The sequence below is a fragment of the Pinus tabuliformis genome, chromosome 2_1 (assembly GCF_031772625.1).
Source record: "Pinus tabuliformis cultivar Carrire ecotype Pingquan chromosome 2_1, CPIR1, whole genome shotgun sequence".
In the NCBI taxonomy this organism is placed as follows: Eukaryota; Viridiplantae; Streptophyta; class Pinopsida; order Pinales; family Pinaceae; genus Pinus; species Pinus tabuliformis.
In genome coordinates, this window is record NC_142299.1 from 983,928,430 (window position 1) to 984,000,518 (window position 72,089).

The 72,089-nt window shown below is 39.4% G+C and overlaps 1 protein-coding gene and 1 pseudogene across 1 annotated transcript; one reads left to right on the forward strand and one right to left on the reverse strand.

Annotated features, from left to right (window-relative positions):
- Nucleotides 1–12,907: 12,907 nt before the first annotated feature.
- LOC149203929 (uncharacterized) lies at nt 12,908–13,639 on the reverse strand. The gene has a single exon (XM_089402030.1). It carries the CDS (start codon nt 13,637–13,639, stop codon nt 12,908–12,910), a length of 732 nt encoding a protein of 243 aa, XP_089258156.1.
- A 5,799-nt stretch (nt 13,640–19,438) lies between these two features.
- On the forward strand, nt 19,439–21,921 carry LOC149203930 (polyadenylate-binding protein-interacting protein 7-like; annotated as a pseudogene).
- Nucleotides 21,922–72,089: the final 50,168 nt, after the last annotated feature.

The window sequence follows — 72,089 nt, forward strand, 5'->3', positions numbered from 1 at the left end:
GAAGGGGTCGGAGGGGAGATATAAAGGAACGAGAGAGGCCTGTCATGATGAGGGAGCAAGATATTTTTGACTGGGAGAGCTGAGAGCGGATCCATCTGCAGATTTTGAAGACAGACTTCGAGAGTGCGGAAGAGACATTTACCAGAAAAGTCGGAGGGGAGATCACGAGGAGAATGGGAATGAGATGATCTGGGATCGGGGAAAGAGGGGAATGGCGGCGAAGTGAAGGAAAAGGGAAAAACGAGGGAAGGGACGCCGGGGAGGTGATTGATATTAGGACAAATTCTGAAGGGGCTATTCTGATGTGCTATCTGACACTTTGATCTCTTATGGGATTGCCCTTTCAAAGATTCTGTCATTCTCGCAGACTTGTCCTTGTGGCCTATTGACTGCCTTGCCCGCTAAGGAGTCCGCCTCAGCGTTGTTCTCTCTCAGCACGTGCAAAAAAGTTACTTCTCCCAAATGTCTAATGTTGTCTATTATCCTCGTCCTGATGTTGTTGAGGCTTGCTTTGGTGAACTCCTTACCTGTGATCATGGAAGCGATGATGATGGCCGAATCCCCAAGGATTATGGCGTTCCTCAAACCTAACCTGTGCAGAATTGAGGTACCTAAAAACAAGCTGTAGGCTTCGGCGGCGTTGTTTGAGGCGTTCCCGAGTCCCCATTCGTAGCTGCAAATGGGGTTCCCATTATGATCTTTAATTATACCTCCAGCTCCTGCACTCCCAGGGTTGTTCTTTGAAGCTCCATCGAAGAGGAGGAGGGGGCGTTTCTGAGCAAGAATCCAATTGCTTATCTCTTCTTTTGCTCCCCTGAGTTTCCAGTTGTGGTGCTTCTGCGGTGCTTTGAGCTGAGGGGGGGGGACTTTGAGAGTGACTGATGTTGAAATTATTATACCAGTCTCTCTCATTTTGAGTCCATCCTTGTTGATCTGGGAGGGCTATATGATTTGCGCTAATAGCTTCTGAGATGCCTGCTATTGTCTTTGCAATGATCTTGTCTATTTTAGGCTGCCCATTTTTGAAAACATGATTATTCCTAGCTAACCAGATGTTCCAACATAATGTGGCAGGGATGCATTTCCATATTCTAATAAGATTATTCTTGCCTTTCCTGGAATGAGGGTAATCTTTCTTCCATTTTTTCTGAAGGTTGTGCACCTGATCATAGCTTCCTCTAACTTCCAGGGGGCTAACTAACTGTTTCCAACAGCTTTGAGCGAAGGGGCAACGAAGGAAGGAGTGATGAATGGACTCCTCCTCTGCTCTGCAAAAACAACAAATCGAGGGGCCTTGAATTCCTCTTTTTCTCAAATTTTCGGCTGTGAGAATTTTTCCTTTTAGGAGAGCCCAGTTGAAGTGTTTCACTTTTGGGATGCATTCAGTCTTCCAAGCAGCTTTGTGGAGATGCCAATTTACTGTGGGGATCGTGTTTTGCAGAGATTTATATCCTTCTTTCACTGTGAAGCTTCCTCCACAGGTGTCCCAAATGTATCTGTCATCAGTCTCCTTGTTGGTTGGGGCGGAGCCAGAGAGAGAGAGCCTCAATTTGTGCCATAGGTCTCTGAGCTCCAGAGGAAGATTTAGATCCTTCCAGTCAAGCCATCTCTTTTGAGTCCAAGAGGAGATGTCAAACAGAGTGGTTATGTTTCGTTCCTCCATCCATGCTTGTAAAGGTCTGAATTCTTGATGCGAATTTCTTGTGTTGGCGCCCATAATTCTATCAGACCAAATTTTGATATCCTTTCCGCTGCCTGGGATTTTGGAGACATTTCCTCTGAAATGGGGTAGAACTTTTTTAATCAGTCTCCACATTGGGGTACAAGGCCTATCTGCAATTGGATCATTGAGTATGTTGGAGTTTGGACCGCCGAGATATTTCCTTTTTATTGTCTCCACCCACCACAAGCCTTTTCCTGAGAGGATCTTCCAGATCAGCTTGAGTCCCAGGGCCTGATTGGAAAGACTTGGGATTTTTATGGATAGACCTCCTTTTTCATAAGGAAGAGTGACTTGATCCCAATTGACGAGACTGAATTTCTTTGAATCCTGTTTTCCTCCCTGCCAGAGAAAACTTCTCATAATGAGTTCCATATGTTTATGGATATTAGCGGGTGCCATGATTACCGCATATTGATAAATTGGGAGGCCTGAAAGGACAGCCTTTATGAAAATGGTTCTGCCAGCAAGGTTTAGCCAGGAGGCGCCCCAGCTCTGAAGGAGGCCTCTCATCTTTTCAATATGTTTTGTCCATACCTCTCCTTTAATGTGTTCTTTTGCCAAGGGCAAACCCAAGTAGGAAAATGAGCTCCAGTTTCTTTGCAGAGGGATGTCTAGAATCTGAGAAATTCGTTGTTGGATCTGAAGGGGGACATTCCATGTGTAAATTTTACATTTTCTGTTGTTCAATTTGCCCCCAGAGACTAGGAGAAAGGCGTCCAGAACTCTTTTGAACCTCCTAGCCATCAGGCTGGAGGCTCCCCCAATTAGCAAAGTGTCATCCGCGAAGAGCGAATGATTTATCTCCTTGATTCCTCTTTCGATGCGAATGCCCGTGATTTCCTTTTTGCTGCGAAGATTTTCTAGATGAGCGCTCAGGGTCTCGGCCATGAGAATGTAAAGGAAGGGGGAGAGGGGGCAGCCCTGCCTTAGCCCCCTCGAACTTCTGAAGTAATTGCTAGGGCGGCCATTGATCAAAGGAGCGGTCCAAGTATTGGAGATACACCCGGTGATGATGTTGACAAAATTGGAGGAGAAACCGAATTTTTTAAGAACTGCTCTTAGGAAGGAGTGGTCCACCCGGTCGAATGCATTGGCCATATCCAATTTGATGATCATTCCCCTCTCTCCTCTATTGAGGCTGCTGTGAATGGCTTCCTGAATTAGGATGACGTTGTCTATGATCTGCCTGCTTGGGACGAAACCGCCCTGATTCTCAGAAATTAAAAGAGGAAGGAATCTCTTTAATCTGTTGGCGAGAATTTTTGTTACAATCTTATATGAGACATTGCAGAGCGATATGGGGTGGAATCTGTCGAAGGTTTTTGGATTAGCTTCCCTAGGGATCAAAGCTATGTGAGAGGACTTTGTGTTTTCCCCCAACTTATGATTTCTAAAGACGTTCTTTATCATTCTCACAAAATCCTTCTTTATAGTTTCCCAATGTTGCCTATAGAAAGCGACCGTGAAGCCGTCCAGCCCCGGAGCCTTGTCTTGCTGCATGCTGAAGGTAGCCTCTCTGATTTCTTCTTCCGTGGGGTCTTGTTCCAGCTCCTTATTGTGATTCTCTGTTATTTTTCTCTCTATTATACTGAGGAAAGCCTCGCTGGTATAGTGTTGGGGGTCTGCTGTGAGAAGATCCTTAAAGTGGTTATAGGCTGCGCTTTTTATTTCTTCTTGTTCCTTCAGCTCGCTCCCTTCAACTTCGATTTTGTCTATTTGGTTGCTGGCTCTTCTGATCTTAATGTTATTGTGGAAAAAGGAAGTGTTTTTGTCCCCAGCCTTCAGCCATAGACAGCGGGATCTTACTCTTTGGTCCTCTTCCTCGACTCGATTTTGCCGATAAAGCTCCTTGTACAGAGTTTTTTCCTTCTCGAGATCCTCAGCTGTGTATTGGGTTTGCTCTTTTTCTTTGTGCCAGCGTTCCATCTCTGCTAGCAGTTCAGTTTTCTTTTTCCTATCTGAGATTGCCTGCTCCCTCGCCCACTGCTTTATGACTGTCCGAAGCTGTTTCAACTTTGTTTCCCATACGAAGTAAGGCGACCCTATTACTTCTTTAGCCCAGTGATTTTGTATAAGGGTGCGGAAATCTTCATGGAGGTCCCAATTTTTGTTGTATTTGAAAGGAAGGGGGCCAAGGTTTATTCCTTTGTCCAGAATGAGGGCCACAGGCTTATGATCCGAAGCTGTACCATGGATTATATGACTCTTGATTGAGTGGAAGTTGCCTGCAACACCTTCCTGGATTAGGAACCTGTCCAGCCTCTCCTTGATATTGTGTGTGCCTGATCTTTTATTGGACCATGTGTATTTTCCATTTGACAGAGGGGTGTCGATCAAATTGAAGAGCTGGATAATGGACTCTAACTTGTCTCTTGAGGGGTCCGCGTGGTAGCTTCCACCATATTTTTCTTCCACGTTCCTTATAAGATTCATATCTCCCCCAAGAATTAACATGTTGCTTTGGAGAACGGTGATATCCTCTTCTATGGTGTTCCAGCAACTAGCTTTGTCCCTGTAATGGGTGGGCGCATATATGTTGTATATGTGGTAAATTTCCTGCGAGCTTTTACACTTTAGGTCTGTTCTGATCCACCAAGTGCATTGGTGTGAGTTGGTGATTTCCCACTTGTTTTTGTTCCATAGTGTTCCTATTCCTCCTGAAGCCCCATCTGAACCTTTGGATAGACCTGTAAAATTTTTGAATTGTTGCGTTTGTTGAAGAAAGTCCTACTCGGTGGTTTTGGTCTCCTGAATTAGAAGAATGTTTGGCTGTTCCTGGTTTAGTATGTCCTTGATTGCTTTCAGCTTTAAGGAAGAGCCCATCCCCCTACAGTTCCAAGAGACCAAATTCATTATTTACCGGCTGTGGGGTGGGATCCGGACTTCTCCTTTGTTTTTTCGCCACTTCCTTTTAGCCTGCCTAAATATGAGTCCATGGGTTGCTGGGTTCCAGTTGCCATCTCCTTGGCTGCTGTTTCGTCCCTGAGTTCTTTGTTCGTTTTCCTGCCAACTTTTCTCGGAGGATCGGATGGCTGGTTGGCTTCTTTAGCTTTGTTTCTGGTGAGGATTCTTTCAATGGTGGGGGGGGGAGAGAGAGGAGGGTTTGAACAGGGAGAGGCTGGGCGAGGGGATTGAGGGGGGAGGCAGGGGTTTCAGCTGCTAAAGATTCGAAGGGGTTAGAGGTTGAAGGGAAGGATGAGGGAGGAGGAGGAGGAGGAGGGGGGGGGAAGCTTGAGGCCGGAGGGGCTGTGATACTGGGGCCCTGGTTAGAGGAGGACTTTTTCCTTTTGACTTGTTCCCATGTTCCCTCTGTGATTTCCTCATTATTTTCTACTTCTTTTGCTTTTAACTTGCTACATCTATTTTCAAAATGACCATACTCGTGACATACCTTGCATTTGAAGGGTAGCTGTTTGTAGTCCAGCTGCTGGATGTGCATCCATTGATCCACCTTGATCTTGATGGCTTCAGGCAGTCCTTTCCCTAGGTCGACTTCAACGCAGATTCTTGCGCATGCGTGCATGTTCTCTCTTGGTTCGGATCTGTCAATGTATTTTCCAACTGCATTGCCGATGGCTTTAACAGATTCGTCCCCCCAACAGTGAAGCGACAAATGGGGGAGGCGCACCCAAACAGGGACTGCGTTTGGGATGTCCATTTCCGGATCGAAGTCCGGGGTCCATCTGTTCAAATAGAGGCCTCTTGTATCCATGAAGTAGGGACCATTGCGGAAGATGAGATTCTTATCTTCTTTTGATTCGAACAGGAAGGTATAATATCCGCGACCACAGAATCTAATGGCGATCTTTCCCTGTATCATTGTGCTCCAGTTACGCTCCACCCATTTTTGAACAGTTCTTGGGGATGGCCAAAGCCCAGTAAACTGGCCTACCAGACCTCTTTCTGCTAGAGCTATTGCCGATTTCCTTGGCAGGGATGGAGGGAGATTCACTTCAGGTATTTCATCCAGCTTTTTTATGAACTTTGTTTGGGAAGGGCGAGGTCTGGCATCGGATGGTTCTGACAAAAGGGAGGCAAAAATTTCCTCTTGGTTCTCTGAAGCAGGGGGAGGTGAAGCGGATCCTGCCATTGCAGGCCCGCTGAGAACAGCAAGGGGACAAACCGTTAGGCAGCAGGGCCTCGAGTGGGTCCACGCTAAACGACAGGCTCCGGGAGGCGAAGCGCAGAGGCCCGACCAGGCAAAGCCTGGGGGCTAGGGCAGAGGCGCGCTGGAAGTTCGAACGGGAGCAGGGCGCCGGGTCAGCAAAATCACGCAAACCAATTTCCATAGCCACCTATGGGCCTAATAGTTATTAAGTGGATGGTAGAGATTTAATTTCCATAGAATATTCTAGAATATCCTTAATTGCATGGAGAGGTGCATTCTGGAGTCCAATATGAGTGAATGTCTGATTTCGTCTGTACTCAACGAGGAGTTGACATGTGTCCATTTTAAAATGAAAACAAAATATTCTTTGAGTAAAAAAATGTTGTCTATAATAAAAAACAAAAATGAATATATGTATGTATATATAATCAGTTAGTTAGTTAGTTAGTTTTAATTAAAATCATTACAAAACATCAATATACTATTTAAAAAATAATAATATAAGATTTAAATAAACTATTTGAATATCCAAGTTAATTAATATGTTCTAATATCAACTTCATTTAAATATCCATGTTAACTAACATGTTCTAATATCAACTTCATTTAAATATCCATGTTAATTAATATATTTCAATATCAACTTCATCTAAATATCTATGTTAGTTATTATATTTGAATATCAACTTCATCTATATGTAGAAAGAGAAAAAAAATATTAGTTTAAAGTAGATCATAATAAAATATTTCAATATGAAAAAATAAGTAATTGAAGTAGAAAAAATCAATTACTTCTTAATAAGGAGGAGATTATTCATTCAATTCTTAATATAAAATTGAGATGTAACATTTAAAAAATATTATTAATAATAAAAAAAATTAATATGACACATAAATGAAATAGAGTTAAGTAATATTGAAATGCATTTAAAAATATATTAATAACAATAAAATATTATAACATGTACATTGTGATTTATAAATAAAATATTTCAATGTCAAATATGTATATATTATATAAAACTACTCGAAAAATAAAATTTTATGGGTAAAAAAATTCAAACAGTCTTACTGTTCCATATTTTTGTCCCTTTTTAGGTATAATTTTTGGTAAATTTTGTTCGAAATTCAGAAAAAAAAAATAAAAAAATTGCTGGAATTAAAAGTTTAAGATACATAGTCTACACAATTCAAGTGATCAAGGGGTTTTTCAAGGAATTCAATCCATTTATGCATTCAAATATACAATTTAAATAATGAAAAATTACACATTATATACATATAGAAAGAACCGATATAGATCCATCTTAACCACGAATACATTAAGCATCCATACAAATCCCTTAAGGTGATAAGTTTTGTTAATTTTGCACTCTAATAGAGGTTTGCACCTGAAGGGATTTGATCCCTCTCAACACTTGTTAGATCCATGGTTAAGATGGATCTAGACTGGTATTAGTCATAGATCAAAGGTTGAGATTATCTCAAAAATAGTTATGCACTTTCCACCCTTTTGATTATCTTGATTAATTAAAAAAATGTCATATGAATAAGTGTCATATAAAAGTGAATTATGGTTTTTTGGGCATGTGGTATCGATAAGCTATGGTATTGGTCCATGATATTGTAACAAAGTCTATTTATAGGTTGAGAATCTCCTACTAGAGAAATTTTGAGGGCTAAAATGGGCCTCAAAACAAAAATGTACAACAAAAATCAACTTTATAAAAACCAATAAGATTCAAGATGATGATGTCAACCATAGGGGACGATTCACCATTTTTGGAGGAAAAACGTAAAAAGATTAAAAATTAAAAATTAAAAAAACTACCTTTTCAACTCGTAATTTCAACTTATCTCCCTATGGTTTTACTCAAATTTCGAGTGAGAACACTCATTGGATGCAAAATTTAATTCCTCATCCAAGGAATACCCATGTTGCTTACTTTTGATGAACATTGCTACATGAAAAATGAGAAACACAAGAAAAATGTGATTGCAATCACATCTTTTCATGTATTTCTCATTTTTCATGTAGCAGTGTCCATCGAAAGTATGCAACTCCCACTTGAAATTTGAGTAAAACAATAGGGAGGTAAGTTGAAAATACGAGTTGAAAAAATATATATATATATTTTTTTAAATTTTAGCAATATGACTCGTATCATGAAGTAGGTGTTTTAATACTTTCATGCATTTATGCCTATTACTAACCATTTAATTTATATGGATGTGCTAGTAAATAAAAAATATAAGAAAAATTATATTTCAATATCATGTGTAAAAAGTAAATGAGAATAAAAAATTCTTATTACATAACCTACCTAGATCCATGTTAACTCCTGATCAACAAAGCGTTTAGAGGGTTCAAATCTCTTCAGGCACAAACCTCTTTTAGAGTAAAAATATATTTGATCCCTTCTTGCTCTTCGTAGATTCGTAGTTAGGATGGATTTAGGTTGGTCTTCCCCCCTTTAAATAGTCTATATTCCACATGAATACCATGGGTCAATACATTAATTTTATTTATATTATTTTTGTCTACATAAGAGGTAAGGCATTACAACATCTCTTCCATACTGTGCTGGAAAGTGCATCTAGAGAAATAAGTGATTTTGGTTACTTCATTATTTAATATGGAGTTTATGCTTAACATTTAAAAAAAATATTAATAACAAAAAAGAGCAATTGAAAGTAGAATGATACATTCTTTCTACATCCAGTATTACGGACATGTACAAGTGAATGCATGGTATTAAAAATATATAGATATTTAAAATACAATATTTCCATGTCCACCTTAAATAAAATACATCATTATCATATATATAAACAAAACAATTGAAAGTACTTTTTTTTTTAACAATATGCTTAGCATGAACTCAAATTCAACTGTGTGTGTGTATGTGTATTTGAAACATATCCTCTAGGGTTAGCTCAATCAGTTGAATCCTCGTTGTTAAATCACCTTTTCTATTGAGAGGTCATGTGTTCAATTCTCTCAACACTCTCGGGGTTAAGCTTCGTGGTTGAGTCAATTGGAAGTGACCTCTTTGGGTGGATATGGATGGTACACATATTCTACAAGCATAACGGTCACCGATCTCTGGGGTTCATGAACCACATAGACAAAAAAAATAAAAATAAAAATAAAATTAGATATATATATATATGAAACATTTCAATGCATGTTGCTTAATGTGAGGGATATGTGTAACTCCTTCTATGCTCAACATGGAGTTAACAAATGTGTGTGTGTATAAAACAAGTGTAAATCCATCTTAACTACAAATCTATCATGGGCTGGCATAGGGATAAAATCCCTAGAGATGCAAACTTCTTTTATAATGTAAAACGTGAGAAAAATGTTTGCACTTCTAGTGATTTAATCCCTCTTGGAGCATGATAGATGTCAAGTTAAAATGGATTTATATTGGTGGTTAAGAATACACGTTTCATTTTAAGAGGGCATAGGTTGAAATACAAAAGGGTGTATGTACACCTCCATAAACTCTAATAGTCAAATTCTTGAGTAGGGGGGTTCCTTGTCACACAAACAAGGGGTTCACTTAATAAAAAATGTTGAACAGTATGAAACCTATTTGGAAATGTGGTAAATAGGATCTATGGAATAACATAATTTTTTTTAAGAGTAATGAGAAATTTATGGTCATAACACGCAACTGAGGTACATTAGGATGAGTGCTACAAGTGAAGAGGACAAAAAACCCATCCTCCTCCCAACAAAAGGCAAGAAGGGGGAGATCTAAAACTAAATCTACTAAAGCTTAAACATACGGCTTCTTGAGTAGAGGATTAATTTCTAATTGCTTGCATAAGCTGATGCAAAAACAAAATATTTCTAAGATTTGAGTGAAACTGACCCCCCACTATATGCATGGCAGGAAAAAGAGTGCCAGGCACTAGACTTTTGGGATTTCTTTCTTTGATATTTTCTACTTCTTGTTAATGGAGGGGAGGAACACCGATTATTTAAAAAAAATTGAATAGGAAGGAGAAGAAGAGGAAAGATTTAACACCTCCTTTTCCACCCTTCCAACTTATGCTTCCTTCTTTTCTAAAACAAAGTTTTTGTCATTTTCCTTAGACAGAACCTCTTTGTGAGTGGGTGAATTAATTTTCTTTGACTGCACTTGATATAGAGCTGAATGGTTAGAATGGGGTGTTGGATCATATTCATCACCTGAAGATTACAAAGCTCAAAATCCAATAATGGAGGGAGAATCCGAGCGGGACTCAAACATACTCGCAAGATGATACCTCTTAGATTTATTTTCCTTTCTTGAAATTTGTTTTAATGCTCCTTGCTCATCATTATTTTAAGAAGATGGCATTGGAATAGAAGGTGGCTAAGATGCTAGAGCATTAGGACAATATTTCACAAGGTACCCATACTCATGGAAAATGTTACATTTAAAAGGAACCTGCTCATAATCCAGGTCTTGAAGATGATTGCAACCCTCCAATTGAAGCTGAATTGCCTTAGGGAGACCTTTTGCAAAATCCATTTCAAGACAAATTTTAGCATATGAAAAGATATTCTCCTTGGATTGAGAACAATTGATATGTGGCCCAACTTGTCTCCAATGACTTTAAATATATCATCACCTTAGAAAATAAGGAGAAGATGTTAGAATATTATTTAGACAAGAACAAAATAAATTTTCATATTGGGATTAAGATCCATAGTTACGTGGGTGAGAAACATTCCCATAGAGCCCATGAAATAATGTCAAGATTTGAAGATAAGATCCATATCCTCCTATATTTCAAAAATAAAAATGTAATAACCTTTTCCATAGTATAGAGTACCAAGAGGCTCATGATCTACCCAATTGTTTGAACGCAATCCAAAACAAGCTACAACTAGGCCAAATGCCAATAAACTTATCAATCAACCCTTTTTCCTTAAGGGTATTAATGTTTATATAAGATTGGCATGACTACATCTTCATCATGTCCAATATATATTAATGTTATTCTTTGCTGAAGGAGAAAGCCCCAAGTCAAGAGAATAAATTGTATTTACCTTTTGCACAAATCTACTTGGCTCAAAAGTTTTTTGCCTCACTATTCCACAAGGAAGGGAGACACGAGTTGGTGTGATGGGATTGGAAAGAAAACCCATTGAACCAAGCTAGGAACTCTTCAAATCAACTACTATGGAGTGATGGAAAATCGTTGAATCTCGACCACATAGAACCAACTTGTATTGGCGAGGACCCAGGGCAAGGAGAAGAAACCAATGTAGCGTATGCCATTAAAAAATGTACATCCGCAATAGGAACTAGCCCTAGCTAGTAAGAGAATAAAATGCGTGAACCAACATGAAGAAATCCTACAAGCCTAGTTGAAGGAGGCGACGAATCTTGCAAAATCGAGGGGAATGGAAATATACATACTGAGTCAATGGTAACGACTCGGGTAACCCTAGTTGCAAACAGAAAAGTCACTCCACTTCCCACATCTCTATCCTTCACATAATAGCACCTACCTATAGAGTAACATAATTTAGTCCACTAAAATGATTAATTAATAAAAGCCTACTACAAGTGGTGGGTGATCGATAGAATACTACTTGTTTTAAATTGGATTATATAATTAATTCTCTCTCTCTCTCTCTCTCTCTCTCTCTCTCTCTCTCTTTCTCTCTCTCTCTATATATATAATGTTGTTTATATATGTACATAGGAGATATGGTTTTCGAGTATGACTTAAAGTGATTTTTCTTGGCTAAGAGTTCATCTTCCTTGGACCTAAGGAAATAGGTTAATGACCCAAGACTTAGAAGCATATCTTAGGAGTGAAAGCCTACCCCCCTATGGACCACAAGCTAGTCATTCCATGTCACTTGATTTTCCTTGAATAATAGTGATGAGACACCCTCCATTGGTGGATAACATCCAATGATGGCTATCCCCATTGTTGATTTGACACTTGAGTTATGAAAGGTTTCTCCCACTATATATATAAAAGAAAGAGAGAAAGTAATTCAAAGTAAACAAATTTCTTATTTGATCTTACTACTTTCTATTTCAACATGAAGGAGATGTGTAATTCCTTCAATGTTTAGTATGAAGTTGACACGTATTATTTGAAAAATTATCTATATAAAAACAAATTCAATTTCCAATATATATATATATATATATGGAAAGTACAACATACAATAATTTTTATTTATTGAAAATTCATCATGTAGAACCCATTAATTCAGAGATCCATGGTCAATATGGAGTTGACACATGACATTTACAAGAAATCCCTTGGTTGAAGTGGTAAAAAGTGATCCCTTCAAGTGGATCTGTTGGGTACAAACAAATATTTTTTTTTAGTATGAAAAAAGTTGTATATTAGATAATAAGAAACTGATGGATCATATACATCAATTGTCTTCCAGAATGTACACTATAGTATTCCAGATTACCAAATAGCTTGAAATAGTCAATCCCCTCAAAACTGCCCAAAAACCCAGAAATAATCCTGTTGCTTAAGAAAAGAAACTTAAGCAAAAAAATCATCCTAGAAATGTTTGTTCCTTCTAAATCATCATCAGAACTATCAAAGAAACAAAAAAATATAGCGTCCATATTTACAGTTCCAATAATCTACACATACAAGTATGGAAATAATAGTTTTATCAAAAAGCAAAATAGATCGAGAATTGTTGATGTAAAAACTTATCCGGGGAATGAAAAATCCACAGAGTGTGGTTGTTGCGCCTCCATGTAAATGACCATCTAAACTTTACCCATTTTACCCAGAAGGCCCTTCTTTGAGAGCAAATCCGTTGTCTGGTTATATTCTCTTCCTATGTAATTAATAGGAGGACGTCCTATCTTTGTCCAGAGGCAATCAATTCTCCTTAACCATCCCAAAAGGGAGGGCTGATTTATGTTGGCATTTCTCTTAACATGATCCACAATAATCTTGGAGTCACCATATATATGGATCTCTGGGATATTTAAAAAACTTATAAGCCAAATGATACCCCAAAGCACCATTGCCTCAGCCTTGTTGTTGGTGCCCGTCCCTGTGTTCCAGTATGCCCTGTACTACAAATCGGGTGACATAACCAGCCATATGCCACATCCACAAATTTGGTTTTGTGAAGCCCCATCGAAGAAGGCGATCAGATATACCATAGGAGGAGCAACACTCTTTTTCTGCTTCTGTTTTTGGTGAATCTCCTTTGCTGGATAAAGTGCCATTAATGAAATGATCTTTTCATATGTAACTCCAAAATCTTCAAAACAGTTCTCAAAGATACGTTTGTTCCTCCATTTCCATATAGTCCAAAAAACAAATAGAGGAATGTTCCTCCATGCCAATTTTTGCTTGAGCCACCATCTCAAACAATCTGCAACATTTTGAAATTGAAGGTGAGGAAAATCATAATAAGCAGCAAGTTTAAACCATACCTTGGAAACATGTTGACATGACAAAAATAGATGTGCATTGTTTTCCTCCTCCTGCTTGCAAATAACACATATGCCAGGACCATGCCAATGACGTTTTTGCAGATTCTCCCATGTTAGATTCTTGTTGTGGAAAACAAGCCATGTAAAGCAGATGATTTTACATGGGACATGACATTTCCATAAATCAAATAGCATCAGATCCACCACATATCCGCCTTCTACCTCACACAGTTTATCATATATGTCTGCAACCACAACATTTGCATATTTTATTTTCCCAGACCAAATAAGTCTGTCATGATGGACCTCCCTACAAATCCCAGTAGCTTTTAAAACATCAATAATGAACAACCATTCATCCGCCATTTGTCCTATCAGCCCCATCTGTAATGGAGAGTTCCATATAGGAAAGTGGTCACTCCATGTTCGAATCAATTGATTCCAGAACAAATAGCCTTTTCTAAGAAGAGCCAGGCACAATTGTTCAGAGAAGAGGCATCCCCCATTTGTTCCATATATCTGATCAAGGCCAATAATCATGGAGTGTCCAGATCCCATGTTCCACCTGAGATGATTGAGGAAAAAATTTCCAACTTTTTGAAAGCTTCTCCATATAGCTGAGCCACCTGAAATACCAATGGAATTTTTCCGAAACCACCAGATCCGAAGATAGCCCGCCACAGAGATTTTACTAATAATGCTTTGCCAAACAGTTTAAGGTTCATGATACCCCATCCCCCTCTCATCTTTGAGCATGCAATATGGCGAAATTTAGTAAGGTGATATTTGTGCTTTCGGTTACAACCAGCCCAAATAAAATTTGCCATAATTCTGTTTATGTTATTTATAGTTGCCAATGGGATATGAAATAAGTGAGCCCAGAAAATGCCCAGTTGAGTTAGCACTGCCTTTGTCAGCGTCACACGACCACCCATGGATAAACAACGAAATTCCCAGCCAGAAATTCTCTTGAAGAATTTATCCACCAGCCATTGCCAGTCACTGTTTCTATAACAATTTGGTTTTATATGGTATCCGAGATATTGTATACCATTCGCCATTTGGGTTGCCTCCACCCCAAACAGGTTCTTAATATAGTTGATATCTTCCATATCTCCCATGTCAAAATATAGCTTAGATTTATGTATATTCATGATTAAGCCAGAAGCATTTTCAAATCTTTTGAAAATATGAAAAAGATGCATCCATGAAATGCGATGAATCATGCCCATGATTAGCACATCGTCAACAAAAAAACCATGCGATATTTTGATATTGTGCCCAGAATCTAGTGCCAGAAATAATCCGTCCTCAACCGCACGCTTAATCTACATACTCAAACCATCCATAGCCAGAATAAACAATAATGGTGACAAAGAGCAACCTTGCCTCAGTCCACGCCCAGCTCGGAAAAACCGGGTGGGATATCCATTAATAATTACAGCATAATTTATATTCTGGACACATGCCATAATCCATTTTACGCACCTGGGTTGCAGTCCTATCTTTAGAAGAATCAAACGAAGATAACCCCAATCAACTGAATCATAAGCCTTCATCAGATCCACCTTCATAATGACTGCATTTTGATGAGAAGTATGGATGGAATGCATACATTCCTGTGCGATAGCGACAACATCGTGAATTTTCCGATCAGGCAGGAATCCATATTGCTCAGCAGAGATATACTTTGACAGAATATTGTGCATCCTCCCCGCGATTGTTTTTGAAATGATCTTGTAAATTAGGTTACATAATGAAATTGGGCGATAGTCATTAAAAGTCTGCTTAGGCTTTCTTTTGGGTATAAGAGCGATATATGTGGAATTAATACGAGGATGAATATGCCCAGTACATCGCGACTCCTCCACCATATTTAGGAGATCTGATTTAAAAATCTCAAAGAAGTGCGTGAAAATCTCAACAGTCCAGCCGTCTGGACCCAGACTCTTATCTTTCTTGAATGCTTTGAGAACTTCCAGTATTTCATCTGCTGTAACCTCCTTAAAGAAACATATATTTTCCTCCTCATCAAACATTTTCGGATACATATCAATAGCCCATAGCATATCGTTCACTTCAACCTCTTCCCTTTGTTTGTATGATTTTTGAAAATGTGAAACAACTGCTTCACATATGCCCTCCTGAGACAGAATTCGGGCACCATCCTCCTTTTGAATTTCCCAAATAGTATTTGTGTTACACCTGTGATTTGCATAACGATGAAAAAACTTAGTGTTATGATCCCCTTCATTTATCCAGATTGCTCTACTCTTTAGCCTCCAGGTGGATTCCTGTGCCGCCAATATTTCTCTTTTCTTTTGTTCGAGAGCATTGATACGTGACCGAATTTCATCTAGTAGTGATTGAGATAACATCCATGGCGTCAATGCATCCAGTGCTATTTGAATATCTTCCAGATCCTTCAATTGTTCCTTTATTTTCTTTTTCTACCAAGTTTTTACATTTGCTCTGAGAATGCCCAATTTTTCCAGAATATTCTCCATAGGGGAGGAGCTCAAAACTTGGGCAGATGACCAACAAGAATGCACAAGTTCATTAAATACAGGATCTTCAAGCTAGGTGCGATTAAATTTGAAGGGCATCCCATGTCTCTGCCCACCCATTTGCCAATGAAGAGTTATTGGCCTATGATCCGATAGAAAACTATTGATAACATTAGACTGAATGTTCCCCATTCGCTCCATTAAGCTCTCATGGATGATGAACCTATCCAATCTTTTGGCAATGTATGCATCCCCTTTCCGTCCATTATCCCAGGTAGGGACCAGCATCGGTAGACAGACATCGATGTGGTACAAACAAATATATATTTCCTGGACTTAGCGGTGAACCACACACACCACACACAGGTTAACATGGATTTGAAATGTGACATCAAAAAAATATTATAAATAAAGTATTTCAATGCCCTTCTTAAGTGAAATAATTATGTATAAATCCATGTTGACTATGTCTATCTATATGTGGTCAACATAGATTTGAAATGCAACATTTAAAAGAAATATTAACTTAAAAAACATTTATTATAAATAAATTATTTTCGTATAAAGCTATATATAGATAGAGAATTTTGTCTATATGTTCTTTTTACTTCTTAAAATGAGGAAAAAATATAATTAATTTAATGATGACTATGGAGTTGACATATATTATTTACAAAATATTAATAACAAAATAAAATTATTTAATTAAATTATTTTAATACCAAATATATATAAAAAGTAATTGAAAGTAACAAATTTCCTATTGTGTTAAAAGACATGTTTTACAACCCAAACAAAAGACGTGTTTTACAACCCAAAATGAAGGAGGGAGATGTGTAATTCCTTCAATTCTTAATGCTTAGTACAAAGTTAACACATGCCATTTAAAAATTTATTAATAACAAAAAAAAATATTCCAATGCATGTTATAAATAAAATATTTCAATATCAACTTCTTATATATAAGTAAAATGTAAGTAAATAATACACACACACACACACATATATATATGAAAAAATAACAAAGCCAATAATAATATTAATATTTATAATATATGATATTTCTTTGTTATTATTATAAATGTTAATGAAAAATAACAAAGAAATATCCACATGTGAGATGATATTATCAGAATTGTGAAAGGCTCAATGGAAAGTGGACACATTGTGAGATAGTTTCTTTTTTTATGCCCCATACATGGTTATCACCCTCAACCCTTCCCATTAATTTTTGTAAATTAATAATATATAATCTTTTGTCTCCTTTTGGGACAACCTGGTGGTTAGCATAATGAGATGTTCTCCCATCCACCCAGTTTCAAATTCCATGGGGGGGCATCTTTGGCTTGTTGTGATAAGGCTCAAGGAGGAGTCTCCCCCACCCTCATGGAGTCTCTGTTCTTGCTTAGTCATAAATTCTTGATATATCTAGCTTACAAGGGGCTATTGGATATACTCTTGGAGTTTCAACTGTTGTTAAGTCATAAAATCCTGGTATATCTAGCTTGCGGCGGGCTATTGGATATACTCTCGGTGTTCTTGCTAAGTACTAAATTCCAGGTATATCTATTTGGCTTACGGGGAGATTGGATATAATCTTGGAGTCTCGGCTCTTGCTAAGTCATAAATTTGGATATACTCTTGGAGTCTCAACGGTTACTAAGTCATAAAATCCTGGTATATCTAGCTTATGGGGGGTTATTGGATATACTCTCGGTGTTCTTGCTAAGTACTAAATTCCTGGTATATCTATTTGGTTTACGGGGGGACTGGATATAATCTTGGAGTCTCAGCTCTTGGTAAGTCATAAATTTGGATATACTTTTGGAGTCTTAATTGTTGCTAAGTCATAAACCCCTGGTATATCTAGCTTATGGGGGGCTATTAGATATACTCTCGGTGTTCTTGCTAAGTACTAAATTCTCAGTATATCTATTTGGCTTATGGGGGGACTGGATATAATCTTGGAGTCTCGGCTCTTGATAAGTCATAAATTCCTCGTATGTCCGGCTTACTTGGGTTATTGGATATACTCTTGGTGTTCTAGCTAAGCCATAATTTCTTGGTATATCTATTTGGCTTACCAGGGGCTGTTGGATATACTCTTGGTGTTCTTCCTAAGTCATAAATTCCTAGTATTTTTGGCTTACAAAATATTGGATATACTCTTGGTGTTATATTCCTCGTATATCTACCTTATGGGGGCTGCTGGATATACTCTTAGTGTTCTTGATCCTTCTATATCTGGCATATTTGGCTTATAGAGAGCTCTTGGATATACTCTTAGCGTTCTTTTGGTGTTGTTGCTAAGTCGTAAATTCATGGTATATCTGGCTTATAGGCTGTTGGATATAACTCTTGGTGTTATAGTGCAACTATTAGGTTTTACTAACTGTTGGATATAACTCTTGGTGTTATAGTGGCAGTGGCTAAGTTTATGGGATGTTGGATATACTCTTGGTGTTATGGTGGCAACCCATTTATACTCTTGGTGTTATAATGAAAACCACTAAGTTTGATCTTGGACCTCACCCATATTACTTCAACTAATTACAAATTCACCATGATAAAACAAATTCTATTCCAATTCTTAAAAATTTAAATTAACTATTATAATTTTTTTAATTGCTTTATTTTGAATTACATAATATTATTATATTAAAAATTAAAAACAAGGGGTATAAACAACTTTGCTATCAATTTCATTTTTTATTATGTAATAAAGGAAATGAAAATCAATATATTTCAAAGTAAATATTATATATAATAATATAATTAGAATTATAAAAGCGAATATGGTATTATAACCAGAATAGATCCATCTTAAATAATACAGATCTAACATAAACTAAGAGACATCAATTCATACTGGACTGTAAAATGAGTCTGTTCAAAAATACTTATATTATATTATAGAAATTAAAAAAAACAACAACCACACTAGAGATATTCCTTGCCAGGCTGAAAACAACCACGCTCAGAGATATTCCTTGCCAGGCTGAAATCTTTATATCTAGTTACGTTATTGAAAATGTTTTTCTATTTAAAGAGAAGTTGAAAATGTTTCTATCTTTAAGGAGAAGTTTGGAAAATGTTTTTCCTGCATTTGAATAACTAAGTAATGTATTCAGAAGCTTAACCGAACTAATGCAAAATGTTGTTTCATTACTCCAAAGCTTAACTAGACTAATCCAAAATGTTGTTTGAATAATGGTTCAGATCTCGCCTTATCGTTCGAATGTACATCACAAGGATAACGCTGGCGAGGAAAGAAATGGCTATGAGCGAGTTGAGAATTTAAAATCGGTGCACTTGGGTCCCTTCCATTCATTTTCTTAACTGTGAAATTTGTTCCATCTAAAAGTATACCTTCATAAAGTTCGCCAAAATCATCACAATTCATGTCTCGGCCAGCTGTTTAGTCCCCATCATTCATTCTTCCAGCAACAATCGACAAGAATATGACAAAATAATAAGCCTTGACCGGTGGTAGAGTGATATGCATACTATGTATTATCAGACCCAACGCGGTGTTGTTTGCGATCACAGGCTTTTTGTTTCATAGTACTATTTTCACTTTGCTCGCTCAAGGAAATAAATATGTGTTTCACCAGGGTAATGAATTTTGATTTTCAAATGGTCTCTATGTTTACAAAAGATGAACTCATCCATAAAAGGATGGTCAACTACTAAGTATTCCTCTTTAAGTCCAAATGTAGCAAAATTTGTTCCCTCAACACTTAAAGTTGCACCTGGCAATGCAAACAACATATATGTATTCAATTTAGAAGTTGCAGAGAGTTGTTGTTAGCAACCTCTAGCACCTCTGATGATGAGACTAGAAATACTGGCGTTTCAGGCTTCCTGATGACATTACAACAAATTTTTGACAGGATGCTTTGCAAGAGTCCGAGGGTTTTTTTATCAGGAAGTTTGATTGGTCATGATTATCCGCGTGCTTCCAGTCTGAGGGTGTAATGGAAAGTGGGCAATATGGGTCAAAGCGTTGATGTCATTTTTTCCAATATGGGTCAAAGCGTTAATGTCATTTTTCCCAATGACAAGTCTAAATTTGCAAGTAGAAGGAATATTGGTAGTGGGATGGCACCTCTATTTTCTTCTAGTGGATGGAAGCAACATATTATGGGTCATGATCAACAGCTGTTGAAAAACATGGATATTTTCAATGCTGATGAATGTGATGTTAGGTTTTTGAATGAATTAGTACGAGACCAAGCGCTTTCCGACAATGGAGATATCAATCCCGTGGAGCTTCTTGCTCCAAAATTCCCATGTTTTGTAGCTGAGATTTTGGAAGACATATACTATGCAAATGGAGGCGATTTAAGCTTGACAATGAAGATGCTTACTCAACTTGAGGTAGTGACATGCATGATATTGTCAATTATAAAAGTGTGTTTTTCATTGAATGCTTTCACATCAATTAAATTTCCAATGATTTTGCATTCAAGATCGTTGTGCAGATGGATTGTGTGATGCCCCTTTACTATGAGTAAAATTATCTTCCATCTTGGCTTTATTTCTATTTTCGATTTGTATTGTTGTTGTATCATTAATGATCTTAGTGAGAATTGACAATTTTTTTTTTGTTGTTTTTTATTTTGATATGATTTTTGTATTGAGAGGTGCTTTACAGTGTAGTATGGGGTAGATTTCACATAAACATGTAAACATAACATTTCACATGTAATGTTTAACATTTTTAATTTAATGTCGTCTTTATTTAGAAATCAATCTAATTATTATTATGTATAAACACAATAAATTTAAAATATAAAGAGGTTTATGAAAACTAAAAAATAAGTATAGTAAATAAATAAAAATATAAATAAAGTAGAGATATGGTAAATAAATAAAACTTATTTTTATGCTTATTCCAAAGGTATGGTAAATAAATAAAAATATAAATAAACTAGAGGTATGGTAAATAAATAAAATCTCTTTTTATATTTAGTCCATAAACCTCTTTATATTTAAAGGCTCAAAAAAAAAGTTTTATTTAGGTGAAGTCTATGAGACAAATACCATGGGCCAAAATATTATTAATACCATGTAAAAAAACATTATTAACCCTAATATTAATATTAATAAAAATAAAGATGACACATGGTATTGACCCATGACATTCACGTGAAATGTAACCTATTTAAATAGATCCATCTTTACTCTGGATCTACTAAGAGCCAAGAAAGATCAAAAATCTTGATATGAAAAAAATTTGATCCCTCTAAATCGAGAATAAAGATAAATTTTTATGTATCACAAACAATTCTTAATATCTTACTTGATTCACACAAGAAAATCTTAATTAGCATAATATTGTTAACCCCTTGTGAGTGCAGTTTCAAGACGATGTTAGTTAACAAAAGTCCTTTCATACAAGGACAGTGTCTGCTCCAAACCTTACTAGCATTGATTTCCCTGCATTGAGTTCAGAAATGTTAAATGATTTGTCACAATATACAGATAATGAAGTCCAACAAGTAGTGAACACATTTAAGAGGAAGGAGGTAGATAACCTATTTTTTGGTAGACGCAGTAATTTTGGTGGTTCTAGATCTACCACTGATTTTGTTGCGATTGTCAGGGAAAGGAAAAGTGCATTGATTCTGGTTAGTGGAAATACAAAAAAAAATTGTGTTGTGGATATCAATCTTGGGTCCAACAGAAATGATCAATTTCATCGGGTTCGTCTAGGGTGAATAGCAAATTTATTTCATCAGGTTTCATCAGTTTCCTCTACGGTGAATAGCTCTAGGTTGAATAGCAAATTTATTTCATCAGGTTTCATCAGGTTCCTCTACGGTGAATAGCAAAGTGATCAATGGAGTATTGCTATAGAGCTATACTAGTACTAGCTAGAATCAACAACTTTGGTTTGAAACTTGAGAAGTAGTAGGTAATTATTTTTTGGCATTAACCTGATGTGTTTAGTCTTTATCCTTTGTCAAACATGGGTATGTAGGTAATACTCAAGATTTGATGTTTTATCTAGTATTTTCCCGGGATGTATATATATTGTTTCTTGTGGCTTCATGTTATGGTAACAACAAATATGTATTCAGACCTAAGAGAGGAATCTCAGATCATGCCCGTGTTCAAGATGCATATTTTGAATAGGTATTGGACTGATTAGATACAAAGATATGGTGTTAAAGTCAATTTTTGTTTTATAATGATAGGCACAAATGACAATTCCATTCTAATTGTGTGCTTATAGGCCACTACTATTGCATTCTTTTCCAATTTTATTACATTTTACTGGTATTTACTATTTATTGTGACCATCTTCTATAGCAAGGAATGGTTGCATTGCGGTTGAAAGCCAAGCTACTGTAGATAGGTAGGAAGGAATGGTTACATTGCGATTTAAAGCCAAGCTATTGTTTCCTATCTTATGTGTGAGCAACCGTATTCCTTTGCAAATGCTAATCACATCAATTACCACAATCTTGAAAACCACCATTCACTTAAAGTTTCTTCATCCAGTTCTTCGTCATCCTTTGGAACCTACGTTGGAATAAAGAAATTAAAGAAGTTTTCACACTATTCCAATTGTGTCACGGGATTTGCATTTTGGGCTCCTTTCTTTGGCTTCTTCTTCATCGGCGTTTGTGTTAGATTTTTTCCGGGATACTAGTCAATATCTGCCCTATAGAGTGAGCAGATCCCAGTTAGCTGTTGTGGCACTGAATGCGAAAGGAAAACACTCATGTTTCATGTTTCAAGAGTATGAGGTCAAGTCAAATGTGCAAAAATATTGGAGAATATTTAGCGATACCTAGTGCGTAAAGGCAACAACTACCTGACAAGGTGCGCAGAGGCAACAACTAGCCAGAGTGTAACACTTAAATAGGAGTAAGGTTCAAGGTGGAATAGTCACATGGGAGTTCTTTAGTCAGGTTGAGGAATTGTTCAGACGGTTAAAAGTGGCCGGAATCCAGGCAAAAAAAATTCAAAAAATCTGGTAGAGGCAGTGTTTGAATCTTGTTTTTATGGTGAAAATGGATTCAGCACCAGCAAAAACGTTTAGAACTCCTAAAATTTTAAAGTTAAACAACTATAACTTGGATTTACAAAAATCCTTGCCGGATTTTCTCTAAATATGACCAGAATTTCCAAAACTTTCCCAGCAACTCCCTTAGACTAGGCGTAGTCAAGGCCTAGTCACATATGGACAAACAATGAAGTAGACCAGTATAAAACATGCAACTAATAAGACATTGCAAACATTTCTTTTTTATTTTTAAAATTAATGATTATTCACTTAAATGAATAAATTCATAATCAACTCACCAATATTCATTGAAATTTGAGAAAGAATAATAATAAAAAATAAAATAGGAAATATAATAAATGAAAAACCTTGTTTTACCACCATGTAGGGTTGTGCATGCAACCCTCAGGCGTCTCAACTTTCAGCGAGGAGGAAATAGTAAATAGGAAAGTAATCATTGTGTAAGCTTGAGATGTGAGCAAGCCAAATCTGAACAATGGCAACATGTCGTTAGATGCTATTAAGGACAAAATAAGAAACAAAATAAGAAAGTGAATTAAAAATAATTTTGCTCTAATAAAGACAAAATAAGAAGTGAATTAAAAAAAAAAAAATAATTCATCTATAATCTCTCGATTCTTCTTTTTAAAGGATGTAGATAGTTAGGGATTTGTTTAACGTTATAATCCTAGATTCTTCTTTTTAAAAACAACGCATGTAAATAGGGGTTTATTTAACATTATAATCCAAGTAAGTTACATAACTGATTTCAAGATTGATTTGAATTCTCTTAAACATAAAAATCGATATATGTTAGCGACCAATTATGACTTATAACAATATAAAATAAATACAGTTTTGGAAAAACTTGAAAGTTAGTTGTTTAACTACTATTTTTAAGTTTCTTATGATATACGCGAGGAAATTTCATGTGGTAAATATATTTTTATTCAAAGATGTAATACTTTATTATTTTAATATTAGGATTAATATGATGTTTTTCGAGTCATATCCCTGTTTATTTATTTATTTCAAGCAATCTATTTGAGCTTAGTGGAGTGTTTATATATATATATATATATATACATCAAATTATTTGAGCTTAGTGGAGTATATATATATATATATATCAAATTATTTGTAAATGGTAATAAATAATATTATTTTAAAATTTTTAATTTAAAATTTGTATATCAAATTTTGATTGGTAATAAATAATATTATTTTAAAATTTGTATATCAAATTTTGATTGCGTTAAATATAAGTAATTTGGTATATAATTAATTAATATATATATATATATATATATAAAAGTCATATTAATGAAAATGATCCTGGATTAAATTATATTATTATAATTTTACGAAATCATTTCATATTATCAGAAAAATCATGATTAAATTATATTTGATTGTATTATATTTTGAAAATTAAAAAGTTATATTTATTTTTATGGTATAACACATTCATTGTTAATGTGTTTAAAATTAAATTTAAATTGACCAAAAATTAAACTATGTTTTCTAATGTAGACATTCTAGAAAAAAATAATTTATTTTTTTTAAATCTATTTTTTCCAGATTTTGATTGGTTAATTGAGATGGGGCCTTATTTTGCATTGATACTATGGCTTCCAATTAGTACATTTGCAGGTTGACGTGTCAGTCCATTAGTTCAAGAAATACTTTGCCACCAATACACAACCCCATCAGTTGATACAGATACTTTTCCGCCAATACATAACCAATCCGGGCAATCTTCACCACTGCTAGCCACTTAAATAGTTGTGCCTTATGAGCTGTAAATGGAGAATAATTTAATTTCCATAAAATTAATGACATTTATGTGTTATAGAAGTAGACAATATCAGTGTTGTATTATATTTATCACATTCTGATCATAAAAACCAAAACATCAAAGCTCAATGTTACTCCAAATGAAGATTTTATGATTTACCGCACCTTCTAGCTTCCGGGAACATCGTGGATTACGTCTACCTTGAATGATGCAATTTGAACTTTGATACCACGTCTTGAGCCTTCACATGATTTGATTCTTGAATTTCCACATCAGCTGCCAACAATCAATACATGTTTAATAATTGTCATCCCTATATGCTTGTTATGCAAGCTCAGTGCATTTGGGCGACTAACATTAACAATCACAAGTTCGACATACAAAAGCGAATCATGTTGTAACTCCAGACATGTCGTTTGGTCTATGTGTTTTGTTTTCATGTTGACTACACACTTAGATATGAAGATTATGGCTACCTAGAATGATGAAGTTTGAATTTCAATACCACGTGTTCAACCTTCACATGATTTGCTACTTGAATTTCCACATCAGTTGCCAAACAATCAATACATGTCTTTCATATTTAATATAATATCTCGGAGGAAATTTCAAAATATAAAGCTCATAAATTGAAAAACCTCATTCATAATATGGCAAGATGGAAAATTGTATCACATAGATATGGGAGATGATACACATTGTACTAAAATGTTTAATAATCGTTGTCCCCAGAGGCTTGCTATGAAAGCTTGGTTTGTTTGGGCGAATAACATTAATAGTCATAGGTTCAACATACAATAGCAAATCATGTTGTAACTCAAGACATTACTACTATGTTTAATGATTGTTGTCCTCACAGGCTTGTTATAGTTTACATTAACTTTGTTTTCATTGATTACGTGTTCAGAGCAATTTATGAGTTTCAGATGAATTGAATTGTGTAGGTTGATGAGGTGTCGATGTCAACACCATCCACTTCATCAATTTGTAGTTGACATTTTGAATCCTCATTTGCATATATGTTTAAACTCCACTGATGATGTGAAAAATCAACGACACAATGTTTATCCTGTCATTTAAATTATCCAAACTAATTGCATGTCCTACATATCTCTAATCAAGTAAATGCATGTCTTGCATATCTCTAATCAACTAAATGCATGTCCTGTGGCTTCAACTTATGTGCCACTCCGCTAGAAATACTTTCAATAACCTTTCAAGTCTGGCAGTGCTTTCATTCAGTTGTGAGGCACAAAATGATGAGCCTTGGTATTGCAACAAGAATGCTACAACTCCCAAGGCTACCAACTGTAATTATCAACCTGGGGTTTGTACAAAATTAAGAGGTATCGACACTATATGTGCAACATACAATGTGTCCTTCCTTTGCTGTCATGAGAGAAAAGAAATGTTGCCTATTTGCAGGAATGAAAGACTGAATTTAAAAATGCTTGTAAAGTAACATGAAATCCTCTATCTACTTATTAACACACTTTGCTTGCAAAAGAACCCTATTTTAACCCTATTTGTCACATGTGATGTTTTAACTAATATAAGCATGAAATCTGATCTAGAGAGTACTAACTGCTGTGTGCATGTGTAAATATAAAAGAACTCAGTTTTTTAATCTTTTTGCTTTATAAATGCAAATGTTAATCTTTCCTTGATCTTTTGTAGGGGAGACAGGTGTGGACGAAGAGGGATACAATGATTTTGATGGCTTGGAGGTCAAGTAGAGGCCTAATCCCAGTTTCAATGATGATTTTTCTTAATTCGGGCTTAAAATAGGCCACTACATGATTTCCTACAGGATCTACTAGTTCTCCTACAATATCCCCTAGTTGTCCTACAAGATCCCTTGTTTTACTACAAGATGTTACAGATTTACTATATGAAATTATAATTCATTGGATGACCAAGAAAATCAAATACAAATTGGATGGGACAAATTTTGTTATTTAATAGGATGTCTTAGGTCCCCATTCCAAGTGGAATCACTTAAAAAGACCTCTGCTAACCCATGCTAAAAGATAGCAGAAAACTACTAGTTGAAAATCTAGAAATTCGAGAACTAGTGAGCTAGTAAATCTATAAAATGCCTAACCTAATCAAGTGAAAATGAAATGGGGTAATTTTTGTTATGAAATAGAATATTTTTGTGATCTAATGCAAGTGGAACCAACTCAATTGAAGTTTGTTAGCATGCTCTAAAAAATAACAGAAATTTATTGTTCTTTGCCACAAAGGAGTTCTAGAAATCTAGATTTGAGGATAAGAAAGCTAATCCAAGTAGCTTAATCATTACTATGACCTTCCAAATATTTTCCAAGGATGAAATGATGCTTTTTATCCTGCAAAAGAACTTACATCAACCATTTAACTCAATCTTACAACAAGAAATCATTAATACTAAATGCAGAAATAGAAAGAAATAAAAACAAGAGATGCATGTGAATAAGAAGTGAAAAGAAGGAAATAAAATGATACAAAAGGGCTCTGAGGCTCCTAGGATGGCCAAGCCCAAGGAAACTCAGAGACCTATGGAGGAGAACAAGATTTATAAGCTAAACATGACACCAATCTTTATTATTTTCATCAATACAATTACATCCCTACAAGAAAATACAATGGAGCTGCAAAAATATGAGTTCTCTCCACAATAAGACTAATGAAAGTCTCTTCCTAGAGGAAAATTTGACTTGGTACTTATACAAAATGATTAGGAACCATTCCCCATGAAATGAGGAAGATTTTCCCACCAAAATACCTTGATTAGCGGATTTGGTTCCCAATACTAGGAATCTGCATTAAATGGCACAGAACACATTGCTAGATTTTCTCAATCATTGGTGTTCCACAATTTGTGCCATAATTCCATAATATCTTGTTGATTTATTATTTAATAGTGATCCTCCTATAGTAGGGAGCAAGTCCCTAAATTATCTCCTCCTCCAAATCTTCATAATTTGCCCAATATTCTCATAATATTCTACAAAAATAAATAATATTAGGCACAAATATGCAATTATTCATAAACTTTCCTAATGATTATATTAAAGTTAAAAATACATTATCTGATGCAAAAAGAGAGGTTTAATATGCTGAAGTATGGTTAGATTGGCCTTAACTTATGCTTAATTTAGAGGAACATGCCTTAATTTATGTCCAATTTAGAGGCCCATCATACCCCCTGCTGAAAGTGTTGCTCATCCTCTAAGCAACTTAGTGACCTCATTGTGCCTCATTCATGGCCCTGGTGGCCTCTCTCTTGTGCATTAAGAATCTGTTATCAATTTGATAATTCTTTTGAAGTAAAAAGAAAGAAAAACCAAAGGTAATCACAAAACGATTTTGGAGATTAGGACATAGCCTTCCTGATGCTCAGAGAGGGCTCTCTCTTTAAAATTTAACTTTGTTTTCGTTAAGATGTTTTTAGGCTAGTTATGATTGTTCAAGGGGCTTTTGATTTGTATTTGAGATTGGGTGGTGGGATCTACTTAGACAGATGGATAAAATGATGTCTTTTAGACCATTGGGCTATGGAGTCAAACAATAAGGAAGCAAAATAGGATTAACTCACTAAAGGGAATGTTCCAAGGGAAAGATAACAAAGTGCTCTTCAAATATTTGAAATAGAGGGGTGAAAGTGTTTCACTCGGGGTGAGAGAGTAGTTAAGGGTTCTCAGACCTAGATAATGAATGAGGAATGAAGGGGTAATCAAGGTCAAAGGGAAATTAAGAATCCTTTAACATGGATATTCAAGAAATAAATCTAAACCAAAGAGGAATTAAGAATTCTTTAATTTAAATATCAGAAAAAAATTTAAATGCATAACTGATAAGACAGAGTTTAATTAAACAAGTTCTGAAGTAGTATTCCAGTTATAACATTTAGATTGAGAAACACATTAAAGATTATGAATAAATTTGAGAAAAATAACAATAACACAAGAAGTACTTGTCTGAAATTCGCTCAACACATGAATCCTTGGAAATATCTTATATTTATTTATCAATCCAGCTTGTTGGCTCAGCAAATGATACAATAACCTTCTGGATCTTCTGATAAAAAATTCTATAGAAATGTCTAATAGAATCCACCTAATACTTCGAATTATGAAGTATTTATACAAAAGTATTTACAAAAACATCTCAAACTGTATTGAGAATTAGTTTAGGGGAAAGAAATATGTTCATGAAAGAAGATAGAGACAACTGTTGAACTGCTTCATGCTGTCCCTTTTATTTTGGCTCTGCTAGCTTTGATCTTTTGCCCTTTAATCTGCTTTATTGTTTGATCTTTTACGTTGGATGCTTCATTTACTTTAGCATTTCATCTGATGCACTTTCATCTGATACTCTTTGACTATGCTGATTTTTCCACATCCTTTTACCATGATGTTTTACTTTTACTGTATATTAACATTTTTACTGCATATTTCTATAGTAAATCAGTTAATTTCTCTCATGTTTCAACATCAAGTAATTGGATTTTTAGCATCTTTATATATATTTCATCCACCTCTATGTATTTGGAAAAAGTAGGCTTATTGATAAACAAGTGTTTTACCTCATGTTGGAGGTAAAACAAGTTTTCAAATGTTTGGTAGAGTACTTTTCCTGTTGGCAATGCCTTTATTGATGATGTATTTACCTGATCCTTTGCTACCTCTCTGATTTTCTTATTGTAATCCTCCTGTCTCATCAGCTTATCATTTATCACTAAGGGATTGGGTAATCCCTTTTCTCTCAAAATCTGGAACTTAGCCATAAATCTGTCAATGGCTAGCTGCATATTCTAACACTTATCCTCCAAGTTTTGCATCAAGTTCCTCTTGGAGAGGACCTTTCTGACCTCCAAAATTGTCTTTGTTCTGTCCTCTATTTCCAATTCCTGAAGCTCATACTTATTCTTGCTGTTAAGGAATTAGATAATTCTGGTAGCCTCTTCTGGAATTTGTCCTAAATCTGTTGTTACTTTCTGGATGGCCTCTGTAGCCAGCTTTATCAAATCTACTTGCTCAAAAATCACTTGAATAGATTGTCAAATATCATTGACAGAGTCAATGATATTGGCCCATAGTTGTTCCTTAGCCTTCCCAAGGGGTTCTTTCAATGTTAAGTCATTTTCCAGGGCTTTCAATCTTTCGGTCATCCTGGTAGCCTTTTGCACTTCTTCTTTGTGCATGATTTTGGCAAGCTTGTAATTAGTTTCCAAGCTTGTCACTTTCTCTTTGAGCTTATTCATCTCTGTTTTTTGTATGGACATTCCTTCCATAGCTTTAACCAATTTTTTTGCTTCTTCACCTGATGTACCATGCTGTAGAAACCAGTTGTGTTGTGTCCATTGGAGCTCTGGGAGCCAATGAGGCTGCCAATGTGGAAGGAATAGCCTTGGTAACTACTAGGATGACATTTACTGAGGTAGTGCCAAGATCAATTTGTTTTAATTGGATTAAGTTGTCCAATTCCTTTTACGTCTCCCTCAACTGATCATCTAGTTTAAGGATAAGTCCATCAACTCTTCATGCCTTGTTTAGCTTTCCAAGACTTCCTGTGTTTGGGGGTGCTGTAGTTGAGGTATCTTCAACTGTTTCTTGAGGGCTGCAATGCCATCATTCTTCTTTTTGTTTAATTGTTCAGTAGCCTTGATGTCTTTGGGATCATGTCCCAATTCAATTATCAAGTTTTTCAAAGACTTGATTCTAGTGTCTTTGGCCTGTGAGGAGGCCTTTTCCAACTGATACTGGGCTGAAATGTTATTCAATGAATTCTACAACTGATGAGCAGCCATGGCCTTTCATGTAAGGGTGGAGTAAATCATTTCTCCAGCCTGCTTGAAAAGTTCAATTTGGTCAATGGGATGAATATCCCTTGCCAATACTTCAAAGTCTATTTTCTTGAAATCTACTGATGTTCTTGGTTGTTGTACAGTTGGCTTTATGAAGGACATTTGCATCTTTCCTTCCTTGATGTCAAAAGCTGACATCAACCTACTTTGATTAGGGGGTGTAAGCTTGAAATACTGTGCATAGGATTCCACCTTTAGTTTCTCATTTCTCATTTTAATCTCCTTGAACCTGTCCTTAATGTCCCTATCTCTATCAGTAGGCTTATTGAATGAGGAGACTTCTACACTGAGCTGCCTTTCTAAAATTTGAGTTTTTGATGTAGATGGCTCCTATGTTTCTCCAGATGGAGCTGTGCCCTTTCTCATGTCTAACTCAGTATTAGTTATTTCTACTAAGCCTTCTGTGTCTTCCTGTTCTGAAACAGGATTGAGCCTAGGCCTTTTGCTCTGGCTAGCTTCATACTGTACATTGGAAGTGTCCATACCTGAGCTGGAGGCTCCCTCTCTGTTCCTTTTGGGATTCTTTTCCTCATTCTGAGGAGTCTGCAAAACAGTAGGGGTACTCATGGTTCCTTCTTGCTCTGGTACCTGCAGGAATGAGCTTTCATCAAGTTGTTTCTCTAAATCAAACAAGGTATTTTCAACATCTACCTTTGTACTATCCCTGTCTATGAGAGTGTTTTCCAACCACTCAGATTGATTGGCATATCTCTCATAGTTGGACTCGGCTACTCAAATCTGACAGAGCTAACCCCTGTCCATCGGATGTGTCCAAGAGTGATTCTTATCATAGCCCAGTGTGGATCAATTATTTCTGGTATGGGGTGATGAATGTAAGGTGCCAATTTGACCTTTTGTCTTAGTTTCATTATAAAACCTTGAGGGTCATACCTCCACATGAAACTGTTCTTAAACTTCATTTGTTGCAGAATTTGATCTGCTTCCTCTCCTACCTCTCTAGAATTGCAAATGAAAGGGCCTAACTGGTTCTTGATCTTGAACTGGGTCCTTTTCTTGGCTGAGACAAAGTTGATATCATCAGAGTTCATTATCTGCCTATAATAATGTAGAGAAAATAACCTCATGGGGAGGTTTTTGGGCAGTTTGTATGGGGCAAGCTGGCAAGCATAGATTCTTATTTCGATGTAATTTTGGTAAAGGTACCAATCTCCCACCTTACTTTGTTTGGACAACTGGAGCACTCTTTTGATTTCTTGGCTTATTCTGGGTGGAGGGCTTCCTGTCAGCATGGTCATGACTGGATGGAAAAAAGAGTCAATGAAGTCTGTGTAGGTGTATGGTGATGAATACTTGTGGAATAGTGGTGTCCAAAATATAATAAACCTGGGCTGGCCTTTAGTATCCAACTTCTAGATGGTGAAGGGAAATATGTTTGACTGATAATACAAAAACATGTGGTAAAGTACAAATGAGTACTTGAATACTCTCTCATTGTGCATTCTAGTAAATTGTTCATGCATCCTTTCAGCTATGAACTGGGCATAATTGTACAAAGTAGCAGGAGGCTTTCCTGGGGTGAAAATGGACATGAAGGCTAGGATGAGCTCATCAACGAATTCATCTGTGGTATAGCCCAGAATACATGATATCATGGTTACAATTTGCTTGCCCCTTTCAGAGAAAATGGCAGAAACATATGGAGGGGCATCTGTAGGAATGTGCTGCTCTTCTACAATGAAAGTTTGGAATATTTGGACCAGTATAGATGGACTCAATTTGGTGTACTAGTCTAACAAATCCCTAATGGAGAGTGGGGTCAGGTTTGGACCTGGTTGGACTTGCAACATTTCATTGATTGACTTAGCTATAATTGTAAACAAGACTTTTTGGTTTGGGGACATTATAGCTCTCTGGTTGGGAATGTAACAAGCATGGCACATATGGACAATCTTAGGAAAGACATGTACTTGTGGAAACTGGTATTTGGGCAAATTGGAGTCCCAAAGGCCAATGTCATCAGTATGGTTTAGATTTTTGTCCTTACTCAAGTAATGAATTTTGAGCAGGAGTGTATTGGTACTTGTGTCTCTGATTTGAAAATCCCTATTCGCCAGGGGAAGGTGGTCAAGGTCCAAATGGGGGGTTGTGACTGGTCTGACATCCATGGCGACGAGGGCAGCCATAATACAGTTCTTGTGGATTTGAATTTGACTTATACATGTTTATATCAGAGGTTTAAAGGTAATTTGGAAACTTTCAGGCGGAAAGAGTCGATAATGCGGACAAAACCGACCTCCCTAGAAGCAAAGGCTTTCTAGTGAAAAACAAGACAAATAAACACTACCTTTCTCTAAACATGCATTGAGAATACAAGTAATCAGGTGATTTTAACATACCTTTAGTCCAACGCTTTGTAGTAGTCCAGCCTCGCCGATTCGGATGAGCTCCTCCTTCTCTTCGAAACCTGCATTCACTAACAAGCCAAAAGATTAAATAGCACCTGATAAACTTATAGAATAACACATATCCATCATACAGACCAAGGAGTATATGAAACAAATCATGAATAACAATCTGTTGAGAAAAATGAGTTCATTTGTATTAAGTGGAAACAAAAGAAACCATTACAACCTGAGCCTTGGTGTTGTGCAGGTCCCTCCTAGGGTCCAGCAAGAGTTTTCCTTTACTTTGATCAGCTCACCCACTTCCAAATAAGGCTAGGAAAGGATGTGAATCTCTCCTCTCAAGCTTTACAAGGGAGTCCTAATTCCAGCAACATCTACCCTTAGGAATGTTCAGCTTTCAACCTCTCCTCCCTCTGGCCCAATGCCTGTATTTATAGTGCTCTAGAGGAAGTTATTCAGGTCCACCATCAATGGGATAAGCCCTTCTTTGGATGGGATAACTCCCCTCTTGATGGGATAAGTTCCTCTTTCATAGGGATACATGAACCATCTGGAGGCGCTCCATACACGTCAAACAAGCTTCTAGAATGCTCTAGAAATGACCACAAGTAACTTTTTTGGAGTGAAACTTGCGCCTTTTGACCTTTACAGGAGTACGCACCCTCCCCTTTACAGACAGAGCGTACAATTACGCAGGTATTGTGAACTTGGGGTGCGTACACGCAGGTAAGGCTAAGAGAAATTGCGTACCCAGAGATATATAGATTTTTAAAGACTTTCTCTCTTTCTTGGAGTTTGACATGGAGACAGAGGTATAAGACTTGCCAAGGAGGATAGTATGACAGTTGATGGAGCCATACTAACTGCAAATAGTCATGGTGACAAATTTTATTGTAATAGATTGCCCCCTAAAGTGCGAAGCCTGTAGTAGATAAGGGTTTCATATCATCTAGGAAGGGTGAAGTACTTTATCATTTCAAGGATTATCTTGTGGAGAGCCCAGTCGGAACCTGCAAGTATTCAACACAAAATACATATATAAGATCATATCATCGCTGAGGTAGGCATTCCCATACTCAAATTGAAAACTTTAACTAATTAACTATCTATTGCTCTGATACAGGAATGATTTTGCAGTACATCATAATCATAGACTTTGTAGACACAGTATGGGCGCAGCCATCTGTTTATGATTATTCTACTGTATAATGAATACAAAACTCCTCGCAGCCTGGATGGTGGAAACTAGATCCAGGGTCTTCATTTCTACTTCCCGAAAAGGTACGATTCTATCCATGCGAATAAATGAGTTGATGTCGAACATGGTAGAAACCACTTGATTACCAGTCAATGATGTAAATTGTTAACAAGTGTGAGAGAGACCACCTGTGATGTCAATGGTTCTCAAAGTACCCAGTACAATCCATGAGATGTGAATGAATGAGTTGATGTCGAACATTTCACGGAGTCCTTCGATCGAAAGTCAATGATGTAAACCGTCGTCAAAGGCGAGAAACCTGCCATTGATGCATGCAGATTTCAAGGTACTGACGATTCCTAGGTCATCTTTCTAGATAATGTGTTGATGTCGATAGAAAGCGACCCATTGCAGGCAAGCCCACAACACGAAATCATAGATCAAGTTGAAGAAATGTAGCTGTAAGGACTGACTCAGGGATGGTCAAGATGGATGACGGGTATTTTGCAGATGAATGGTTTATATGCAGAGACCTCTTGAACACATAACGACACAACAAATGGCTTGGTGACATTTGACCCAAAGTTAATACCCGGCTGAAAACTTTCAATGTGGTTTGATCAACTGTGAGGCAAAGGATTTCCCAACCCAGGTGAATGCAAAGTGTCGTGTTCAAGAGTGGTAATAAGGCTTCTTCTAAGACAAAGGATAACAAATAGGCTCATTTTTCTCTCTTTTCCCCCACCATTTCTGGCAAGTACCTCTTTATTTTTTACAAGCTTGAGGAGGATAACATATGCTTGATTATAAGCTCATCCTTCGGATGAGTCCAACTTAGTTTTGATTCGAACCCTAAGAAGGAGTGGTCCGTTCCTGTTTGTAATTGAACAGGTCCTTTACTGTGAAATTTTAACGAGTCCAGTATAGGAGAAACTCGGTGTTTTTCATTTTTAGAGAGTCTGAAAAACTTAAGAAGACTCCAGGTTGAACTTTTTCGTAAAGTTGTGTCTCCCAAGCCCGAAAAAGTATAAAATAATACTTGAGAGAACCGCTTGATCTTACGACCAAGGAGTACTTTCATGATTAGTGTCTTTGACCTGAAAAGTAAAAAGAGATCAAGGACACGTCGTTTTATTTCCAGTATCGAATTTGAAACGAAAAAAATCCGGCAATCTTTTCTTGTTTTTATGGTCAGAAAAGGGCTATAAGGGGACCGTCTTTTAATTCCGTTTTAACGAGTGTAAACGAAACGCTCGGCAATCTTTTCATATTTTAGGAGTCAGAAAAGGGCTTAAAAGATGACTCTGATGTTTTTGTATGTGAAAAATGACAATTTTCCCTGAAAATCCTTTTATCCTGCACAAAAACCAACACATTACTCATACATGTTTAATATAGATAAAAATACTTTGAAAAATACCTTTTCATGGTGGAAAATAAACAAATTTAACATTCATTTACTCAAAAAACCTATAAAAAGGGGTTTTACCATTTCATTTTTACCATTTCACTGTTGAGGAGAGAAAAAGGGCTTTTGGCAAGAAACTTCCCATGGTCGTTGCGGAGAATCTGACTGTCGAAATCGAACGCCGTCTCATCAGGTATTCTACAACATCCTCCCTTGCATTTCCATCCGTTTAGAATTTGTTTTTAGGCTTTAGATTTATTTTTTGGAGGCCTTGGGGGTTTCAAGGTCCGCTTTTCGGGGTACGCAGGTGCCCCATGGGTGACCTGCGTACCCCGACATTTTCTCCATTGGGAAAATGCCGGGCGTACGCAGCTTGCCTTAAGAGAAGGTGCGTACATACGCCCTGTCTCTAAAGGGCTGGCTGCGTACACCGCGGAGTGGATTTTTAAACTCCAAATTCTCCAAAATGAACCAAAAACTTTCAATTTTATGGACTCTAACAGATGTTTTATGGTGTGTAGATTGCCCACCATGCTTGATTGGCGCGAGAGGGAACACGAAGATGTTGATTTGGCCGCCATTAGTCACCAACCTTCCATTGATGCTTTGAAGGCATGCGGTCTTTACAAATACTGGGCCATACCTGGCATGAGGGCCCAGGTGCGCTTTCTAGAGTGGCTGGTCGAAAGGTGGAACGTTCAGGATCAGTGCTTTTACATCGGAGGGCACCAGCTCGAGATAGAGCCCTCTGATATTTACTTCCTCACTGGTTTGCCCAAGAGGGGCGAACAACTGACTCTGTCCGGGACTAGGCCGGGTGGCCAGTCCATTGCTAGCCTTCGGCTAGAGTGGTGTAATAACCAAAACCAGGATAAGGGGATAGAAATCAAAAAGATATCCCGACCTGAACTTATGGTAATTGCCTTTACAGTTACTAGACTTTGCGGCGCTGCCGCTTTGCACATTGCCACCGGGTCCCAAATGCGGATGGCGATTGACTGCTATCGGGGCACCATTTTCAACTGGTGCGATGCTGTGTTGGCCAATTTAAAGGGTCAACTGACTAGGGCAAAAAACGGGCAACTGAAGACTTTTGGTTATGGGCCCTTAGTTGTGAGTTTTGCTCTAGAGAGGGTTCCGATGTTGATCCCGCAGCAGCTCACTGTTGAGGCTGGGATTCCCCGAGAACCTAAGTTGATGCGATGGGTTGCGGTGATGGCCCGTCATCCTGAGGAGGGCACGGAGGTTGTCCGATTTAGACCGGAGTATTTTCACTGGTTAGAGAACCAGGTCTTCTCGATTCAGGATTTTCCGTATGCCGGAGTTGATTTTCGCGGAGATCCAGACATGATTCTTCCACCGGGAGAGAACAGTGGGACGACACAGGTACTTCATTTTTCACAAGTTTTTAAATTATTTACTTTTTTTTTTTTTTTATATCGTCTCAAAACTGACAGTAACAATTTTCAAAATGCAGATGTAGGTCCACAACCAATCTCCGGCCTTTCGAGAGGAGAGTACCAGTTGCACCAGCACCAGCCCCACAGGATGCGGCCGCAGAGACCTTAGCTGAGTTGGAACAGGACCTAGAGCGTCTTACGGCAGACATACTAGAGACGACTATAGATGATATTCCTATCAGACTTCAGCGCTATGTGGTCGCAGTCCCAGGACCTTTAAGGAGGTTCTTGTGTAGGGTAGCGCATGCAGTGGTGTCGTATAGAGAGCACCACCAGTGACTGGCTGGTCACTTTTGTAGACACATGTGACATTTTGGTTTTTTGTACTTATCATTTTTGCTGATCATAAGTTGTTTTTCAACCTATGATCGAAGACGATGTATATTTTGACACACTCCTATCTATATATATATCATCATTACCGGCTTATCTTGTTAAACATGTGTGATGAAATGTTTTTAAATTTACATGTATGATTATCGCAAATGTCTGTCTAACATTCGAGAAGCAATTGCATATGCTAATGTATTTAATGACCTTGGAATATGGTGATATTCAATGTAATCAAATTCACGTTCCAAGAGGCGTACTCTCAAAAATAACCTTAATAACACTGGATTTCTAATGGCATAAACTCTATTAAGCTGTAATACAACGAGTTCAGAATCTAACCTCACTATCAAACTCCGAATCCCAAACGAAATAGATTCAGACAATAACTCAATCACTGCACTGTATTCTGCAATGTTGTTCGTTGTTTGACCGAGGCTCACCCCATGCATAGAAACTAACTCGTCAGAGGGCGAATAGATAACCCAAGCTGCGGAAGAGATATTCCGTGTACTACGACAAGCACCATCAGTGAATCCAATGTACGTTTGGAGAGGCGTCGACATCTGCAATATCAAGAGTAAAACCAAGATAAGCCAGAATAATGACAAAAAGCACACTCTCTAAGCTAAGCACACTGTCTATACTAACAAACACACCAGCTAGAAAGAAAAACTAACTTAACTAAATCTCCATACCCATCATTTAAGCATAATACCTCTTTAGGTAAAGTCCATTTCTGGGCTTACCCAAAGAGTCCCCATCAAAATCTACCAGCTCATAGGCCCCTTTTGCTAGCTTTCGCTTGACAATGTAGGGCCCATGCCACATAGGAACGAATTTTCCAGCACCTAATTTATCATTAGCTTGATCATATAATAGCACTAGGTCTCCTTCCGAAAAATTTTGAGGGGTCACGTTGCGATCATACTGAGCTTTCATCCATTTTGCGTGAGTCTCGATTGCCAATGCAGCGTCATGTCGAGTCTCGTCTAATTGAGCTAAGTATAATAGACGCTTCTCCTCTTCGGAAGTAGCTGGAAGTAATTTGACAGCCATTTGAAGTGATGGGATTTCGCATTCAATGGGCAGCACTGCTTCCAAACCATAAACTAGTTGGAAAGGAGTGAACCCTGTTGATGTTTTTACTGAGATTCGGTACGCCCAAAGCATAGAAAATAACATGTTGTGCCAATTTGACCGATGAATACCAATGATTCGCCGGATCATGATAACTAAAACTTTGTTGATGGACTCAACCAGACCGTTGGCTTGTGGATAATAAGGGGTTGAGCTATCGTGACGCAAACCAAGCTGGCCTGTAAGTTCTGTCATCATAATGTTTCGAAAATGGCGCCCATGGTCAGTGATTATCGCTTGTGGGACACCAAACCTAGCAATAGTTTGATTGAATACGAAAATTGCAGCTGTCTTGTCATCTGCCTCGAATGTAGGCATCGCCTCTGCCCACTTAGTAAAATAATCAACCGCAAGGATGATATACGCATGCCCCCCGGCCGAGTGAGGGTTACATGTAATAAAATTGATACCCCATTTGGCAAAAGGACCAACGGCAATTATAGGGTGGAGAGGAGCAGGTGGTGCGCGCATCTTGCGATCAAACACTTGACAGTTGTGGCATTTCCGAACCGCAATAATACAGTATTTAAACAAAGAGGGCCAGAAATAGCCAGTGTGCAATATCTTTTGGGCTGTGGCATACCCAGACATATGACCGCCACACGCTCCAGAGTGACAGTCATTCAAAACCCTTTCAGCTTCTTCATGAGTTAAGCAACGACGAAAAACCAAGTCTGCCCCACGGCGATAAAGAGTATCTCCAATAATTTTGTACTGTTGGGACTGGAATCGAATTTTCCGACGTTCCGACTTTGAAATTTCGGGCCGAAAGGATTGGGTTTGGAGATAGACAATTATATCTCCATACCACGGATCTAAAGTGCTGATGAGAAACAAAGATTCGTCCGCTATGGGTTCCTCTGCCACAGTTTCTGTGTCAACACGCGGGAAATCACACATCAACTCCGCAAAAACTGAAGATTTCTTAGACTTAGACTTTTCAAATTCCAAGTCGAACTCATGCAGGATAACGATCCATTTAGAGTACTTGCCCCCTAGCAATTGTTTAGTCAAAATATAGATCATAGGGTTGCAATCCGAAATGACTGTAGTTTTGCGGAGAAGAATGTAGTGACGAAAACGTTGGACAGCTTGAACGGCTGCAAAGGCCAATTTCTCCACATGTGAATATTTGAGCTCAGTGGGATTTAATGTCCGACTAAGGTAATAGGTCACATGTTCCGTTCCGACTTTGTCTTCCTGGACTAAGACCATTCCAATGGTGGAATGAGTGGCGGCGAGGTACAAAAAGTAATCCTGGTTGTAGTTGGGAGGATGCAGCAACGGTGCATGGGTCAAGGCGTGCTTGAGTGCATCAAAAGATTTCTGAGCTATCTCATCCCAAGAGAATTGAGCATTCTGTTTCAACAACCGGGTAAAACCCTTGGTAATCTCGGCGTAAAAAGTTTGCTTTCCCCTGCAAACTTTGGAGTTGGCGAAGACTCGAAGGAGAAGGCAATTTGATGATAGCTTCTACCTTCGAGGGATCGACGCGGATGCCGGCTTTTGAAACCACAAATCCCAGCAATCGTCCCACTTCTATACAGAAGACACATTTGTGTGGGTTCAACCGTATACGATAATGCCGACACCTCATAAAAATTGCTCGTAAATGGACAAGGTGATCAGCTCGATGTAGGGAGTGAGCGGGCAAATCATCGAGATACGGTTGCACAATGTGTTTGATGTCATGAAATGCGTAAGACATCGCCCTTTGAAAAGTGGCTCAGGAATTCTTAAGCCCAAAAGGTAATTTGCAATAAGCAAATGTCCCCCAAGGACAAATGAAAGCCGTTTTTGGTTGATCGGCAGGTAGAATATTGATTTGGTTGTAACCGGAAAAACCGTCCATAAAGGAAAATATTTCACTGCCGGCACAATCATCAATTATTTGATCGATATAGGGCGTTGGATAGTTGTCCTTGGGACAAGCACGATTGATATCCCTATAGTCGATACATATTCTTATTTTTCCCTGTTTTTTGTTAACCGGAACAATATTCGATACCCAATCCGTTAACGGGATCGGATAAATGAAACCTGCTTTCAACAACTTCTCAACTTCTGCTTTAATTGCAGCCGCTTTTCGTGGATGAATCTGACGCAAACGTTGCCGGACGGGTTTAGCGTCCAGGTAAGTCTTGATTTCATGGACAACAATGGCGGGATCAATTCCTGGCATTTCCTCGTAAGACCAGGCAAACACGTCGCAGAATTCTTGAAATAGGGCCTTGTATGTTTGAATTTCGTCATCTGAACATGAGGCACCTATATGAATGTGCTCAACAATTCCGGACTTGACTGAAATGTCAATGGGAATAGTGCGAGAAATGTTTCCCAAATTCAGCTCTGAATCAGGATGTTTCATTGGACGCTGAGCTTCTTTGACATATTCAGCTGTAAAGATTGATGAGAAATCATTTTCAAAATGATCATCCTTAGGTAAAAACAAAGATCTATGATGGAGATCTTCCCATGGTAAATCGTCTATGCACAGGACTTCACAAAGTTGTTCGTCAGATGACACAACTTCGGGAAACGTTATTAACTCTGAGGTTGACGTGAAAAGGGATTCCTCACGGACCACATTCATTTGGTCGATTTGGGTTGAACTCGTGTCGGTAAAAGACTGCACGGCTTCATAGGAAATTTCATATGGACTCAAAGGCATTGCATCGCCAAAGGAGTCTATCTTAGATTCAGAAGGAACGATCCAGGGATCGTCATAAACAATGGTGTCTGAAGTAATCATATGAATAGATGCAAATGAAGACACGGCGTTGATTGGAGGAAAAGGAAAAGTTCCCAGTAAACCGGCATCTTTAACTAATCCTACGCCAACATCCTTGTAAGGGATAGTCGTTTTACCGACACGCTGGATACTCTCTGAAGAGGCTGGGTCGGATGAAAAGTAAGCCAGCTGGTCTATGGTTACGATCTTGCCATTGTGTGGAAACTTTATTACTCTGAAGACCGATGAAACGACCGCTATCATAGCGTAAGACCAACTTCGACCCAAAAGAAGGTTGTAGTCTAGAGGGGCATCAACCACCTCCACGTCTAGACTAATGGTTTTTCCTTCAACCCCTATAGGCAAATCCTGTAGAATGCCAAACGGATGGAACCCACGGCCATCAAAGGCCTTAAGAATTGTCGGGGATTGATTTAGTGAAGGAGAACCAAGCGATCTCCAACACTGTATCGACATAATACACGTAGAAGCTCCCTCATCAATTACAGTCCGATGAATAGGCCTGTTTTTGACTATCACTGAGATCTGGAAAGCCATCTGATGAGGCAAACGCGGTGTACTATTTTCTAGATCAAAGATTATTAGGTTTGGGTCCTGAACATCAATAGCTCCTATAGCCGACAAAAGTAATTTTCGTTGTGCTGGACATGATTGCAGCACTTCTAAAGCCGACATTGCTGAGGGTGAAACAGCTAAATCGTCAACAATGTTGTAATTCTGGGCCGCTCTCGCATGTGGATTGAAAGCAGACCTTTGAAGTACACCCTTGGCGGGCGGTTTGATTACTAAGTCAGGGTTAGGTTTCTCGATCTGTAGTGGATCGGAACCGGGAGCTGAGGTTGATGGATTTGAATGAGAAGATTCTGCTTCTTTCGATCCATCAACAGGACTTTTACTACCATAATCTTGCGATCAAGTCGCAATCCTTACATGAGACATCATCAATATGGGTTCTTCACTGGCACCCGAGGAAGAACCTATCATCTTACTCTCCTACTTTGGAAATGGATCTTTCAAAACAACAGGAGTTGGGGAACCTTTGACGATTTTCACAACCTCGGCCTGATGAGGGCAATCTCTTGTAAAATGATCCTCTTCACAAATAAGACAAGGATATCGAGGTTTGCGCTTTTCGTCATTGGTTTCCGACTTTTCTGTTTTCTCCTTTGGAGTCTTGTCTGCTTTACCCTTCTTCTTACCTTTATTCTTCCCACCGTTTTTTGATTTAGCCGTAGATGACTCTACAGCGTGGATATCAGCGGAAATTTCAGGAGAAGACTCTCCTGTCGGGGAATCTGGTAAGGTTATAATGGGCGAAGAATTCTTTGAAGACTTCTTCTTGCTTTTAGTATTGACCGTACCAATCATGCCATCAGTAGCATGAGACCCCGAAGGAGCAGCAGTGATTTGATTTGACTTTGGAAGATCTGGGATCTTTTCGTGTAATGTACCTGACTGAGTGTAAACTAAGTCAAGGTACTGCGCTTGAGCAATCACTTGCTCCTCAGCAACTACTCTAGCCTTAGCTACATCTTCAGTAATCTTCGGTAGCAATGATTTAACAAACCATTCAGCTAAGATTTGGTCCGGGATAAAAACTTTCACTAATCTCCTTCGACGTCTCCATTCATGTATATGATCGGAAATATAAGTGGACGTCGACTGTTTTAATGAAGTTAGTAGCTCCGTGCCATTATCATATCTGACCGGCAACTGAAAATGAGTTAGGAACGAGGTAGCTAACTGGATAAAATTGTAAAAAGAGGCCCGTGGTAACTCAATGTACCACTTGGCCGCGAGACCAATGAGCGTACGCTGAAAAAGACGTAAGCGGATCGAATAATCCGAGATGGAATTTGAAGCACACCAGAGGTGGTAAGTCATCACATGATTTGATGGATCCTCTCCAGACTTACCTTCGAATTTGGGAATATCAATGGGCAACTTATTTGGCATTGGCGGCCAGAACGGAAGATAATTTATTGGATCATTCGTCAGGCGCGACAAGTCTGGTAAATCCAAAGTTGCGATAAACGGTAATTGCCGATTAGGATTCCTAAAACTCTGGGTCACAAGACCAGTCCCAGGAGGAGGATATCCAGGATAACATGGAATAGGTATCGCATTCGGGATATTGTATCCTCCTGGAAAACCAGGATTAACCAGATCGTACTAGGGTTGCTGAGGTTGTTGATAAGTGTACCTAGGATATGGTTGATACTGGTAAACTGGCTGTTGGACAGCAGGCCCGTATTGGTACTGTCCTTGGTACGATTGATAAGCGAATTGTGGTTGACTAGTGACAACCGTACTTAAACCAGGCTGTCCTACAGGCATCTGAACCATAGTTTGAATCGTAGATCCAGACAATAGTAAAGATGTTTGAGGAGTAGTTGTAGAGATAGTAGAAACCGGAGCTGTCGATACTCCAGAAGTAAGTGTGGTGGAAGGAACAGATGTTGCAGTAGTTGCAGCAGTCGTTTGAGATGGAGTACTAGGTGCAATGGGCGACTGAGTAACTACCGAAGGTACAGAAGTTTGAACATTAGACTGGACTGGTTGTTGGGGTGAACCAGCAACTAAGGGTTGTCCAGCTTGAGATGACAACTGTACGCTTGGCTGCAACACTTGTTGAACTTGCGATGGATCCCACACTATGTTCATTCCGGGGTATTGACCCATGACAGGTTGAGGATATTGAGATCCATAACCGGATTGAGGATAGGATTGATAATTGAAAGGTACATTTCCCGTACTTTGAACATAAGATTGACCTTGAGGTGTTTGATAACCTTGACTCGAGTACTGACCTTGAGGTAGATACCCTTGAGGTAAGTACTGATACTGGGGTTGACCTTGAGCTATAAATTGATACTAAGGTTGACCTTGGGGTACATATTGAGGCTGGGGTTGACCTTGAGGAATGTATTGTACTATGGTTACATACTGTCCTTGAGGTTGCCCCCTAGACGCAATTTGTGTACCTTGAGGTTGCCCCCCAGGCGTTAATTGAGGCTGCCCCCCAGGCGGTAATTGGCCACCTTGAGGTTGAGAACTGGGAACTGAACCTGACATCATGTAAATGTCTCCTACAGCCAATGGTTTATTACCATTGTTTCCAGCTAATAACCCATGTTCAATGGGTTCAGGAGATGCTCCCGCAAAAGTACCAGAAAGTGACTGATACCCGGAGGGAACAGAAGGACCGCCGTACAAGAAAGATTCAGGAGATTGAGTGAACACGGACGACTGACCAGACATATTTACAGGAGTATAAATACCTCCAGGTGGATAAGGAGTACGAGGTGGAGAAAAACTTAACCCTGAGTTGTCTAAATAATTGGTTAACGAAAGGTACCAAGTAGTGCTTCTAGGAGGACTGTAAAAGATGGATTCACGCTCCCTTAGATCAATAGTAGGTTGATCTTCAAGGATAGAGACGCCAAATTCTTCCTCTGGAGCAAGTTCTTCAATAGCTATCAAACCAACAGGAAGATTTTCGGTGATGACTCTTTCTACCCTAGGTGAATCAGGAGCACTAGAAGTTGGAGTAACAGGTTCAGATATTTCAGGTTCTTCACCTATATCACTAGTAGATGAAAAACTACCAGCAAGCTCGGAAACTGCAACAGCTTCGGGATTATAACCTGTTTCTAGACCTTGGTAATCTGGATGGACTACCAACGACGATTCTCCTTCTTCAGGTGAACCTACTTTACTGCCACTAGGAGTTACAAGGACTTTCAAACCTTCGTAATGACCCAGAACCTCTTCAGGAGGTTCGCCCCGAAGTCTATGGGACTTCCTCAACAAATCGGCCACGGTAACAATCTCAGGAGACTTGCCCCGAAGTCTACGGGACTGTCTCGGTAATTCAGCCACAGTTAAAAACTTTTAACTACTGCACACGCGCACAAAGAAAAATCTCAAAGCAAACCACCTAAAGTCTCTAAAGAACCGAACAAATTCGAATCACACGCCTAAAGAATCTAGGGCATCAAACCATACACAAACAGTAGCCTTCCGGACCGAAAACACTAGTTGGAGATGAAACCCAACATCGCCGAATTCAGTACAGAAGTGGTGGGTGGAACAGTTACCCCGGCAACCTGCTTAATGAATAGATCGGCACAAGTTCCTCCACTTTAACCGTCTCAAGTGAAGTGAACCCCCTGGAAAATCCAAGTGAGTCTAGCCGACGTCTGCTCCAGGTACAGTGGGATCTTCCCTCCACCGTCACCTCGGTAGAATCCTAAAGATAATGGTCACTAAGGTTACCAACAACAACAAATATACCTGGGGGAACAGTCTACGACCCGATAGCATGCAAGGGCAGAGTAACAAGCTCAATCCCCTTGCCGGCTCCTTGACAATAATCCAAGGCGACCTATTTGCACAGGTGCGTGTACGCTCTGTGCACAAAGCTGCAGTGCATACAGGTACGCACTGTGCTTAACGCAGAGGCTGCGTACTTCTAGCAAAACTAAGAAAAACTAAAATCTAATTTAACCCTAAGCTAGCCCACCCAAACACACAGTTAGACAGCCAAAAACCAGAAAACAAATGACTTTTCTCAGATCAAAGTTTCACACAAAGGAAAAATCATTCACATCAATGGATTCCCCAGTGGAGTCGCCATTTTGTCATGTGGAAAGAGTCGATAATGCGGACAAAACCGACCTCCCTAGAAGCAAAGGCTTTCTAGTGACAAACAAGACAAATAAACACTACCTTTCTCTAAACATGCATTGAGAATACAAGTAATCAGGTGATTTTAACATACCTTTAGTCCAACGCTTTGTAGTAGTCCAGCCTCGCCGATCCGGATGAGCTCCTCCTTCTCTTCGAAACCTGCATTCACTAACAAGCCAAAAGATTAAATAGCACCTGATAAACTTATAGAATAACACATATCCATCATACAGACCAAGGAGTATATGAAACAAATCATGAATAACAATCTGTTGAGAAAAATGAGTTCATTTGTATTAAGTGGAAACAAAAGAAACCATTACAACCTGAGCCTTGTTGTTGTGCAGGTCCCTCCTAGGGTCCAACAAGAGTTTTCCTTTACTTTGATCAGCTCACCCACTTCCAAATAAGGCTAGGAAAGGATGGGAATCTCTCCTCTCAAGCTTTACAAGGGAGTCCTAATTCCTGCAGCATCTACCCTTAGGAATGTTCAGCTTTCAACCTCTCCTCCCTCTGGCCCAATGCCTGTATTTATAGTGCTCTAGAGGAAGTTATTCAGGTCCACCATCAATGGGATAAGCCCCTCTTTGGATGGGATAGCTCCCCTCTTGATGGGATAAGTTCCTCTTTCATAGGGATACATGAACCATCTGGAGGCGCTCCATACACGTCAAACAAGCTTCTAGAATGCTCTAGAAGTGACCACAAGTAACTTTTTTGGAGTGAAACTTGTGCCTTTTGACCTTTACAGGAGTACGCACCCTCCCCTTTACAGACAGAGCGTACAAGTACGCAGGTATTGTGAACTTGGGGTGCATACACGGAGGTAAGGCTAAGAGAAACTGCGTACCCAGAGATATATAGATTTTTAAAGACTTTCTCTCTTTCTTGGAGTTTGACATGGAGAGCAGAGGTATAAGACTTGCCAAGGAGGATAGTATGACAGTTGATGGAGCCATACTAACTGCAAATAGTCATGGTGACAAATTTTAGTGTAACAGGGGACATTATAGCTCTCTGGTTGGGAATGTAACAAGCATGGCACATATGGAAAATCTTAGGAAAGACATGTACTTGTGGAAACTGGTATTTGGGAAAATTGGAGTCCCAAAGGCCAATGTCATCAGTATGGTTTAGATTTTTGTCCTTACTCAAGTAATGAATTTTGAGCAAGAGTGTATTGGCACTTATGTCTTTGATTTGAAAATCCCTATTCGCCAGGGGAAGGTGGTCAAGGTCCAAATGGGGGGTTGTGACTGGTCTGACATCCATGGCGACGAGGGCAGCCATAATACAGTTCTTGTGGATTTGAATTTGACTTATACATGTTTATATTAGAGGTTTAAAGGTAATTTGGAAACTTTCAGAAGGGTTTGGGTATTTTAGTCAGACACACACTTTAATTTTAAAGTAATTTCAATTAATTTTACTTAATTAAAACACTTTAAAGACTGAACGTTTTCAAATTGAAAGGGTGTCTGGTAATTGTATCTTAAAATACCTGGAATTAATTCAAATTGGTGTTCTCGGCAACTGTAGAAGGTTGATGGGGCTTTGGTACGGATTGAGAGCTTGATTGGGGTATCTGCAACTTCTTTAGGAGTGAAATTGAGGTCAATTGGTGATTTTAGCGTTTGAAGGTGTCATAATGGTTTGCAGAGGTTTACAAATAAATTGATCGAAAAATGCGGAATAGGTCTTCTCAGCCCTTTTATTGAACAACGATTATTTTTTGGCAGGTAAATTACAAATGAATACTGGGTGGTTTTTCGGGTTGGGCAGGGAGGTGGTTTCCCAAGCCATCGCACCACTTTTTGGAGGAGGCAGTATTTTGGCGAGGTCACTCGATCTATCTTAGCGCTTGACACGTAGCATATGGGGGCCTGGGAAATACTACTTTATCGGGTGGGTAAAGGTCGGACATCGGGTGAACCCAATATGGCTGTGAACCGTTGGATTGGGTGCTGACGATCGGACGATAGTCGGGTGACAAAATAGCACGGATGAAATGGGCAAAGGTTTCGGGGGGGTCGGGGGGGGGGGGGGGGTGGCGATGGTTTAATCCTTGGTGGTTTGCGATTATTTATGAGTTAAACATGGGATTAAATGATCAGATGGGGTTTAATGAATGGATTATCTTGACTTTATCAAGAATTGGTGAGTTAAGAGGGTTTTGTCGGGGGCCCTGGGATAAACATATAGTTTATAGTTAAACTAAGGGTTGGGGTATTATATATAGGATTTATTTATATATGGCAAAAGGGTATATCGGGAGATATACTATTAAGTTAAACATTAATATGAACTGAAAAGAGAGGAGTGAAAATACTACTAAGCATAATGTAATATTTATGGATTTTCTTCACATATACTTATAATTAGGATAAAAAAATTTGTGGGTATTTTGAATGAAATGGAATTTAACATGGGGTTTTTTACTTTTCATAGGATAATGGAGTTTAACCTTAGGAAAAGGGGTTTTATTAGGGTAATGAAGGGAAATGAATTTTATGAAGGGAATTATAACACTTGATGTCCATAAGTCATTAAGTCGAGGGTCCGGTCCCACCAAAAGTCAGAGAAATGCTTTGAGCCTTTATGACTTGAAGGATTTTAGTACTAGAATGTACTTGTGGATGGGGAAATTAGTAAGTATAGGGATGAAATGAATGAGGGGGATTCAATTAAAGCAACTTGTAAACCTCTGTTTTTTCTTTCTTAACTACTCGTGCACATTGAAACATATAATTAAGCATGATAAATGTGCTTTTTTCCAATCAATTTTATACTTCAACAACCTTTCTTCTGCTTACCCATTACTTGCCCTAACATTTTTTCTTCATTTTGGTGGATGCACTTAAGCTAGCAAACCCTTTTGTTTCCTTTTCTTTTATAAAACAAACTATCTATGTTGGCTTATTAGGGCCTGACCTAGGTTCAAATTTAAGTTAGCCAAACAAATCCCAGTACTACTGGCCCTTTCGGCAACAGTCCGCTGAGCGTAGACTGAGGTATCACCCGAGGTAGTATGGGAGGGTGCTAGAACTAGGTTTTCACACCTTGGAGATGTTTGATGAGTTCAAGTGGTCCGCGGTTTGATGTTGTGCACAAGTCACTTCGCGCACTGTCCCGTACCTCGTAGCCTGATATACTGCCTTTGCACAACCCAACTCGGGGGCCAAACATTGCGCTTCTGCGTTATTACCCAAGGCCTTACTAGTATTCCAATGTTAGTTGATTACTTTAGCCTACTTGCATGCTTTAAGTTATACTTAACAACATAAACCATTCATACATGTGTGCACAGTAAATAAACAATATATTTGCAAATTATATCAAACATGCATTAACCCAAGAACAGATGCACATAATTATGATAGAACTTCTATTTATTAATTCCTTCTTTGCTTATAGACTCGACTCCGCCCTGCGCACTCAGTTGCAAGGGTCTGCACACTCAGTTGTAGGGGTCCACGCACTCAGCTGCAGACTACTAGGCCTCTACGCACTTAGTTGCAGAGCCTTCTCCTACTCTATGACCCAAAGGCACACTTCACCTTTCTTCCTTAGCCTCTCTTCCTATCTCTCTTCTTCCTCCACTTCCTTTCTTTACACTTGGAGCCTCGCTCTATTTATACAATCCCATGGTTTGCGGACCATGGGTAGGTCTATCCAGCCGACATTACATTACAAAACTAGGGCGGACAACCCTGTGAATCTATCATACTTTTCACGCTCCGCGCCCGCAATTCACGGAGCTTTACAACAAGATTGGGTCAAAATTTGGGCTTTGAGCCCCAAAACATGCCTTGGGGGGGATTCCATGCCCAAAAGGCCCCCAACACAAACATCGTGACTCACCCTCGAGTCACTCTGTCGGCGCGACGATCTTTGCACAGAGTCCCTCCAACTGTTCTCAAACTGCGCGAAGGTCAGCAATGCACTATGCTACTGCTTGCTGGATCTGCTGCATGCGCCGTTCTGAGACCTCTGTGTCTGGGGTGCTTCTCTACATCAATGTGTGCATCCCATGTATGTGTGTGAGCTTTCCTTCGATGTATGCCATGATGGTGAAGGCCTCGTCGATCCAAGGTTAGACGTGTGCTTTTAGGACTGCCTCCTTAGGTCGTGTCACGTCCGCTTGCTCCTTCAGTACTTTAGCCTACTGCATCCTCGCAAGCTGCTGGGTGAGGACCACTGTCTGCGCAGTTCCTCGGACACTGTCATACTAATATTGGAGTTCTTGCACCTCTGTCTCTAAGCGCTGGATGTTGGGGTCCTCCTGCAGAGTTGTGATGACCTCAAATGATTCTTCCAACATGTTGGTGTAGTCTCGCATTGCACCTCTGATTTTCTCCAATCCCACTGTGATAGTGCTAACGCACTGTTCTTTGACTTTTGGGGGAGTGTATGGCTTCGCCTTAAACAACAGCTCGACGAACTGAAGATTCAAATCCAGCTGAACCTTTGTCGTTTCCTCCTTGGCCTCACGGACTCCTACTACTAACCTGTGGATCTGCACCTCCATTGGTAGATTTGCTGGGATGGCCAACTTCGGGATGCTTCGGCAAGTGTCGCCTATCACCTGCACTAGCAGTTGATTTTGTGACACCAATTTGTTGTGCTGCAAGCTGAGTTATTCCGTATTTATCTTTTTCTTGCTGAGGACTTGGAGCACGTAACTCTCCCCAGTGCGCAGCTCTGCTGTTATCCAATCCCGCAATAGATATAATGTCTCGCGCGGAAGGGAAACTAGATTAACAACAAGACCTTTCATCGTGCTAACCAAAAGCTTGTAAGCCTCATCTGATGTCACTAGAGACCCTTCCGGAAACACTATTGTGTTCGTCGTCTGCACGCGCAACATCTACTTTGTTGCCGTGGATCTAACTGCGAGGTTGGTCGAAAGGGTACCAACTTGAGGGGGGCGCGCCTGTAAGTCTTGCAACTGCGCTCTGAGGGCCCCCAACACAATCTGGTTCTCTTGCATGAAATCTTGGAGAGCCTCATTTGTGACATCGCGCACCATCTCACTGATGTTAGGCAGATCACCCTCGGTTAGGGTGATCGGGTTGATGGACAATTTCGAGGCCTTGACCTTCTTCCGTGATCCTTCTCATTTTGCTGGGAGTTGGCACTTCAATTGCGTGGACATGGTTCGTGGGTCCAAACCTCCTTCTTCTGTTTCTAATTCCTATGCTAATTGCCCTTGTGAAGGTGTTATTTGGCCCTTGGCCACCTTCGCGGCTGCTTCTTGTGCTGCTGCTGCTGCTACGGCCTTTTCCTGCTTGGCTGCTTTCTGTGCTGCTTCCCGCACTACCCGCACTTATGCTGTTGATGTTTCCTTCCGTTGTTTTTCAGCCAACTGTGCGATGCACAGCTTGGCATCATCTTTCTTCTTTTTTCTCTGTCGACCTCTCGAGTTCTGCAATGTCTGGGGTGCGCCATTTCAAAGGCATGTCAGTGGCTACAAAGGGTAGCTTTGTCCACTGCTTCATTAGATCCTTGCGTGCCCTGATATATATGCTATGCATGTCTGCCTTAAATTCTGCAAAACTCTGCACACTGTTGTACACCGTGGGTGACAAGCGCGGCTTACAATTGATCCACATTTGAATGTTCATCTCCATGAGCACCTAAAATATCTTACTGTCGTGTATCCTTGTAGTATCCTTCTTGGCCCAGAGTGAAGTGTACTTTGTGGCCTTCGGTAAATCTTTGTCAATTATGGGGAATTGACTGTCCTCCGACAATTCCCTAGCTACAAGCACTATGGACAGCAACAACCTGCATAGTGGAACATTTTTCCCTATTCTTGGGCTTCGCGACAATTTTCTAAAAATTTTGTGCAGAGGAATTCAGACCAATTAAACTGGACCACCTCCTCGCATTTCTCTGCTAGTGTGATCACCGGTGTAGGTACCTCGTCTACGTGGCACTTCCGTATAACTTTGCCTGCCAAGATTTAGGTTGTCATGCATACTGCTTTGTCCTTGATGCTGGAGATGGCGTAGCCCCTCTTCTTCTTTTCCAGATTTTACTTCGTCTTCATGGCCTCTACGAGGGCCAAATCACTACGCTTCCCTTCTGATATGGTTGCGGGGTCCTATCCTTTGTATGGAAGCTAGGAAGTGTGATGAATCAGGTCTTCAATGATGGGGATGGGCTCTTCTAGCTATAAATACCCATCATGCACCAGGTAGAGTAATTACCTGATGACGAAAATGGTTATTGGGGCATGGTGGAAATGCGACACCCATAGTAGGTTTAGTAGCCCGACCTTTTCCACACCGCACAACCACTTTCGTGGCTCTAATGTTGTCACGACCCCCGCAATTTTCTAGCTTCATGAGGTTTCCAGTCTCAAGGTGAGGGAACTTCTCATGGTCAGCGAGGTCTCAATCTTCAAATTTCATGGTTGGCACATGGCCCAGGTGCATGCCTTCAAACATAATTCCATCTGGGAGAAGTGGGGTCTGCAGCGAACTCTTGGTCTCGTCCAGGTCCTTGGGCACTTTGGCCTTCCCTTTTCGCCAGAGGACATAGGCGGGCAGTTTTTTCGTAGACAGCATAGGTTTAGTATCCACCTCCATGCCTTCATCTTCTTCCTCTGCAATGATAAGATCCTGCAAATCTTCCTCTTCTTCGTCTATTTCTATAGTGACAACTTTCCATTTTTCCTCCATTGACAGTTTGCTACGTCGCAGGTTCCGTGGGGACACGCGTACGAGAGCCATTGCTTGTTTATCCTTCCTTGGTCTTGGTGTGTGCAATGATTTTGGGATCTCTGCCACAATCCTGGCACCTTCTGGAACATCCTCCATAGTTAGGGCCTGCGTGGCCTCGCCGACGGTCACCTCTTCTATCCCCATACCATCCTTAGTTGTTGTCATTGTAGTTGTGCAACAATTTATCACTCGCGAATTCAAGGGCTTAATCAATGCTTGGCTCACAATACTCAGGGCTCTGCTCAATCGCTCAATTCGCAAATGACCAAGTGTTGTTTGTTGGGTAGCCTTTTGTATTTTATAGCACTTTTTGAATTCGAATTCGATCGTTCTCCCCAATTCCGATTCATTAATGTGTTCTTGGCGGTAGATTTTTCCAAATATTTCCCATAAATCTCATCTTAAATGCTTGCCGCCTGCTCCATTTGGCCTCAAGTTGAGCATCCCATCATGAATAGTGACTTCAATGGTCACTTTGAGGCCAACTCATGTGGTAGCGCAGCACCCCGTATGTGGTCGCGTACCTTGTGACTCTGTGCTTTTGCGCGCATCTCCAATATCGTGCAGCTCCTGGGCAGAATAGTTTATAGTCCAACGCTCCCTTCCAATTTCCTGGAGAACTAAGACTGTCCTTCCCTTGGCTAGTTAGGTGGTCGCATCACCCGTGTAGAGTTCCATCCTATCCTCCGTCATGGTTCCTGGAGAATCCCCACCTTGTATTGTTACGGTCAGCATTGTGCACTTCACCATTTACAACATGCTACCTTGGTCACTATGCTTAGCGATATGCGGTCTAAGCCAAGGCATGAGACTAATCAATTTGTGGTAATAGGCCTTAACCCTGTCATTGTGATCGCATGCATCCTGGCTTACCATTCTGGTCTTTTTGCCGAGAAAATATTTCTTTATTTCGTCCTCCATCTTCTTAACTTCCACGTCCATCAAAGCGCTTTTCTTCCTTAACTGTACCCTTTCTTTTTCAAGTTCGTGAAGTCTAATGTTTCCCTATTGGATTTCTTGCTCAAGTCCCATGCGTTCTGTTCCTTGCGGTTGTGTGATCCCTCCTTTCTGGGCGTCACGAAACATCGTATCTACGGGTGCTACTATGCGTGGACTAGGTTTCGCATGCTCCATAGGGATTACAACATCTGCTTCATATTTTAGCTTCGGAAGTGCTCGCGTGGTCAGAGTTTTGCGCATGGTCCTATAAGCCCATAGAATCACTGGTACATGTAGGTCCCAATCAGTGCATTTCACATGGTGGGCCACGTTTAATACTTCGCATATTTTGTCAAAGGCTTCCACACAGATAATCTTCTGCGCACTTGGTCTTATCATACTTCCTAGTCATCGCTCGCGCCATCGTCTTGCTCGCTCCTGCTTGTTGGTCATGTTTCCTATCGCGAGAACGGTGTGCGTTCATGCAGGTTATGCACCATACACCTATATCCATTTGGAAAGGTGGGAACGTAGGCTGTTTCATCCGTCATACCCAGCTTTCATCCACATATGAGGATTTCCAAACTGCATGAACATCATCCTTTTGCATTCGCGCCAGTCCTCAAAAATTCTTTGATGCGTACCCCACCATCTTGCTGGTGTAGCACGCAGTACCCATTTCAGAGCGTCAAAACATTGTTGTTCCGGTACTTTTCTTTCAAATTGGTCTAGGAAATCATCCACCTCAGTCAATCTATCATACATAGGAAAATATCTTACCTCTATTGTCATGCAGTGCAATGACCTTATCATCATGTTGTAGCTGAGCGTGGTTACCTCGTGTAACCAATTCTACCATCATTCTATCTCTTCGTCCGAATCTGAGGTGTAGGAGCTTTTGCGCTCCCATGAAATCTTGCCATCCAATGTTGGATTCACCCAGTCCTACTCCTACGCGGTTATCTTGTAGATATAGTCTAGATCGTCATCGTTGTCATAGTTGCGCACTGGCTCTGTGTAGCGTGATCCTTCCATAGGGTCTAAAGGTACCACTACGTGTAGTGAATTTTTCTCGAAAATCATCTTGCGCTTCTTTAGATTTATCACCCCATTCATGTCAGTGGCCCAATCTATTCCCATTAGTGCAGGATAGGGATTGTTGTCATCAAAAATATCTATCACTTCGAAATCTGCAAGCGCGCTTGCACCTTCAATATCCATCGTTATTCCCTGCAATCTTCCCACGGGTAAGATCTTTTGCTGGTTCACCATTTTCAATTTAATAGGAGACCATTGCAACACGGGCTTGCCCATGTGCTCCCATGTCTACTTTGGCAGGACATTCGCGTCCAATCCTAGATCCAAAATCACTTGATCCATTTCATATTCCCTGATTTGCGTGGTCAATCTCATCTCCCTTCCTGTTTGCGTTGTGTGCTTCTCGAGCTTCCGGACTACGTGCGGTTCTTCTGGCGTGGTTCTAGCGCATCTAATGATGTGTTCTTGTAGTCCCTTCACAAATTTGTTGTCGCACAACAGCTTCATGCATGTCTCCAAAAATGTAGTGAGCATTGATGGGTCCATTTCCGGAACCAGTTTGTCTTTACTTCCTGAAGTGGAGGCATCCGCGAAGCTCTTCTTAGCCTCCATGAATGTCTCCTTAGCACACTCTAAATCAAATTCTGATTCCTTTGTTGGAGCCTTGCGAACCTAGGCACTCTCTTTGGGCTGCTTGCCTTTGTCATCTCCTATTGTGATACCACTTCGGATCACGATATTTACATTCGGGTCTTCCTCGCACGGCTCAGACCTCATCATTTGCAGGTTCTAAGTCAGGGGAGGTTGGAGTGCTCCTTTATCGCAAAACCTCGCTATCAGCATGGGACAATCCTCTGTCTCATGATAAAACTGGGTATAATATAAGAATGATGGTCTTGTCAAAATTATACAATCGCGGGCATAATGCCCTGGCCCTCCACAATTATAACAGATCAACTGTCCGCGACCTCTTCCTAGTCCCATTCCACCTTGACCTTGTCCTCATCCGCGCCCTTGAAATCTAGTGCACACCATCCCTACATTTTGATTGAGGGATTGTGTTTTAGTCTGAACTTTGTAGGTAGGAGTCTGATCCATCATCAATTCATAACTTCTACAGGTACACTCATCATGGCCTATTGACCTGTAGAAATTATAGAACAACTGTTGGGAACTCTGTGAATACTTCTATAATAGATGTTAGTTATCTATAGCATGCTTTCCTCCTATCTAACAAATCACGCACCATAATGCAGGCGTCGCGCTCGGTCCTGCTTGTGCCTCTGGTCTCAATGGCATTGGTCCTCCTGCCGCTAGGTAGTCTGCGAATATTGGACAATGGTCCTTATCATATCCCTGGCCTTTGCACTTTACGAACCATACCTCCTTGCGTGCTTCTGGGTGAGCTGTCCTGTCTTGTTTCAAATTCTACATCTCAAGGCACAAGTTTTTCAACTGTGCGTGGATCTGTTGGACTCCCAAGTTAGGATCTTGTATCGGGGTCTCATGCAGTCTCATTGTGATTTCCAAGGCCTTGGCCTGAGTGGATAGCTTCTGCTGTGACAACGCGTTCCTTAGATGCAGCGTTAGCGATGCTACAAACCATGCACGGTGTTGCCCATCCATCAAGGTCATGTTGGCTTAACGAATCATACACTTTAGTCTCTAATCTAGCTCTCAGGGGTCTCACCTCGAAGCATCGCTATTTCCTTAGCAATAATCGATTGTGTCTCTAATTTTGGCTTGCTAAATTCCTTGTTTAGGACAACTTGGATATCTGCGATCACTACGTTTGGGTTGTCATTGTAATGCTTAATGTACCATGTTAGTGCGCGATGCTACAAAGCGCTGACCAGCGTTGCTTTCTTTATATTGTCATCTATAACTCCCTGCACTTCCCATACAACCTTTACCACGAACCAAAAACTTTTCCGTATCTTCAATCCCTACTCCTTTGAACACCGACAACTTTATCGCACTTGCCATATTGAAATGTGGTGGTGGCGGAGGTGGTGTGGGCGAAGATAAGGGTGAAGACGGTGAAATTGGTGGTGGTGTAGGTGGGGGTGGTATGTGCAGAATTTGTTGCTTTATCAGACTAATCGCACTTCTTGGTGAAACTTTCGCGAGATATTCCTCTCTTTCCCGCAGAGGTGAAATCAAGGGGCTAGACTCTAGTTCTGCGCTACCTTCGTTTCTATAGATCCTCCCACTCCGCATAGCCCCAAACATCAATTTATTTGCATAACCCGCTTTTCACATAGTAGCATTTTAATCCAAGTGTTCAAAGATTTGACGTACTTACCTCACAGTCCTTTGAGAAAGCATTGTTTCACCTTGCTATTGTTGACTGAAGTATCTACCGCGCACTCAGTCATAAACCCTCCTATAATTCGATCGAGATAATGGTCCACAACGTGTGAAATCTTATCTTCCGATGCTTCCAGTCTATGCACCAACTCTGGAGTCCACTCAATGGGTTTGTCGAGCCTACACCTTCCTTATCTATTTACTAGCTTCGCGATCCACTCGTACAACTTAGAGGAAAAGGACGCAAAGAAAATTTCGTGGATTTCCGTATATGGGTAGCAATATAACCACTCTTCCTTTGATAACTGTGGATTCCTGTTTTCCTGTGTCGCGAACTCGTGAATCTTTCTGTCCAACCACTCTTCAATTCCTTTCTTTGTTGGATTCTAGTGATATGACATCAGACATCTCTATGCAGATCCCAGTCCCGGCAACGGAACCATTTTTTGGATTATTGGGGCCTGACCCATGTTCAGAGTTAAGTTAGCTAAACAAATCTCGGTACTATTGGCCCTTTCGGAAACAATCTGCGGATTATGGACTGAGGTATCACCCGAAGTAGTATGGGAGGGTGCTAGAACCAGGTTTCCGCACCCTAGAGATGTCTGATGAGTTCAAGTGGTCCGCAGTTTAACCCTGCGTGCAAGTCGCTTCGCGCATTGTCTCGTACCTCGCTACCTGATATATTGCCTTCGCACAGCCCAACTCGGGGGCTGAATGTTGCGCTTTTGTGTTATTACGCAAGACCTTATTGGTATTCCAATGTTAGTTGATTACTTTAGCCCACTTGCATGCTTTAAGTTATACTTAACAACATAAACCATTCATACAGGTGCGCGTAGTAAATAAACAGTATATTTGCAAATTATATCAAACATGCATTAACCCAAGAACAGATGCACATAATTTTGATTGAACTTCTCTTTATTAATTCCTTCTTTGGTTATAGACTCGACTCCACCCTGCGCACTCAGCTGCAGGGGTCCGCACACTCAGCTGTGGACTTCTAGACCTCTGCACACTCAGCTGCAGAGCCTTCTCCTACTCTACGACCCAAAGGCACACTTCACCTTACTTCCTTAGCCTCTCTTCCTATCTCTCTTGTTCCTCTACTTCCTTTCTTTACACTTAGAGTCTCGCTCTATTTATACAATCCCATGATCTGTGGACCATGGGTAGGTCTATCCAGCCGACATTACATTACAAAACTAGGGCGGACAACCCTATGACTCTATCATACTTTTCACACTCTGCGGCCGCAATTCGCAGAGCTTTACAACAATATTGGGTCAAAACTTGGGCTTTGAGCCCCAAAACATGCCTTGGGGGGGATTCCATGCCCAAAAATATACTTCTAACCTTATATCTTCCAAGGGCTCAGATAAAGCTGATGAGCTCCTTTTATTTTCTCTACCTATCTAATGATCTGCCAAGATTAAGCTGTTTGGTCAGATTTTATTTTCTAACTATAAACATAAAATTCAAAGCATGAAATAGTCAAGCTTAATCAGTTTGAATACCATGGGTTGTGGCATGTATGACAGGCTGCACACAACCATTATTTGCATAAGAAGTAAAACAGTAGTGGCATTTAAACTTGCACACTTTCATGATCTATTTTTGTTTTTGGGGTTCATATATTTTGATTTTTTGATCTTTTCTTATTCTTTTTGTCCTTTGATATTTATTTTATGACATACCCTCTTTACATTTTTTAATTTTCAATATGGAAAACATTTGCAGAAAGAAAAGGTATGTACACTATTACAAGACTTAACCTTAGCCAATTCAAAATTATGAATCCTATCATTATAGGACTCTAACAGTGGCACCACATGGGGATGACATTTCTTAGTGGAATGTCAAGAACTCTAAAGATCAGTAGCTTTTGAATTGTGGATAAAGTTACCTTGCAAAGTGTCCTTCTGTGATTCCTGCTCTATTTATACTTATGACAATAAATCCTCCAAAGCTCGGGGCCTTCTCTCCGGGCTTCAACTTCAAAGGATTACCATCTAATCTAATCTACACTTTGTAATGTTATGTACAATGATGCAAAGTAAAGTGAACTATTGTAAGTCAGTGGAAAAGTAATGCTTCAACATCCTACCATTAACAGGTCCTCCTGGTAGATCTGATCCATCTATGTTTCTCAAGAAAAAGGCATTGTTTCCTCTGTAACCATAAATGACATAAGGCCCCTGCCATAGAAAATCATTTTTTCCATGCTTTCTTTTGTCTTCTCTCCTTGAATCCCACTTAAGGAAATTATCTCCTATGTGAAAATCATCTGCTTTAGTGTTTTTATCAAAGACTTTCTTGATTTTTTCTTGGATTACCTATGATTTTACATATACTTCTTCTCTGGTCTATTGCAGGTGTATGGTATGATTTATTCTACTCTGAATATCATTTGTTTCCACCCATAATTCCTGGAGGATCTTCATGACTGGTACTCCTAAGGATGATGGGAAAACTGCATCCATCCCATAAACTAGTTGATAGGTTGATGTTCCAATGGACTTCTTAGTAGTTAGTCTATCTGCCCATAAGGCATTGACTAACTTCTTGTTCCATGTCTTTTTGTTATCCTCTAGTAACTTTTTGATAATATTGACCAGACTTTTGTTGGATGACTCTGCTAGTCCATTACCTTGAGGGTAATAGGTTGTGGAATGGCCAAGGGTGATGTGGTATTTGTTACAAAAATCTATCATTCTTTTGGATTTAAAGGCTGCTACATTATCAGTAATGAGCTTCTGGGGACATCCAAATCTCGAAATGATATTATTTTCTAGGAATGTTATTATGAGACTGTCTGTGGCTTGCCTAGAAGGTATGGCCTGTATCCATTTCGTAATGGCGGTCAAAATCCACTTGTGTTGAGCTGAGGAGGCTGGGTGTATTTCTCCACTGAAGTCTAACCCCCACTGTTGAAATGGAATCTCAGTGGAAATTGGTTTAAGAGGTAAGGGTAAAAGTTTCCCTTTTCCCTAAAAAATCTGGCATTTATGACAGCAGGTCACATGTCTTTTAACATCTGCAAACAAAGTAGGCCAATAAAAACCAACCCTCAGAATCTTGTTAGCAGTACTCTTCCAGTACAAGTGTCCTCCATAATCCCCTGCATGAAACTCTTGTAAAATCTTGTCAGCTTCTTCTTTTAATAAACATGTTACGAGAATACCACTACTGTCCTCCCAAAATAGTGCACTATCTATAACACAATATCTCAATGAATTCATTTTTAAGAGTCTAGCTTTAGTTCTTGTCAATCCAGGAGGAGCTTGTAAGTTTAGTAATACAAATGTAATATCTGCATACCATTGTGAATTAGTAAAAGGTTCACTAATTTGTGGAGTCGCCATCTCCTCCTAATCATCAAGGGCACTAATGAAGTTAATATCAAGGGCTTGACAGTTCGATCATGCCATGAGTTTGGCTAAACCTTGGCCTTTGATGAGCTTGGTGGGTTCTATCTCTATGTCATATTCCCATATTGTGGCAATCCATTTGCCTCTTTTTCCTTCAAGCCCATTTTAACTAAAAATGTCCTTAACTACAGAGTTTGGAACATAAGCAATAATGTGAGAGTATAGAATGTATACTCTGAAATATTTGATAGCCTTAACCAAAGCTAAAGCCTATTTCCATGATATTGTATTTGAGTGTGGCATCTCTTAAGGATTTACTAAAGAATGCTATTGGTTGTTAATATCCTTGATTTTTCTTTTGTAGAAAGACTGTTGCAATGGTGTGTTCTGAAGCAAAAGAAAAAAATAATAAAATCTTTGCTAAATTCAGGACTAATCAGGACTGGAGTCTTGGTTAAAGCTTCCTTGATAGCTTCAAAGGATTGTTTGGCCTCCAAAGTCAATTTAATTGCTGAGTCCTTTCTTACCATGTTATTTAATTCCCTAATTAATTCTACTAGATTTGAGATGAATCTCCTAAGAAAATTAATCTTACCTAGAAATTATTGTAGCTTTGTTATGTTTTGGGGATGGGAAATGGTCAAAATAACTTCTATTCTAGTAGGGCCTATCCTAATCCCATCTTTAGATATGATGTGTCCTAACAACTTTCCCTCTTCAAGACCGAAAAGTGTCTTTTTAGGATTTAGTGAAATCCTAAATTCCCTACATTTGATAAATACTCTTCTGAGGTGGTCTAAGTGTTCATTGTCAGATTTAGAGAAAATTGTGATGTCATCCTAGTATACTACTATGAAATCATGGATTTCCTTGGCAAAATCTATATCCATAGCTCTTTGGAATGTGGCACCTACATTCATTAATCCAAAGGGCATCTTAAAATATATGAAGGTATCCCAAGGAGTAGTAAACGCAGTTTTGGCTTGGTCCTCAGGTTGGACTAATATCTAGTTATACCCATAGAATCCATCTAACAGTGAAATCCTAGATGAGACCACTACCCTTTGCAATATATGGTCCATTTTTGGTAAGGGGTAGTTGTCTTTTAAAGAGACCTTGTTTAAGTTTCTAAAATCTACACAAAGTCTAATTTCACCTGTCTTTTTCCTAGTTGTAACTAAGTTTGACATCTAGTCTGAGTATCTAATGGGTGCTATTATTTGGGCATCAAACATTCTTATATCCTCTTTCTCTATGGATGGCATAAGGACTTGGTTTATCGTCCTAAGTTTCTATTTCAAAGGCTTATGATATTCTTTTAGAGGTATTTTGTGGTGGATTATGCTCGTGTCATAAGATTTTAAATCTTCATAACTCCAGGCAAATACATCCTGGAACTCCTTAAACAGGTTGATATATTTGACCTTTTCATCTGGGGGTAAGGCTTTAGATATCTTCATGAGTTTTGGATTTTCTTCATTTCCTATATTAACCTCTTCTATGTCAGCTCTCAGAGGTTCCATCTTGGGTTTCCTAGCTACATCATTAGAGTCAAACAAATCTTCTAAAGGTACTAATCCTTTAGGCAAAAAATTATTTTTCAAATTAGGAATCTTAGGATCATCATCCATTATTTCATCTATCTCTACCTTTTCTAAGCTATCTATTTCTAGTTTAGTAAATTTTTTTGGTTTTTGTACATCGAAAATATTTACATCAAAGTTGTTTTCTATATTATTGTCTACTGTACAGTCAGCATCTATCTCACAATTCTGAAACTGACCTTCATTATTCATGAAATCGTAGATTTGAGAGTCTTGGGAGAAAATATACCAATATTTAAGGTTGTTTGGTATAACAGGCCTATGTCTGACTTCTGCAGTGTATTGGTGGTTTGGTTGAAATGGAAATTTACAAGTACTAGCAAAGGTAGCCAGACTATGGGCCTACATGTTTTGTTTTCCAGGAATGACAACAAATTTTGATTCTAGGAGGTCCTTAATCAAGTCTAAAACAGTATCCCTATATCTACCAAGCCTAGGGTTGTTGACAAAATATTCACCACTAATCTATTTGATAATCAACTCTGAGTCTCCCATGACGGAAACTCTTTTGGCTCCCAATTTTCTAACCAATTGTAACCCTAGAATCAGGGCTTCATATTCAGCCATGTTATTGGTACATTTAAAGTTCAATTTGAAAGCATGTCCCTCAACATGGTTATTTTCCATATTATGGATCCACACTCCTGCACCAGCCCTTAACCTATTTACAGACCCATCAAAGTCTAAGTGCCAAAGTCTCTCATGGAATATGTTCTCACGATTAGCTGTTCTGTACTTAAGGTCTTTGGCTGTGATTTCCTTTTTATCATTTTTTGCATTGTATAAGATGAAAGAGTCCATATATGAATGCATGGAGTATATGGGAAATTTTTGTGGCTTTTCCTCACTACTAACCATGTACTTCATCAAGGTTTCCCTATATAATTTTCTTGGTTGGCCAAAAATAGATATGGTGGCATAAGACATATCCAACTGCAAATATCCCTGCAGTTTTTCTCCCCATGAGCGAGATAGTAGCATTCCATATTTTGGTGGGATGTCTACAACTACAATGTCCATTAGAATGATCTTTTCAGGGCACTGGACAAGAGTCACACATAAGTCTTTGATTAGACCAAGGCATTTAATCTAGCTGGAGTCAAAAGAAAATAAATTCTTATAAGGCCCGGTAATGTCTAGGTTCAGTCTTTCCATTATTGCCTTTGGCATGAGATTGTGGGATGCCCATGAGTCTAACATAGTGTTATGTAAAATTTTATCATGAATGTTTAGGCTGATGTAAAAAGGAGGAACTCCCCCTTGCTGATGAATTCCATTAGCCTCAGGGCCAAACTATAGTTCAGGCTGGTCATCATTCAAATTAACAGAGTCCTCTCCCTCTCCTATGTTCAAAGTCTCAGTTATCTGTAACCTATAAGATTCATTCTTTACTAGTTCAGTCATAGGAACTGATATATTTAATTTAACTATTTCATTTTTAATGTTGAAAGGGAGCTGAGGTTTGTTTGTTTGGTTCAGATCTTCCTTAATGTGTGCAGTTTGAGTATCTTTATTCTGTTTCTCAATGGTAGGCATTTCAGTTTGTGTTTCTACTGTCTTGCCTTGATTTCTTTTATTTTGATTGTTTTCAATGATTGGCTCTGTTTGGGTTTTAGTGGAGGTTATATCTACAATCCTAGGGGTTGAAGTTTTAATTGTTCCCCTAGGGAGAATTTGCAACACTTTGTTAAATGGAGCTTCTTTTATTATCTTAGTCTGGGTTTGGATGGATCTTTTAATGGGAGTCTCATTATTCTTCTTACTTCTCAAGCTATATTGTTTATGTACCTCATATATAGCTGACTCATATCCATGTTTAAAATCAAAAGATTCACCAGATTCTAACTGCAACTGTTGAAGAATATATAACTCCTGTTCTTCTTGAGTAAGAAAAACAATGTCTTCCTCTGTAGTTTCCAGTAAGTTAATATGGGTATCATCCTCTGCTTCTTGGCTCTGTGAATCCTCAACATAGTTTTCTTGGAAGGGGGGCTTAATCTGTTGGTCTAGTGTAGCATTTTTTGCAGTACTAGGGTTCTTCCTAAAATTTGGGTTTCTTATTGGGGGTTGTTGTTGTTGATTCTCCCATTGATTTTTCCTTTCCATGTTATCTAACCTATCCATGATTCTTTCTAAACTTTTAGCTAAAACATCTACTTTTCCATCTGAAGTTGAAGCTTCTTCTTTAAATACAACTTTCTTTTCATTCCTCATTCGTGCTTTCTTAGCTAATAGGTTGGCCTCTACACTGACATCATTACTCTACATTTGTTCTCGTGTTTCAGGATTTTTCTCCCTTAGCTGGTATGACATGTCAACATCAAAACCATCAGGGAACTTAATTAATGCTAGGTCAGGTGGAGGCTTAATGTTGGCTAGAATTGCATTATAGATATTATTAAACCTAGTGCAATAGTCCTAAACTAACTCGTTAGGAACTCTTTTAATATTTTCATATTCATAAAGTATTTGCAATGGGTTCTTCTTTCTCTCCCATCTATTAATGAATAATCTTTGAAAATTTGCTAAGTCTACAATATGGTTGGTAGGAAAGGATTTGAACCACTTCTTGACATCACCAGCTAAAGTTTGGGTAAACAATCTCATTTGGACATTTGCTTCATCTATTTCATGCAATTCAAAAAAGTCAGACATCTTATTTACATGCTGTTGGGCAGTGTAATGACCAGTAGCATCAAACAGGAAAATCTAACTCTAATAATTTGCAGGCATGGGATGGAGTTGGGTAGGTAAAACAAGAGGAGCATATCTATTTTCTATTGCTATGATTCTGGTTTGACTTGGGGGTGAAGCTGTAGTGGTTGAAGAAGGGCTTGAAATTTATGGAGGTGAAGTAGATTGTTGGCTTGTATGGGCTTGACCCAGGTTTAGAGGCGATTTAGCCAAGCAAATCCCAATACTACTGGCCCTTTCGGCAACAGTCCGTGGAGCGTAGACCGAGGTCTCACCTGAAGTAGTATGGGAGGGTGCTAGAACTAGGTTTCTGCACCCTAGGGATGTTTGATGAGCTTCTGGAGGTTCGCGGTTTGACCCTACGCGCACGTCGCTATGCGCACTTACTATCCCTTCGTAACCTGCGGTGCTGCTTCCACGTAGCCCTACTCAGGGTGAAACTCGTATAATACCCAAGTTCCTTGCTATTTAATCTGATATTACCTGATTACTTAACTTGTTTATGTAAGACTAATGATTATTACATCATATTCAGCAATCATATCAGTGCGCGTGATAAATAAAACAGTATAAACATAAAGAAGACAATGCACAACAAATACACAAAGATAGGAAACAACTTCTCTTTATTATTCTTCGATCTAGATTACAGACTCAACACCACCATTTGCACTCAGTTGTAGGGGTTTGCACACTCAGCTGCAGACTTTACTAGGCCTTTGTGCACTCAGCTGTAGAGCCTCTTCCTACTACTACGACCCAATACACTTAGACTCCTACTCTAAGCTCAAACCATTCGTACTCTTATCTCTAATTCCATCCTTCGCTATCTTTACAACTTAGAGCCTTGCCCTTATTTATACAATCCCATGGTCCATGGACCATAGGTATGTTGACATGGCTTTGCATTACATTACAATACTTTAGGGCAGATGCTATAGACATTTTTGGGCACTGCAACCCCAAGCATAAAATGTCCATAAACCAAGGGCTCCTAAGTCCCTAAAAGTGTTGTTCCAACCCCTAAAGGAACAAGGTCAACTGATTACAGCTTCTCCCAGAAGTTCTCCATGAAAAACTACTCAGAACTGGTCAAAACAGGATCATTTCACCTGCTCCATAGGCAAAGTGCGTTGCATCTCACCTAAGTACACTCAGTGGGTGCGTTGCATTTCAAAAATCCCTTCTATGGGGTGCGATGGGCGAGAAGAGACAAATGGCAGTGTCAATCCGCGAGGTGGAGAAGCATGGAATCTTCCAGAAACTTCTCCTGTGACACTTGCCTTTCTGAATTCGACCAAGGATGAGTAAGAGATCATCAATCTCCAAGTGGAAGTAAGAACTATCAGAGGGAAGACACTAATCAAATCACAAGCTGACTCATCTCCCTTACAAATATCTATATATGGATCCCTCATCCCAGAGATCCAGAGGCTGGAATTTTGCATCTTGTAAGGAATTGATGTTGGTTTCTTGAGGCAACATCATAGTGTTGGGTGATCTAAGCTTTGTATGAGGTGAAGAAGGGCTTACTTGCTGAGAGGATGATGCTGGGTAAGAGCAACTGGTTGTAACTCTCTTGGCTCTTTCTTGATTATCAATAAAGCTATTCAAGTTTTCCTCCATACTCTTGTGTAATCTATGTTTTGTGCATTTGTATGGTCAATTTACATCTGATCCTAGATTGTTTATGATAATAGATCCATGTTCTCGTATAGTGTTATGCTGCTTTGATTCTATAGGTACTCTGTAAAGCTGGGTATACAAGGAAGCAAGTAGCAAAGGACTATCAGAAGAGAGAGGAATCGAGTAAGGAACCAAGTGCAAGACAGAGGTTGGTCTCCTCTATTCTTCTCTCATCTATCTTTCATAAAGGAAAACAAAAGTAGTTTTATTTTGTGGCTAATGGCTCGGCAATCTTTTCATATTTTACGAGTTAGTTGAAAAGAGCTTAAAGGAGACTTGTCTTTGAGGAATGAGTGATAAAATTGGGTAGCCGCTGATTCCAGGTAAGGTTTGGAATTTTCCAATCACGGCAGTGTTACAAGGATGGCTAATAGGATCACTCTTCGCAGCTGTTCCTCAAAAGGGGTGAACAATCAAATGGAGGTGAATGATCGGCCAATACAGAGTGGAGGTGATGATGGGAACACGACCAAGGCTTTAAAGGCTGAAGTACTACATTCATGATGATTATTTACCAGAAATTGGTTCATTTTTATTGGGCTTAAACGCTGGGGGAAACATTTGCTCATTGCTTATGTTTATTTTTTAACGAGCATGAAGTCCGCATTAAAACTGCTCGATGGCGGGTTTATTTTTTAACGAGCTTGAACCCTGCGGTAACACTGCTCATGATAAGTTTTCATGCCCCCAGCATAATAATGCAAATCAAGGTGCATGCCCCCAGCATAATAATGCAAATCAAGGTGCATGCCCCCCAAGCTTCATTGCATTCAACTCAGTGATTGGAATGAAGGTTTACCTTTGAGATTTGGAAAGGGATTTGTTTCATTTTTTAATGAGGTTGACTCAGTAAAAGAACTGTCCTCGAAATCTACCGTATTTACAGTATTTGATAGAAAATCAAAAACTGATGGATGATTAAGGTTGCTGGAATAATCTTCGTGGTAATTCGGAAGATGGGAGCGATGTTGGTAATCTTCCCATGGTGCCTCTCCTATCATCATTGATTGAATGATTCCTTCGTCTGTAGAATGTACATGCGACCAAGGATCTGAAGAGGTGCCATATTCCTTAGACCTATCTATCCAAACACTCGATGAGCGTTGATTTGGGTTTTCCCCCAAGCCAAGAAAATTGATTGCTACAATATTTCTAAAATGGCGATGATCCATGCTGACAAAATGTTTAGGAATCTTTTGAATCCATTATATATAGAAGATTTCATATTGCAGGTTTCCACTGTGGCCACTTCCACCAAATTCCTCGGAGGCGGTAGGGCAAAAGTACCCATTAAGGCAGGGTTTTTTAAGAGGCCTACTCCAATATTTTGAAGTGAATGATTGCTTCCATGGATCATTGGAATGCTTCCCGTAACTTGTGAACTGTTGGGGAGAAATGTTTGTTGGTCAATGATTGTAATTCCTCCTTGGAAGGGAAATGCAATCTTCCTAAAGTAGGTCGACATAACTGCGGCCATGGCATATATCCAGGGCCTTCCCAGTAGGATGTTGTAATCGAGGTTTCCGTCGATTACTTCAACATCTATTTCCACTGTTTTTCCCACTAGTTCAACTTGCAAGTTACTTAAAATCCCATATGGGGTGTATGATCGTCCATCAAATGCTTTTAACGTCGTTGACGATCTTGACAAGGGTGGTGAGCCTAAATTTTTCTAGCAACTCATCGACATAATACATGTAGATGCCCCCTCATCAATAATTGTTCGATGAACAGTTTTGTTGAGGGCTTTCACTTGAATAAGGAAAGCTAGTTGAGCTGGTAACTGAGGGTCATATCCTTTGTGATTAAAGGATACAAGATTGGAATCCGTTGGGTCAATCCCACCTATTGCTGATAATAGATCCTGCTTTTGGGAGAGGCATTTTTGCGGTACCTCAAGTGTTGACATAGCGGACGGCGATTGGGCCAGGTCCTCTACTATATTATAATTCTGTGCTACTTTGGCATGAGGATTAAATGTCGATTTGTGTACTACTCCCTTTGGCGGCTTTATCATTGGTTCAGTAATGATGGGTGGCACAACTTCAGTCAAAGTTGTTGTCGAACTACTAGGTTTTTCATTAGCCTTGTTATTCGATAGCTGTGGATTCCCGTAATCTTTATTCCTTGTCAAAGCATCATTTTTCTGCTTTGAGATAGACAACATAAGCACTTGGGATCGGGAAGCATTTTGATTAGCAACCAGTTTGGTTCCCGGGTTTGGAAACGGATCAGTGAATACCGTTGAGGTTTTTGAACTCTTAAAGAGTTTCTTAACTTCAGCTTTATGTGGACAATCTCTCGTCCGATGATCCTCATCGCATATCTGACACCCCGCAGGGGGTTTCCTTTGCCCAGAAGGGTTTGCAGAAGGTTTTCAAGAGATGACTCATCCTGTTTCTTTTTCCTCCCTTTATTTTTATTCTTACCCCCTGGTTGCTTCAGTTGTTTGCCCTTGTCGGTCGACACGGCATTTACCTCTGAGGCGAGAAGTTCTTCATTTGCATTTTGATCAGAAATCTTACAAGATTTCTTAGATGAAGCCTTTGTCGATTTCGTGCTTGTCGTACCTATCACGCCATCACCGACATGAGAGTCTTTGTTTGATTTAGGAGGGGGAGGAACGGAAATTCTGGTCTAGGAGCATCAGGTATTTTATTGTAGAGCGTGCCAGACTAAGTATAGATCAAGTCTAGATATTGTGCACGAGCAATAACTTGCTCTTCAGTGACGACTCCTCCCTTTGCCACATCTTCTGTGATAGAAGGTAATAATGACTTAATAAACCATTCAGCTAAAAGCTGATCAGGAACATATGTTTTTACCATTCTGCGACGACGTCGCCACTCATGAATATGATCAGATATGTGAGTGGCCGTTGTCTGTTTGAAATTGGTAAGAAGCTCTCTTCCTGTTTCGTACCTTATTGGTAACTGAAAATGTGTTAAAAAGGTTGTGGCTAGGGTGATAAAGTTATCGAATGAAGCTCTAGGCAATTCGATATACCATTTTGCTGCCGGACCAGTTAACGTTCGCTGAAAAAGGCGAAGCCTAATCGAATAATCATTTAGAGTGTTAGATGAACACCAATAACCGTAATTCCAACAAGTATACCAAGGATCTAAGCAACAAATCTTTGCAAATAGTGGGCAGCCGTATATTCAAAATGGTCAAAATCAACCATTCTATAATGGTTATTCCCACCAACCTTACCAAAGTTACCAGCATCAAATGCATTATGCTGGTATGCAAAGACCAACTACTCAAGTGATTCCATCTTATCCTGGGTATGCTTCGCCTAACCTGAATCAACAGTTACCCTTCGTGGAAACTTTAGAGTTACCTAATTTAAATCGGTTAACAAATGATCCAATCGCTTACGCCCCTTGGTGGCCAGCGATTCCGCATAAAATTCCATCAGATATTCCTAAATTTAATGGAAATCCAGGTGAAGATCCATCAAATCATGTGATGACCTTTCATCTGTGGTGTTCATCAAACACCCTAAACGATGATTCAATTAGACTTCGCCTTTTTCAGAGGATGTTAACTAGTCCGGCAGCAAAATGGTATATCGAATTGCCCAGAGCTTCGTTTGACAACTTCAGTACCCTAGCCACAACCTTTTTAACCCATTTTCAATTACTGATAAGGTACGAAATGGGAACGAAACTTCTTACCAATTTCAAGCAAAAGACGGCCACTCACATATCTGATCATATACATGAGTGTTGACGTCATCGTAGAATGGTAAAAACATATGTTCATGATCAGCTTTTAGTTGAATGGTTTATTAAGTCATTATTGCCTTCCATCACGGAAGATGTGGTAAAAGGGGGAGTCGTCACCGAAGAGAAAGTTATCGCTCGTGCACAATATTTAGACTTGATTTACACTCAGTCTGGCACGCTCTACGATAAAATATCTGACGCTCCTAGACCGGAATTGTCGGTCCCTCCTCCTCCTAAATCAAACAATGACTCTCATGCCAACGATGGCGTGATTGGCGCAACAGACACGAAATCGACAAAGGCTACATCTAAAAAGGCCCGTAAGATTTCTAGTCAAAATGCACAAGAAGAACTTATTGCCTCGGAAGTAAATGTCGTCTCGACAGATAAAGGCAAAGAAACCAAGCAACTAAGAGGCAAGAAGAAAACCAAAGGGAAGAAGAAGAAACAGGAGGAACCATCACCTGAAAAATCTTCTACAAACCCTTCTGGAAATAGGAAACCAAATCGTCCATGCTTTATATGCGATGAGGATCATTGGATAGCAGATTGTCCACACAGAGCTGAGCTTAAAAAATTCTTCAAGAATTCAAAAACCTCGACAGTATTAACTGATCCGTTTCCGAATCCAGGAACAAATCTGGTTGATAGTGGAAATGATTCCTCATCTCAAGTGCTGATGTTGTCAGTTTCCAAACAGCAAATGATGCTTTGATATCGACAAGGAACAAAGATTACGGGAATCCACAGCCGTCAAACAACAAGGATAAAGATCAACCTAGTAGTTCGACAACAACTTCGACAGAAGTTGCGCCACCCATCATTCCCGAACTGACAATAAAACCACCAAAGGGAGTAGTACACAAGTCGACATTTAATCCTCGTGCTAGAGCAGCACAGCATTATAATATAGTGGAAGATCTGGCCCAATCGCCATCCACTATGTCGACACTTGAGGTACTGCAAAATTGCCCATCCCAAAAGCAGGCTTTATTATCAGCCATCGGTGGGATAGACCCAAAGGATTCCAATCTTGTGTCCTTTAATCATAAAGGATACGATCCTCAGTTACCAGCTCAACTAGCTTTCCTCATTCAAGTGAAAGCCCTCAACAAAACTGTTCATCGAACAATTATTGATGAGGGGGCATCTACATGTATTATGTCGATGAGTTGCTGGAAAACTTTAGGATCTCCGACCTTGTCGCAATCTTCGACGACATTAAAATAATTTGACGAACGAACATATACCCCATAAGGTATTCTAAGTAACTTGCAAGTTGAACTAGGAGGGAAAACGGTAGAAATAGATGTCGAAGTAATCGATGGAAACCTCGATTACAACATCCTACTGGGAAGACCATGGATATATGCTATGGCTGCTGTTGTGTCGACCTATTTTAGGAAGGTTGCATTTCCCTTTCAAGGAGGGATTACAATCGTCGATCAAAAAACCTTCCTCCCCAATGGTTCTCAAGTTACGGGAAGCATTCCAATGATCCATGGAAGCCCCCATTCGCTTCAAAATATCGGAGTAGGCCTACTAAAAGACCCTATATTAATGGGAACTTTTGCCCTTCCACCTCCAATAAATCTGGTGGAAGTAGCATCGGTAGGAACCTGCAATATGATATCTTCGATTGAAAAGATCTCAGAAAATGATATAAACATGGATCATACACAGGTATTGCCTCCAAGCCCAATGGAAATATTGTAGCAATCAATGTTCCTAGCATGGGAGGCAAGCCCAAAGCAATGCTCATCAAGCGTTTGGATAGATAGGTCTAAGGAATATGGCACCCCTTCAGATCCTTGGTCGCGAGTGCATTACACCAACGAAGGAATTGTTCAATCAATGGTAATTGAAGGGGCACCATGGGAAGATTACCACCATCGTTCCCTTCTTTCGGATTGTGAAGAAGATACTCCTGATGACCTTCATCATCCTTTAGTTTTTGATTTCCTATCAAATACTGTAAACACGATGGATTCTGAGCGAAACCTGTCCAACATTGAAGAGACTATCGCCATAAATATCTCGACCAAAACAGATGTTGTAGAGAATATTTATGTTGGCAAATGTTGTTCTCCTTCAGAACTGGAAATATATAACGCTCTTTTTCGCGAATTCAGAGATGTCTTTGCTTGGTCATATAATGAAATGCCAGGCATTGACTCGAGTATCGTTGAACA

Coding starts and splice junctions, on each gene's coding strand:
- LOC149203929 (XM_089402030.1), bottom strand. CDS start 13,639: ATGGCGGATGAATGGTTGTTCATTATTGATGTTTTAAAAGCTACTGGG.